General features: G+C 42.8%; 1 protein-coding gene across 1 annotated transcript; it reads right to left on the reverse strand.

Annotated features, from left to right (window-relative positions):
* Positions 1 to 14,405: 14,405 nt before the first annotated feature.
* LOC115113424 (calcitonin gene-related peptide type 1 receptor-like) lies at positions 14,406 to 59,917 on the reverse strand. Its single transcript, XM_029641039.2, has 13 exons — positions 59,667 to 59,917; positions 35,698 to 35,823; positions 31,946 to 32,099; positions 28,910 to 29,020; positions 27,971 to 28,083; positions 27,505 to 27,596; positions 27,224 to 27,350; positions 26,149 to 26,302; positions 25,630 to 25,690; positions 25,263 to 25,329; positions 22,807 to 23,025; positions 15,326 to 15,367; positions 14,406 to 14,660 (listed from the first exon to the last, which is right to left on the reverse strand). The coding sequence occupies exons 2-13, from the start codon at positions 35,770 to 35,772 to the stop codon at positions 14,439 to 14,441; spliced, it is 1,437 nt and encodes a 478-aa protein (XP_029496899.1). The 5' UTR covers positions 35,773 to 35,823; positions 59,667 to 59,917; the 3' UTR covers positions 14,406 to 14,438.
* Between the last annotated feature and the right edge of the window lie 1,743 nt (positions 59,918 to 61,660).

Below are 61,660 nucleotides of genomic sequence, written 5' to 3' on the forward strand. Positions count from 1 at the left end.
TGAAGACAGCTTGGCTGTCGAAACGTTGGTATTACATTTTTGCATCTGAGCTCCAAGAGTGTGCGGCTTTCTTTTATTTTCATATCACTTAATCCGGCATAGCCAAAGACACGACAGTGTGTAGGTGAGTAAAGAAATAAAACAACAGCAAAATGACATTTGAAAATAACAGTAGCAAGGCTTTATACAGACGCCGGTTAGTCAGGCTTATTGAGGTAGTATGTACATGCATAGGTATGTAGGTATGGTTAAAGTGACTATGCATACTGTATATGATAAACAGAGAGTAGCGGCAGCGTAATAGAGGGCACACAATGCAAACAGTCCGGGTAACCATTTGGTTACCTGTTCAGGAGTCTTATGGCTTGGGGGTAAAAACTGTGAGTGAGTGTTTTAATAAATAAATAAATAAAAGAAACACTGAACACGAAACACAAACAACCCACTGACATGAAAACAGAGTCAATAACACCTGAGGAAAGAACCAATGGGAGTGACAGATTTAGGGAAGATAATCAAGGAGGTGATGGAGTCCAGGTGAGTGTCATGAGGCGCAGGTGCGCGAGACGATGGTGACAGGTGTGCGAGATAATCAGCAGCCTGATGACCTAGAGGCCGGAAAGGAAGTATAGATGACAGCTGGTTTGAATCCCTGAGTCGACTAGGTGAAAAGTCTGTCCTTGAGAAAGGCACTTATTAACCCTATTTGCTCCTGTAGGTCACTCTGATTAATGACAAAAATATACTCTGAACAAAAATATAAACGCAACGTGTTTATGTCATGAGCTGAAGTTAAAGATCTCAGAAAAAGCTTATTTCTCTCTAATTTTGTGCACAAATTTGCTTACATCCCTGTTAATGAGTATTTCTCCTTCACCAAAATAATCCATCCACCTGACAGGTGTGTCATATCAAGGAGCTGATTAAACTGCATTATACAAGTGCACCTTGTGCTGGGGACACTCAACACAATGCCACATACAGGTTTGTCTCAAGTTTTGAGGGAGTGTGCAGTTGGCCTGCTGATTGCAGGACAGTCCACCAGAGCTATTGCCTTAGAATTCAATGTTCATTTCTCTGCCATAAACTGCCTCCAACAAAATTTTTGAGAATCTGGCAGTACATCCAACTGGACTAACAACCACAGACCACGTGTGGGCGAGTGGTTTTCCAATGTCAACTTTTTGAACAGAGTGCCCCATGGTGGTAGTGGGGTTATGGTTAAGGCAGTCATAGGCTATAGATAACAAACACAATTGCATTTTATTGATAGCAATTTAAATGCCAAAGATACCGTGATGAGATCCTGAGGCCCATTGTCATGCCATTCATCCGCCGCCATCACCTCATGTTTTAGCATGAGAATACACAGACCCATGTTGCAATCTGTACACATTTCCTGGAAGCTGAACATGACCCAGTTCTTCCATGGCCTGCAAACTCACCAGACATGTCACCCATTGAGCATGTTTGGGATGCTCTGGATCAACGTGTACGACAGCGTGTTCCAGTTCCCGGCAATATCCAGTAACTTCACACAGCCATTGAAGATTAGTGGGCCAACATTCCACTGTCCACAATCAACAGCCTGACCAACTCTATGCCCGAAGCAGCTGTGTCGAGCTGCATGAGGCAAATGATGGTCACACCAGATACTGACGGGTTTTCTGATCCACGCCCCTACCTTTTTTTAAAGGTATCTTTGACCAACAGATGCATATCTGTATTCCTAGTCATGTGAAATCCATAGATTCGGGCCTATGGAATTTCCTTATATGAATCTTCAAAATTGTTGCATGTTGAGTTTATATATTTTTTCAGTATTCATGGATTCCCTATTGACTACAGTGGATTTATATACAGTATATATATTCAAGAATAAACCAGGTAATCTGTCAACACCATTCCCTCTTGTCCCGTTGTCTCCAAAGACCCCAAATATATTCTTAACCCTGGGCAATATTTTCCAGGCATGTCAGTGGTACCATGAAGGCCACAGACATCTCTTTCTTAGCACTGCCAATCCTCTGGATGTCCCTTTTTTCCCCTCTTTTCCTCCCGCACCAGGCTTCGTTAGAGAGCCATGGGAGAATAAGAGCGCTGATCCGTGAGGGGAGAACCGGGGTTCTCTGACACATTTCACTAGCACTCATAGCGGGATGAAAACAGCTTTCTGGAGCCCACTGAGAACAATGGGAAGTTGGACAAAAGCAGGGCAGCATCTTGCCATTTGGGTGCATTGGGTGCATGTGGTTTGTTGGCTGTTTCAGCAGCCGTGCACGGCACGTGCTCTGCTTCTGTTTTACAGCATTTCGGTTATTAGTGACAATAATGTTGAAGGTTCATCTCCTTCCATTAATGCATGTTGAACATGTGTCAATCAAAAGCTACTTCGTGCATTATGTGCCAGTTTTTACCAGGATGTGATTGAAGACCTGTCCATGGATTTGAATTAATGTCTTGAGGTTGCGACTAAAGATTGGGCTGTTGGAGGACAAATCATTTTGTTCACTTAGAGGCTTAATACATTCTGTCTTGCAAGAGAAAAATACTCTTGAAGTTTCATGACAGAAAAAAGTGGGAAGCTATCATTTAAGTAGGTAGAGCAATCATGAAACAAAAGAACAGTGTGCTGAGAACTTATATTTTGCTCTACCAATTTTCATCCCACGCATCGTTCCGTTTTTGGAGATCTGAGTCACTGAAACAGAATTCAGAGTTAAACAAAAAATGCTGGAAATGATTTAACAGTAAAATGATTTGCTGGTTACTTATGAGGTTTTGAAGGGCAGGGAGCCATCTACTGTAGTCTGAGTCTGCAGTTATGTTTTGTGTAATGCATGTTACCGTCACATTTGGAAGCTAAGCGCAGGTGACAGTGGCCCAAAGGAACCTTGTCCTGCTTTATCCAACCATCGGTGTGGCAGACCATGCAATATTCAGGTCATTCTGCAGGAAGGCAAGTTGGCATTGCAGCATTAGACCGACATGAAAGCATTCTGTCTCAGGCAATATACTGTAGAACTGGACTTAAAAGAGGAGTGCTGTGAGATGGGTTTTTTTTCTCTCTCTTTATGCAGACTTTTAAAGGAAAAGGTCTAAAAGCATACGTGTGGACTGGTGTGAGAGCATTAGGAAGCATTGCAAAGGGTCATTTGTGAATTGGTGTGAGAGCATTAGGAAGCATTGCAAAGGGTCATTTGTGAACTGGTGTGAGAGCATTAGGAAGCATTGCAAAGGGTCATTTGTGAACTGGTGTGAGAGCATTAGGAAGCATTGCAAAGGGTCATTTGTGGACTGGTGTGAGAGCATTAGGAAGCATTGCAAAGGGTCATTTGTGAACTGGTGTGAGAGCATTAGGAAGCATTGCAAAGGGTCATTTGTGAACTGGTGTGAGAGCATTAGGAAGCATTGCAAAGGGTCATTTGTGAACTGGTGTGAGAGCATTAGGAAGCATTGCAAAGGGTCATTTGTGAACTGGTGTGAGAGCATTAGGAAGTGTTGCGAAGGGTCATTTGAATTTCCAGACATCAACTGCAGCTAGTCGTGACCAATCCTACAGCAGTAACCTATCTGTACAGAGTTATAATTAATAAGATAACTAAAAGATGTGAGGTTATGGGAACCATTTAGTTACTCATAGGTTTTATTGTCATGGTATGTTATGATGATTATACACCTTTTGTCCCTTAGAGAGTTGCAAGAGGGACAGTGTTCCGATGTGGTTAATTTCTTGATGTGGTGAATTGGTGCATCCATTTAGCTTAACTAATAGTCTCAATGCCCACCCATAGAATGAGAATACTACGTGGACTGTTTGAATTCGTTAGACTTCCATTTGGAATGTATTCAGATCCCAAAATGTAAATACCAGTACGTACCAGGCCAATTGAAGGTTTATAAAGTACTGTATTATATTGATTACTGATCAAGACTGTAAAACCTGAAACTGAAACCAGCAGGACTGTGGAACTTGAAACCAGCAGGACTGTGGAACCTGAACCTGAAACCAGCAGGACTGTGGAACCTGAACCTGAAACCAGCAGGACTGTGGAACCTGAACCTGAAACCAGCAGGACTGTGGAACTGGAAGGGCCTGTGTTGTATGATCATGGTTTAATTAAAGTCAGTAACTCAGGGTCTTCAACAACTCTCCCATGATTCTATCTCCACAGCAAAATACTAGCATTGTCATTGTTTTTCTGCTGTTCCGTTTCACATAGGATGGGATAGGATGTTTTCACATAGGATAGGATGTTTTCACATAGGATAGGATGTTTTCACATAGGATAGGATAAGATGTTTTCACATAGGATAGGATGTTTTCACATAGGATAGGAGGTTTTCACATATGATAGGATATGATGTTTTCACATAGGATGTTTTCACATAGGATAGGATAGGATGTTTTCACATAGGATAGGATGTTTTCACATAGGATAGGATAGGATGTTTTCACATAGGATAGGATGTTTTCACATAGGATAGGAGGTTTCACATAGGATAGGAGGTTTTCACATAGGATAGGATGTTTTCACATAGGATAGGATGTTTTCACATAGGATAGGATGTTTTCACATAGGATAGGATGTTTTCACATAGGATAGGATAGGATGTTTTCACATAGGATAGGATGTTTTCACATAGGATAGGATGTTTTCACATAGGATAGGATGTTTTTACATAGGATAGGATAGGATGTTTTCACATAGGATAGGATGTTTTCACATAGGATAGGATAGGATGTTTTCACATAGGGTAGGATGTTTTCACATAGGATGGGATGATTCACATAGGATAGGATGTCTTCACATAGGATAGGATGATTCACATAGGATAGGATAGGATGTTTTCACATAGGATAGGATGTTTTCACATAGGATAGGATGTTTTCACATAGGATAGGATGTTTTCACATAGGATAGGATGATTCACATAGGATAGGATGTTTTCACATAGGATAGGATGTTTTCACATAGGATAGGATGTTTTCACATAGGATAGGAGGTTTCACATAGGATAGGAGGTCCGAGTCACCTTCTGTGGTAGATGTTTCCTTGCACTGTAACTTTTGTCATTTCTCCCAACACCAAACCCCAAGCGGTTCATCAATAATCTAGGGACATGAAGTGTAGACCATTGAACTCTTGTGGATTGAGATGGAGGTTTGGAAAAGCACACTTGAATTGAATTTACATTCCCCATCAACACCCATCTGTTTCGTGAATTTTTTCTGATTTTTAAAATTGTATTTTATTTCACCTTTATTTAACCAGGTAGGCTAGTTGAGAACAAGTTCTCATTTGCAACTGCGACCTGGCCAAGATAAAGCAAAGCAGTGTGACACAGACAACAACACAGAGTTACACATGGAGTAAACAATAAACAAGCCAATAACACAATAAACATGTCAATGACACAGTAGAAAAAAAGAAAGTCTATATACATTGTGTGCAAAAGGCATGAGGAGGTAGGCAATAAATAGGCCATAGGAGCGAATAAATACAATTTAGCAGATTAACACTGGAGTAATAAATGAGCAGATGATGATGTGCAAGTAGAGATACTGGTGTGCAAACGAGCAGAAAAGTAAATCAAATAAAAACAGTATGGGATGCGGTAGGTAGATTGGGTGGGCTATATACAGATGGACTATGTACAGCTGCAGCGATCGGTTAGCTGCTCAGATAGTTGATGTTTAAAGTTGGTGAGGAAAATAAAAGTCTCCAACTTCAGCGATTTTTGCAATTCGTTCCAGTCACTGGCAGCAGAGAACTGGAAGGAAAGGCAGACAAATTAGGTTTTGGTTTTGGGGATTATAAGTGAGATATACCTGCTGGAGCGCGTGCTATGGGTGGGTGTTGCTATCGTGACCAGTGAGCTGAGATAAGGCGGACCTTTACATAGCATAGACTTATAGATGACCTGGAGCCAGCGGGTCTGGCGACGAATATGTTTCGAGGGCCGGCCAACTAGAGCATACAGGTCGCAGTGGTGGGTAGTATAAGGTGATTTGGTAAGAGAACGGATGGCACTGTGATAAACTGCATCCAGTTTGCTGAGTAAAGTATTGGAAGCTATTTTGTACATGACATCGCCAAAGTTGAGGATCGGTAGGATAGTCAGTTTTACTAGGGTAAGTTTGGCGACGTGAGTGAAGGAGGCTTTGTTGCGAAATAGAATGCCAATACTAGAATTGATTTTGGATTGGAGATACTTAATATGAGTCTGGAAGGAGAGTTTACAGTCTAACTAGACACCTAGGTATTTATAGTTGTCCACATATTCTAGGTCGGAACTGTCCAGGGTGGTGATGCTAGTCGGGCGGGCGGGTGCGGGCAGCGAACGGTTGAAAAGCATGCATTTGGTTTTACTAGCATTTAAGAGCAGTTAGAGGCCACGGAAGGAGTGTTGTATGGCATTGAAGCTCGTTCGGAGGGGGTGATTCTAAAACAATCAATAGTTAACTGATAAACAGTACGGTCATGACAGGATTATTATAAGTAAAAGGGAGATGGGTGTTATAAGAAGGCATGAGAAACCCGCACACTTCTCTTTCTCTAATCCAAGATGGCGTAGCAGTTCAGATGTCTTTGTCTTCGTCGTGTCCCATGTATATATATTATTTTCCTTCGTATGTATTTCGTATATTTTTTAAATATTTTAACCTCAGTCTCAACATACTCTCCTGCAACCCGCCTCACCCAATGTGGTATGGATCTGCTATTTTCTATACTTTAGAACCGGAACCCCCAACAGGAACTAGCCAGCTAACTAGATACTTGCTAATAGGCAATTAGCCACGGCTAGCGGTCATCAGCTAACCTTAGCCTGGTTAACTCCTGCCAGTCTATACCACGCATTTCAACCCAGAGCTTACCGGACTGTCCTTTCTCCACATCTCCGGTTTCCTACCGCAAGCTCTGAACTGGTTCACCTGTTTTGGTTAGTGATTATTGGTTTATTTCACTGTAGAGACTCCAGCCCTGCTAAATATGCCTTAGCTTGCCCTTTTCTTTTCCCTCCCACACATGCGGTGACTTCACCTGGTCTAAATGATGTCTCTAGGGACAAAACTCTCCCATCATCACCTCATCACCTCTCTCAATGCCTAGGTTTACCTCCACTGTATTCACATCCTACCATACCCTTGTCTGTACATTATACCTTGAATCTATTCTTCCGCGCCCAGAAAGCTGTTCCTTTTACTCTCTGTTCCGAATGCACTAGACAAGCACTTCTTATAGTCTTTAGTCGTACCCTTATCCTCATCCTCCTCTGTGTCTCTGGTGATGTAGAGGTTAATCCAGGCCCTGCAGTGCCTAGCTCCACTACCATTCCCCAGGCGCGCTCATTTGTTGACTTCTGTAACCATAAAAGCCTTGGTTTCATGCATGTTAACATTAGAAGCCTCCTCCCTAAGTTTGATTTACTTACTGCTTTGGCACACTCTGCCAACCCGGATTTCCTAGCCGTGTCTGTATCCTGGTTTAGGAAGGCCACCAAAAATCCTGAAATTCCCAACCCTAACTATAAAATTTCTCGACAAGATAGAACTGCCAAAGGGGGCGGAGTTGCAATCTACAATTCGAGCTTCTACTTCTAAAAATCCACCTTTCCAGAAACAAGTCTCACCGTTGCTGCTTGTTATAGAACACCTTCTGCCCCCAGCTGTGCCTGGGACATCATTTGTGAAAAGAATGCCCCCCATCTATCTTCAGAGCTCTTACTGTTAGGTGACCTAAACTGGGACATGCTTACCACCCCGGCCATCCTACAATCTAAGCTTGATGCCCTCAATCTGACACAAATTGTTAATGAACCTACCAGGTACAACCCCAAATCCATAAACACGGGCACCCTCATAGATATCATCCTGACGAACATGCCCTCTAAATACACCTCTGCTGTCTTCAACCAGGATCTCAGCGATCACTGCCTCATTGCCTGCGTCCGTAATGGGTCTGCGGTCAAACGACCACCCCTCATCACTGTCAAACGCTCCCTAAAACACTTCAGCGAGCAGGCCTTTCTAATCTCCCTTGCCTGGGTATCCTGGAAGGATATTGACCTCATTCCGTCAGTTGACCTCATTCCGTCAACACTTTAAAAGTGCTTTCCTCACCATCTTAAATAAGCATGCCGCATTCAAAAAATGCAGAACCATGAACAGATATAGCCCTTAGTTCACTCCAGACCTGACTGCCCTTGACCAGCACAAAAACATCCTGTGGCATTCTGCATTAGCATCGAATAGCCCCCGCGATATACAACTTTTCAGGGAAGTTAGGAAACAATATACACAGGCAGTTAGGAAGGCAAAGGCTAGCTTTTTCAAACGTAAATTTGCATCCTGTAGCACAACTTACAAAAAGTTCTGGGACACTGTAAAGTCCACGGAGAAAAAGAACACCTCCTCCCAGTTTCCCACTGAGGCTAGGAAACACTGTCACCACCGATAAATCCACAAAAATTGAGAATTTCAATAATCATTTTTCTACAGCTGGCCATGCTTTCCACCTGGCTACCCCTACACTGGTCAACAGCCCTGCACCTGCCACAGCAACTTGCCCAAACCTCCCCCATTTCTCCTTCACCCAAATCCACATAGCTGATGTTCTGAAATAGTTCCAAAATCTGGACCACTACAAATCAGCTGGGCTAGACAATCTGGACCCTCTCTTTCTAAAATGATCCACCGCAATTGTTGCAACCCCTATTACTAGCCTGTTCAACCTCTCTTTCGTATCGTCTGAGATCCCCAAAGATTGGAAAGCTGCCGTGGTCATCCTCCTCTTCAAAGGGGGAGACACTCTAGACCCAAACTGCTACAGACCTATATCTATCCTACCCTGCATTTCTAAGGTCTTCAAAGCCAAATTATACAGATCACTGACCATCATACAGATCACTGACCATTTCGCTGCTATGCAATCAGGTTTCCGAGCTGGTCATGGGTGTACCTCAGCCACGCTCAAGGTCCTTAACGATATCATAACCTCCACCGATAAAAGACAATACTGTGCAGCCGTATTCATCGACCAGGCCAAGGTTTTCGACTCTGTCAATCACCACATTCTTATTGGCAGACTCAACAGCCTTGTTTTCTCAAATGACTGCCTCGCCTGGTTCACCAACTACTTCTCAGACAGAGTTCAGTTTGTCAAATAGCAGGGCCTGTCGTCCGGACCTCTGACAGTCTCTATGGGGGTGCCAGAGGGTTCAATTCTCGGGCCGACTCTTTCTCTGTATACATCAATGATGTCGCTCTTGCTGCGGGTGATTTGCTGATCCACCTCTACGCAGATGACACCATTCTGTATACTTCTGGCCCTTCTTTGGACACTGTGTTAACTAACATCCAGACGGGCTTCAATGCAACACAACTCTTCTTCCGTGGCCTCTAACTGCTCTTAAATGCAAGTAAAACTAAATGCATGCACTTCAACCGATCGCTGCCCGCACCTGCCTGCCCGTCCAGCATCACTACTCTGGACGGTTCCGACTTAGAATATGTGGATAATTACAAATACCTAGGTGTCTGGTTAGACTTTAACCTCTCCTTCCAGAGTCACATTAAGCATTTCCAGTCTAGAATCTAGAATCGGCTTCCTATTTCACAACAAAGCATCCTTCATTCATGCTGCCAAACATACCCTCGTAAAACTGACTATCCTACCAATCCTTGACTTCTGCGATGCCATTTATAAAATAGCCTCCAACACTCTACTCAGAAAATTGGATGCAGTCTATCACAGTGCCATCCGTTTCATCACCAAAGCCCCATATACTTCCCACCACTGCGACCTGTATGCTCTCGTCGGCTGGCCCTCGCTTCATATTCGTCGCCAAACCCACTGGTTCCAGATCATCTATAAGTCTTTGCTAGGTAAAGCCCCGCCTTATCTCAGCTCACTGGTCACCATAGCAGCACCCACCCATAGCATGCGCTCCAGCAGGTATGTTTCACTGGTCACCCCCAAAGCCAATTCCTCTTTTGGCCGCCTTTCCTTACAGTTCTCTGCTGCCAAAGACTGGAACAAATTGCAAAAATCACTGAAGCTGGAGACTCATATCTCCCTCACTAACCTTAAGCATCAGCTGTAAATAGCCCATCCAACTACCTCATCCCCATATTGTTATTTGTTTAATTTATTTGTGCTCCTTTGCACCCCAGTATCTCTACTTGCACATTCATCTTCTGCACAGCTATCACTCTGGTGTTTAATTGCTAAATTGTAGTTACTTCACCAAGACGGCCTATTTATTGCCTTACCTCCGTAATCTTACCTCATTTGCACACGCTGCATATAGATTTTTGTTCCTTATTGTGTTATTGACTGTACGTTTGTTTATTCCATGTGTAACTCTGTGTGGTTGTTTGTGTCGCACTGCTTTGCTTTATCTTGGCCAGGTCGCAGTTGTAAATGAGAACTTGTTCTCAACTGGCCTACCTGGTAAAATAAAGGTGAAATATATATATAGATTTTTAATTGTTGGTATCACTTATTTTTTATTAAAGCATATGTGTCAGCCTCTTGGCCTTCGTCAAAGCTTTGTTGAGTGTTTGCAATTTGCACCCACAAATAGGCATTGCTCCACCCACATCATTCCAGTGTGTGCAAAAGGATTGGAATCAAAAGAAGCACTTTTCTTTGGTATCGCCATGCAACAAGATAGCTCAGATGTGCAGGTGCCTTTTTTAACTCTGTTATTAAAAGACCAAACAGTTGTCCAAATGCTTCTTGCTTAAGTGATGTCATCAAGAGTAATTGCATTGAGCATGATCTGGAGTCAAGATCCTCTTCACTGAAAATGTTGAATTTAACAAACACATACACCTACCATTTTGTGTAATGGCTTGTTGTGCAGTCATTGTACAACTATTTCAATATCTAACTGTTGCTGAAGCAATCTGAAGTGATCACAACAAAAGGACATTATGTGACTTAACGATCAAAATGAGACAATTCAAATAGTTTATCTTATTTTGTCTGTTGAAATAGACAATATTAGTAGTAATAGTGATTTGCTAGTAAAGTATGATTGTCTGATATAGATTCAGATAAAAATCAGAGAGAAAAATTGATTTTACACAAATATATATTTTCACATCCAAAGAATAAAACATATACAAATGACTATCATACAGTAGAGTGGAGGCAGGGTGTGTAGACTTCCAAAGACACATATATATATACAGTACAGTTGTAACATACAATACAAACATTGTCCTTGAAAATACTTTGTAGCAAGTGCTACTTGAAATATCAAAGTCGTCCAATATGAAAACGGCTTTGAATACAGTTTTAAGATCAGATTAAGTCCTTTAGTTAGAAACTGTCCTGCAGTCCGTGTCACATTCTGACAAATGTTACGAAACAGGATGCATTTAATTCACTTGCCATGAATACAGCTAGCTAATATGCAGATGTATCTGAGAGTTGGTAGTTCTGGTCGTATACACACGCTTGTGCAGTGTCATGGTGTTCATTTAGTTACCAATGGTCACTGTAGGATTATGATTGAATAACGTTCCAGTGGTAGATGCCTGTTCCTCTTCCTACAAAAAACTGGAAAAACAACTCCAAAGGAAATTACAGATGCAATTCAGGCATCATTCACCCTCAATCGGAGGACACAGGCAACATGGAGGTGTGGCTTTGTTTGTACCCTTGTGCAAAGCTAACAGAAAGGGCACAAAGACCATTCATTTAAATGTCCGACTGATGGGTAAGGTCCATACGCTAATAATCGTGCTTCCTCTAACATCAACAAAAACATCAAAATGGCACAAACAAAAAAGCGAACCCCGTGACAACCTTCCACACACTGCTACATTAGACAGCTGCTTCCTATTTCATTGCCTCGCATACACCCATAAATACTGTGTTATATACACTGCACATTCACAAAACAGTCACAGCAAGATTTACAACATATTTACATCTGATTGTGAGTTGGTTCTAGCATTTGGATGAAAACATTATGTTAATAAAGTTATGAAATCCAAATGAATGATCCAAGGAGGAAATGATGTGTAATATATGAACATACTGAATAAAGTGTATACGTATCACTGAGAGGAATGTAATGTTGATCCTATGTATGACTATTCCATAGATTTAAAACAGTGCCATAACCAAATCTCATCATTGAAGTAATATTCAGTTGTACAAGGACAGATATTGGCATAAATTATAATAGTTGGTAATGGTAAAGCTTGTAACTTTTCACAAGTTATTAAGCACCAAAAAGTGACTGCACTGTATCTTTGTGTCAGGGTTTCCATTAGCTGGTAATAGCCGGCTTTTGGCAGCGAAAAAAATACAAAAGACAATAAATAAAATTGGCACCGGCCACTTGTCTGGGAGAAAAAAAAGAAAAAAAAATCAAAATAATGCTTTTTAGCCTATTCATTAATGGAAATACCAATTGATGTAAATGCATTTCACCGGTCATGCTTATAAGGCTATGCGCTAATTTGCCGAATTTAGTGGAGTTAAATTGGTGCGTGTGTATATTCGCAATATATCTTATTTATCACACACACACACAGCATACAGATACAGAACCTTTGTGTGGAAAATCTGTTAGACCGCTTTTATAAACCCAGTAATTGCGCAACAATTGTAAATGCAATCCTGCATTAAAAAATAGATTTTTGGGCCACAATTAAAACGAGCTACTATTTTTTTTCTCAACTGGTAATTGTAGCACACTTCCCATTCAAATACATAGGGAACGGAAGGCAAGCTCTGTCATCATAAGGTCCTGTGTTCAGTCGGTAGAGCATGCTGCTTGCAATGCCTGGGTTGTGGGTTTGATTCCCACAGGTGACCAATACAGAAATGTGTGTACTCACTACTGTAAGGTGCTCTTGATAGATGTCATATTCTATTTGTCTCGCCTTCTCGTAAGCCTGTTATATTTTACAGTGTCATTTTTATTCATCTGTTTGTAAGTGTCAGCAGAGTAGTTGTCATTTGTCTCATTAAAAAGATTCTGCTAATGTCTCCAGTCAAATAAAGGGTAGTAGAATTGCATGATGTGTTTTTCCCAGAAAGAATAAACGTATATAGTCCAGGCTAGTATTCAATACACACTCCACCATTCATTGAAATTAATTTTTTTTGCGGACAGTGATTGAGTTATTTAGCTTAAATTCTGACTATCCAATCTACTCATCACATTATGAATTGTAGACTATCTTACATAAGTCTACAAATGCAATGATGCACAAAATGCTTAATTATAAAGGTGTATTTTTTATGGTGAACATTTGCTTCGCCAAACTTAAAACTCACGTGTCACATATACATATGCTAGCTCGTGATTTTGCTGTTCGTTACTCGTCTTGTTGGCTGAGGAAAAGTACATGTGGACAGTTATTCTAACATCTTCAAAGTGCGCAGTAAGGACACAAGTCATTGCATCCTCAACTTGCATGTTCTGTTCAGATGAATTACAATAATCTAAATGTGATTTATGTCATTCTGAGCACAGTGGGTGGAAGCCCTAATCAGGTTACGTACCCAATGTATAAGGGTCCGGTAAATGTCTCGAAGGTCCATTAAATGAAAATATGCCTCTCAAATTTCCAGCGACACATTTTCATAATGGAAACCCTGCTTTGTGTATAGTTGCTGCAAGTGTAACCTCGTCCTCAACTTTAGCCTAGATTCAGCTAGACTAGCGGAACACAGAACATAGCCTCATAGTGGTATAGTTGTAATGTGTAAAAATAACCGACAAGAGCGATTCTTGGTTTGGCACAAAGCAAGTCACAAATAGCAATTTTTTGGGGGCAAACAGCCAAGCTTTATCTAAACTCATAATGTCATAATTTGGATTGTCAAACCTCCTTTTGACTTGTACAGTCATGTTGAAAGGACTGCCCAATATTTAAATGCTTTAAGACAAATAATCAGAATATATACATTTGTCTTCCTCTGAAAAGTGGAAGAGCATGTTAGAACATGGATACTTAGAATATAGTGATTCTCACAAGGCAGATAAAACGATTAAGTGCCCATTCAAACATGTTCATCGAAGGTAGCAAATGTAGTTTTTTTTCAGTGTGTATAATTCTTCTATTGTTTATCCCTTCTTTTTTGGGGGGGGTGCTTATGCAGCAAATATCGGGAGAACAGTTCAGTTCTCCAACGTCGCTGTGTGACAGTAACCCAGTAACCATAGTAACAAACTGCACCCCCCCCCAACCTCCATTCCCAAACATGCTGCAACCCCCACCACCTCCCCCACCCCTCCCCTCATTCCCAAACACGCTGCAGCACACCCTCCCCCCTCCTTCCCCCAATCCTCCATTTCCAAACAAGATGCAGCCACTCTCCATTTCCAAACATGCTGCACCCCCCCCACCCTCCTTCCCCACCCCTCCCCTCCATTCCCAAATACACAGCAGAGTTAGCATTTCTTCAGGCAAACGGGTTCTCCGATTTTAAGATGGAGGTCTCGATGTCAAGGCAGCCCCCCTTGCCATTCAAGTGTTCTGTGTTGCTGTCGATGCTGTAGCAGCCCTGGACATCGGTGATGGACGAGGCTGTGTATGAGGCGGACCGCATGGCATCCGAGTGGGTCAAGGTGCTCCCGAACTGCATACGGTACTGTTTCCAATGTCTCCTCAGAACGCCTTGCACCTGCCAAGACACAATGTGGACCATTTGATTCAGAACACAGAATATACATGAATACAATTAGCAATGAATTACTTTCATGAATGACTAAGAATGAATTAACCCTAATTGCAAGACCATCCATGTATCGTCATACAGTATTTGCCTCGCCATCTTCCAGTCATTTACAAGGACTATATTGACCCTTGTCCTCTCCATGTGTTTTGTGAAGCATGGCTGTCAAAGGAGGTAAAGGGCCAAGCAAACCAAATCCATACCCAAATTACTACTTTGGAACAAAACCCTCTCTAGCACTGCTGATACCACTCTGTGGACGGTCCCTTGACTGTCTCTGGATGCCTGCCAATGCTTTCATGATCTCTAGTCTGGGAGAATCCACTCCTGAGGCTCACACGCTCCTATGCAATGCTCTGGAGGGTCAACGTCCCAAGATACATCCCCAGGTCAACTCCCGGGGAGGGTATGCAAAGAGGAAGTGTCCTAACCTCGGCTTATACACACAGGGGGCTGAGGACAAGGAGGTACAGGGGAGGAGAGAATTGCAAAATTCCTGAAACAGTCCTGGAAAATTCCCAGTGAATAGGCTGGCAAGGGAATCATCCAGCCTAGAATTCATTATCTGGGATTTCACAAAACCTGATGGACATGATTGTGGGTGAGAAACATACCTCTCCGTTGAAGAAGCAGAAGATGGTGGCCACCAGCAGCCCCTGAAAAAAAAAGTGTTGCCCAGTCAGGTGATAAATGCATCATCATTTCCCGTGGAGAATGTCTCAAGTTCTCTAACAGCAAAAAACTGTTGAGGCATGGGGCAGAATGCTGATTTTCACACTTTCATGCATTTTGGCAGCAGGTCTTTCGAGGAGCATGTAAAACAAGTGTGAGAGACAGAGAGAGAGAGAGAGAGAGAAGGAGAGACAGAGAGAGAGAGAGAGAGAGAGAGAGAGAGAGAGAGAGAGAGGGGGAGAGAGAGAGAGAGAAAGACAGAGACAGCGAGAGACAGAGACAGACAGAGACAGAGCGTGACAGAGAGAGACAGAGACAGACAGAGACAGAGCGTGACAGAGCGTGACAGAGAGAGAGAGAGAGACAAAGACGTTGTGTTGTATGATTTATTGAGCTGAATCAGCCTGGCCCCAGAACGCTCCAACTGCACCTCCCCATCATGAGCTGCAGTATTCAACCCTCCCCTCCCAGACAGTGACTTATGTTTTCCTTCCTGCCAGTCTTCCACAGGCCATGGGATAAAGATGCAGGAGCTGAAAGGAGTCGACCTGGTCATCATAAATACTCACAACCCAATAATAGGGAACACAGTGAGAGACAGTGGCTTTAGATGAATGTGTTTGATGTGCTTATAGACAGTAACTCTGGACAAGAACATCTGCCAAATGACTACGGACAACACACACATCCAATGCCATCAGAACGTATTCACACCCCTTGACTTCTTCCACTTTTTGTTATGTTACATCCTGAATGAAAAGTGAAATGCATTAAGTCAATAGATATTCAACCCGTTTGTTATAGAAAGCCTAAATAAATTCAGGAGTAAAAATGTGCCTAACAAGTTAACATGATTTTTGATTGACTATCTCATCTTTCAACTACACACATACAATTATCTGAAAGTTCCATCAGTCGAGCAGTGAATTTCAAACACAGATTCAACCACAATAACCATGGAGGTTTTCCAAAGAAGGGCACCTCTTGGTAGATGAGTCAAAATAAAAAAGCAGACAATGAATATCCCTTTGAGCATGGTGAAGTTATTAATTACACATTGGAGGTTGTATCGATACAACCAGTCACTACAAAGATACAGGCATCCTTCCTAACTCAGTTGCCGGAGAGGAAGGAAACAGCTCAGGGATTTCACAATGAGGTCAATGATGACTTTAAAAAGTTACAGCATTTAATGGCTGTAAGGAAACTGAGGATGGATCAACAACATTGTAGTTACTCCACAATACAAACAGAGTGAAAATAAGGAAGCCTGTACATAATACAATTATTACAAAACATGCATCCTGTTTGTAATAAGGCAGTAAACTAAAACTGCAAAAACTGTGGCATAGGAATGAACGAACCGGCCTAGCCCGTACCATGAAAAACAGCCCCAGACCATTATTACTCTTCCACCAAACTTTACAGTTGGCACTATGCATTGGGGCAGGTTGCGTTCTCCTGGTATCCACCAAACCCAGATTCGTCCGTTGGACTGTCAGATGGTGAAACGTGATTGATCACTCCAGAGAACGCGTTTCCACTGCTCCAGAGTCCAATGCTTCACACAACTCCAGCCGAAGCTTGGCATTGCACACGGTGACCTTAGGCTTGTTTGCGGCTGCTCGGCCATGGAAACTCATTTCATGAAGCTCCCAACGAACATTTATTGTGCTGACATTGTTTCCCGTGGCAGTTTGGAACTCGGTAGTGAGTGTTACAACCGAGGGCAGATGATTCTTACACGCTACGCGCTTAAGCACTTGGTGGTCCCGTTCTGTGAGCTTGTGTGGCCTACCACGTCACGGCTGAGCCGTTGTTGCTCCTAGATGTATCCATTTCACAATAACAGTACTTACAGTTGACCGGGGCAGCTCTAGCAGGGAAGTTATTTGAAGAACTGATTTGTTTTAAAGGTGGCATCCTATAACGGTGCCACAATGAGTCACTGAGCTCTACAGTAAGGCCATTCTACTGCCAATGTTTGTCTATGGAGATTGCATGGTTGTGTGCTCGATTTTAAATACCTGTCAGCAACGGGTGTGGCTGAAATAGCTGAATCCACTAATTTGAAAGGATGGCCATATACCTTTGTATATATAGTGTATATATTTAATCACTTTTGAATTCAGGCTGTAACAACAACATGTGGAATAAGTCAAGAGGTATGAATACTTTCTGAAGGCAATTTACAAGATGGCGTAGCAGTCGGACTTGTGTTTTGTCTTGTCCCGTCCTGTCTGGTGTAAATATAGTGTAAATATTGTTTTCCTCGTTTTTTTTTTTTTCTGCATATATTTCGTACATATTTTAATCTCACTTTCCAACTACAGGCTGAATATACTCTCCTGCAACCCGCATCACCCAATGTGGTACGGATCTGCTTTTTCTATACTTTAGAACCGGAACCCTCATCAGAAGCTAGCCAGCTAACTAGCTACTAGCTAGTAGCTAGCCACTGCTAGCGGTCTTCAAAGCTAACTAGGACACCAGCGCGACATCAACCCAGAGCATATCAGACTGCTTTTTCTCTACCACATCTCCGGATTCCTACCGCAAGCTCTGAACCTTTACACCGGATCATCGCAACTAGCTAGCTGCAATCCGAGTGGCTACTCCTGGCTAACGTCTCTGTCCCAGAGCAAGCACCAGTTAGCCTTGAGCTAGCTTCGAGCTAAGCCCATCTCCCGACTAGCCGAAGAGGTCCAACAATACCTATTTTGCCAATTGGCCTGGACCCTCTACTGCCGACACGGAGCCCCGCCGATCCATCACGACTGGTCCGCCGACATAATCGTCCGAGGTGGTTTCAACAGGCTTTTCCGCTGCGACATCGCCAAAGATCCATCTGCTGGCCAAGGCCCGCGATCTTTCTGAATCGCTGTGTCTCCAGCTCACCTAGTGTACTAGAGCACCTGTAGCATACTCCTGGGCTACAATTACCCGGGCCCACGACCGGTCTGTCGATGTCACCGCATGAAGAGGAATAAACAGACTCACCCCATCGCGACGTCCCCCAAAGGTTAACTCTCTAGCCCTCGCTATCTCCCTGCTTGCTAATTCGGCCTGCTAACGGCTAGCTTGTCAAGCTCCGGTCCGCTAACTGCTACCTTGTCTAGCCCGGGCCTACGAACTGTTAGCTTGTTAGCACAGGCCTGCTAACCGTCTGAACCACCGCGTCCCAATCACTCTCTGACCCCATTTACTTTCTATCTCTTTTTGATTTTTAATTTGTTTATACCTTCCGGAAACCTGCCTCACCCAATGTGATACGGAATCGCTATTACTTTTAATTTTAATTTTATTTTTATGACACACTCAAGAACCTCCAGACGCTAACCAGCTAACTAGCTACAAGCTATTTAGTCATTGTTAGTTTTTTAAAAACCTGGATAACACTTGCCAGCCCAGCTTCCCTGCCCATCCACCGCTGCCCCCTGGACACTGATCTCTTGGCTACATAGCTGACGCACGCTGGACTGTCCATTAATCACGGTACTCCATTCTGCTTGTTTGTTTTACCTGTCGGCCCCGTTGCCTAGTCAACGCCATTTTACCTGCTGTTTGTTGTGCTAGCGGATTAGCCTCGCCTACTGTTTTTAGCTAGCTTTCCAAATTCAACACCTGTGATTACTGTATGCCTCGCTGTATGTCTCTCTCAGATGTCAATATGCCTTGTATACTGTTGTTCAGGTTAGTTATCATTGTTTTAGTTCACAATGGAGCCCCTAGATCCACTCTGCATACCCCTGTTACCTCCTTTGTCCCACCTCCCACACATGCGGTGACCTCACCCATTACAACCAGCATGTCCAGAGATACAACCTCTCTCATCATCACCCAGTGCCTGGGCTTACCTCCGCTGTACCCGCACCCCACCATACCCCTGTCTGCGCATTATGCCCTGAATATATTCTACCATGCCCAGAAACCTGCTCCTCTTATCCTCTGCCCCCAACGCTCTAGGCGACCAGTTTTGATAGCCTTTAGCCGCACCCTCATACTACTCCTTCTCTGTTCCGCGGGTGATGTGGAGGTAAACCCAGGCCCTGCATGTCCCCAGGTACCCTCATTTGTTGACTTCTGTGATCGAAAAAGCCTTGGTTTTATGCATGTCAACATCAGAAGCCTCCTCCCTAAGTTTGTTTTACTCACTGCTTTAGCACACTCTGCTAACCCTGATGTCCTTGCCGTGTCTGAATCCTGGCTCAGGAAGGCCACCAAAAATTCAGAGATTTCCATACCCAACTATAACATCTTCCGTCAAGATAGAACTGCCAAAGGGGGCGGAGTTGCAGTCTACTGCAGAGATAGCCTGCAAAGTAATGTCATACTTTCCAGGTCCATACCCAAACAGTTCGAACTACTAATTTTGAAAATTACTCTCTCCAGAAATAAGTCTCTCACTGTTGCCGCCTGCTACCGACCACCCTCAGCTCCCAGCTGTGCCCTGGACACCATTTGTGAATTGATCGCCCCCCATCTAGCTTCAGAGTTTGTTCTGTTAGGTGACCTAAACTGGGATATGCTTAACACCCAGGCAGTCCTACAATGTAAGCTAGATGCCCTCAATCTCACTCAAATCATCAAGGAACCCACCAGGTACAACCCTAACTCTGTAAACAAGGGCACCCTCATAGACGTCATCCTGACCAACTGGCCCTCCAAATACACCTCCGCTGTCTTCAACCAGGATCTCAGCGATCACTGCCTCATTGCCTGTATCCGCCACGGAGCCGCAGTCAAACGACCACCCCTCATCACTGTCAAACGCTCCCTAAAACACTTCTGTGAGCAGGCCTTTCTAATCGACCTGGCCCGGGTATCCTGGAAGGACATTGACCTCATCCCGTCAGTTGAGGATGCCTGGTCATTCTTTAAAAGTAACTTCCTCACCATTTTAGATAAGCATGCTCCGTTCAAAAATGCAGAACCAAGAACAGATACAGCCCTTGGTTCACTCCAGACCTGACTGCCCTCGACCAGCACAAAAACATCCTGTGGCGAACTGCAATAGCATCGAATAGCCCCCGTGATATGCAACTGTTCAGGGAAGTCAGGAACCAATACACGCAGTCAGTCAGGAAAGCTAAGGCCAGCTTCTTCAGGCAGAAGTTTGCATCCTGTAGCTCCAACTCCAAAAAGTTCTGGGACACTGTGAAGTCCATGGAGAACAAGAGCACCTCCTCCCAGCTGCCCACTGCACTGAGGCTAGGTAACACGGTCTCCACCGATAAATCCATGATTATCGAAAACTTCAATAAGCACTTCTCAACGGCTGGCCATGCCTTCCGCCTGGCTACTCCAACATCGGCCAACAGCTCCACCCCCCCCGCAGCTCCTCGCCCAAGCCTCTCCAGGTTCTCCTTTACCCAAATCCAGATAGCAGATGTTCTGAAAGAGCTGCAAAACCTGGACCCGTACAAATCAGCTGGGCTTGACAATCTGGACCCTCTATTTCTGAAACTATCTGCCGCCATTGTCGCAACCCCTATTACCAGCCTGTTCAACCTCTCTTTCATATCGTCTGAGATCCCCAAGGATTGGAAAGCTGCCGCAGTCATCCCCCTCTTCAAAGGGGGAGACACCCTGGACCCAAACTGCTATAGACCTATATCCATCCTGCCCTGCCTATCTAAGGTCTTCGAAAGCCAAGTCAACAAACAGGTCACTGACCATCTCGAATCCCACCGTACCTTCTCCGCTGTGCAATCTGGTTTCCGAGCCGGTCACGGGTGCACCTCAGCCACACTCAAGGTACTAAACGATATCATAACCGCCATCGATAAAAGACAGTACTGTGCAGCCGTCTTCATCGACCTCGCCAAGGCTTTCGACTCTGTCAATCACCATATTCTTATCGGCAGACTCAATAGCCTCGGTTTTTCGGATGACTGCCTTGCCTGGTTCACCAATTACATTGCAGACAGAGTTCAGTGTGTCAAATCGGAGGGCATGCTGTCCGGTCCTCTGGCAGTCTCTATGGGGGTGCCACAGGGTTCAATTCTCGGGCCGACTCTTTTCTCTGTATATATCAATGATGTTGCTCTTGCTGCGGGCGATTCCCTGATCCACCTCTACGCAGACGACACCATTCTATATACTTTCGGCCCGTCATTGGACACTGTGCTATCTAACCTCCAAACGAGCTTCAATGCCATACAGCACTCCTTCCGTGGCCTCCAACTGCTCTTAAACGCGAGTAAAACCAAATGCATGCTTTTCAACCGATCGCTGCCTGCACCCGCATGCCCGACTAGCATCACCACCCTGGATGGTTCCGACCTTGAATATGTGGACATCTATAAGTACCTAGGTGTCTGGCTAGACTGCAAACTCTCCTTCCAGACTCACATCAAACATCTCCAATCGAAAATCAAATCAAGAGTCGGCTTTCTATTCCGCAACAAAGCCTCCTTCACTCACGCCGCCAAGCTTACCCTAGTAAAACTGACTATCCTACCGATCCTCGACTTCGGCGATGTCATCTACAAAATGGCTTCCAACACTCTACTCAGCAAACTGGATGCAGTCTATCACAGTGCCATCCGTTTTGTCACCAAAGCACCTTATACCACCCACCACTGCGACTTGTATGCTCTAGTCGGCTGGCCCTCGCTACATATTCGTCGCCAGACCCACTGGCTCCAGGTCATCTACAAGTCCATGCTAGGTAAAGCTCCGCCTTATCTCAGTTCACTGGTCACGATGGCAACACCCATCCGTAGCACGCGCTCCAGCAGGTGTATCTCACTGATCATCCCTAAAGCCAACACCTCATTTGGCCGCCTTTCGTTCCAGTACTCTGCTGCCTGTGACTGGAACGAACTGCAAAAATCGCTGAAGTTGGAGACTTTTATCTCCCTCACCAACTTCAAACATCAGCTATCCGAGCAGCTAACCGATCGCTGCAGCTGTACATAGTCTATTGGTAAATAGCCCACCCATTTTCACCTACCTCATTCCCATACTGTTTTTATACTGTTTTTTTATTTATTTACTTTTCTGCTCTTTTGCACACCAATATCTCTACCTGTACATGACCATCTGATCATTTATCACTCCAGTGTTAATCTGCAAAATTTTATTATTCGCCTACCTCCTCATGCCTTTTGCACACATTGTATATAGACTGCCCATTTTTTTTTCTACTGTGTTATTGACTTGTTAATTGTTTACTCCATGTGTAACTCTGTGTTGTCTGTTCACACTGCTATGCTTTATCTTGGCCAGGTCGCAGTTGCAAATGAGAACTTGTTCTCAACTAGCCTACCTGGTTAAATAAAGGTGAAAAAAAAAAAAAAAAAAAAAAATAGAAATTCATTCTAACCTCGGTTGGAAAGATGGAAGATATATTACTGTAGGCCTAGAAATGTATAATTTCACTGAGCTGGGGTAACTAGCGGAGAATGGATAGTCTTACCTGATAATGCATTAAGATGTGCATGATGTAGTCGTAGATCTCAGAGGAAACTCGTTCCTCTGGTTTGTAGGGCAACAGGACGTACTGGATGCCCAGGAGAGGTACAAGAATCAGGGTGGCGCGCACGGCCTTCATGTAGAGGCTGGACTCAGCCTGGTTGGTCACCTTCAACTTGGTGATCAGGACACGCACAATGTTCAACAGGAAGAACAAGTTCACCTTGAAAGAGAAGGAGAGAGAAAACTGACAAATTAGTCCGAATAATATTAGCAGTCTAGAGGACATGCTTATCCAAAGGACCCGCTATCACCATACAGGAAAAATATAAGAAATACTGTTCAGGACTGTTAGCAACAGTGTGTTCACTTCTTGATGTTGGAAAATTGTGAATTCTTAAGTTTCTGATGTCGAGAGTGGATTCACATAATCACCATTACAATTCTCGTCTTGACCAAACAAGGAGAAAACATAAAATCAAATCAAATGTATTTTTTAAGCCATTTTTACATTAGCAGATGTGCTTTCACAGAAACCCAGCTTTAAACCCTGAACAGAAACCAATGCAGATGTAGAAGCACTGTGACTAGGAAAAACTCCATACAAAGTCAGGAATCTAGGATGAAACCTAGAGAGGAACCAGGCTCTGAAGGGTGGCCAGTCCTCTTTTGGATGTGCTGAGTAGAGATTATAAGAGTACATGGAAATTATTAACCTCTAGTGACTCCCCATCCCGCGTGTGGGAGCGTGTATCATCAACTGACACTAATTAGCATAACGCAACAAACATAAATATTCCTAGACAATATTACTATTCATGAAAATCACAAGTGAAATATATTGAGACACAGCTTAGCCTTTTGTTAATCACCCTGTCATCTCAGATTTTCAAAATATGCTTTACAGCCAAAGCTAGACAAACATTTGTGTAAGTTTATCGATAGCCTAGCATAGCATTTTGTCCAGCAAGCAGCAGGTAACTTGGTCACGGAAATCAGAAAAGCAATCAAATTAAATCGTTTACCTTTGATGAGCTTCGGATATTTTCACTCACGACACGCCCAGTTAGATAGCCAATGTTCCTTTTTTCCAAAAATATTATTTTTGTAGGCGAAATAGCTCCGTTTGTTCTTCATGTTTGGCTGAGAAATCGCCCGGAAATTGCAGTCACGAAAACGCCAAAAAATATTCCAAATTAGCTCCATAATATCGACAGAAACATGTCAAACGTTGTTTATAATCAATCCTCAAGGTGTTTTTCAAATATCTATTTGATAATATATCCACCGGGACAATTGGTTTTTCAGACCGATTGGAATAATGCCTACCTCTGTATTTTACATGAGAATCATTCTGGGAGCCATCAGGTGACCAGTTGTGCAATGTAGCCACTTACGGCTATTCTTCAACATAAATGCGTAAAACTACGTCACAATGCTGTAGACACCTTGGGGAATACGGAGAAAAAGTAATCTGGTTGATAGCCCATTCACTGCTCAATAGGGACGCATTGGAACGCAGAGTTTTCAAAAGAAGAGTCACATCCGGATTGGGTTTTTCTCAGGCTTTCGCCTGCAATATCAGTTCTGTTATACTCACAGACAATATTTTTACAGTTTTGGAAACTTTAGAGTGTTTTCTATCCTAAGCTGCCAATTATATGCATATTCTAGCATCTTCTCCTGAAAAAATATCCCATTTACTATGGGAACGTTATTTTTCCAAAAATGAAAATACTGCCCCCTAGTCACAAAAGGTTTTAAGGCCAGAGAGAGAGAGAGAGAGAGGGACAGCAGGTGTGGTAGAGAGAGAGAGAGAGAGAGAGAGAGAGAGAGAGAGAGAGAAGAGAGAGAGAGAGACAGACGAAAACAGCAGGTCCGGGGCAAGGTAGCACGTCCGGTGAACAGGTCAGTGTTCCATAGCTGCAGGCAGAACAGTTGAAACTGGAGTAGCAGCACGACAAGGTAGCACATTTTATGCAGAAGTCCTCAAAATAAAGAAACATCAGCACATCTGATAAGACAATGCAGCTGTGTACCAGATTGGACCCTCAGATAATAATTGCAAAGCACAGGAGGATGCTTGATTTGCCGGTTTACTTTGAAGGGTGACCAGTGACATGTTGTTCTGCCAAATGACTCATGGACGGGTCAGTCCACAGAGGGACCAGCCGTTGAGGCCAAACTGCAGGTAAATTAAAGGGATAGTTATGTGAAATTATTTACGTAGATATTACTTGGCCAATTTAACAAAACTAAACTGTGAATTTCAGTCTCTCCTTGTCCATAGGCTGCTTTCAAGGTAAGGAAATTAAATATGTAATTTCACTGAACTATCCCTTTAAAATTAAAACAAACATTCTGGTACACTGCACCCCCCTTTTTATCCAAGATTGCACTCAACAGTCGCCAGAATATAGTTTTTTAATTTGCATGAACCTAACTGTATTACAGACTTACCAACAGAGCAGCGCAGATGGGCCCATGGATTATGTAGAGGAGTGAAGTGTTGGAGCTTATCCAACAACTGTAGGAGGGAGAATCAGGCATTCAGGAGAATCAGGCATTCAGCAGAATCATGCATTCAGGGTCTGCTACTTTTATTGTTGAAATTCGATTTAAAAGGAGATGCTTACAGGAAACATATGAATGAGAAATGTAATTGAAAGCACTAGAAGGCAATCGATATCAGGGTAGGGAATACTGGTAGCTGTCATAGAAACTAATGACAGGAAATAGGCATTATGCTGTATGAATAGCTTGTAGTTTTAAGGAATGATCAATTCAATGAAAACAATTAAGGGAAAAAGCGATGAAAGTAACTCACTTGTCATTGTAGTAGTAACTGCGAGCGATCGCATGTATAGATGCTGGAATTAGAGGAAAGCCTGAAAAACAACAACAGACATCCTTTGTTAGTGACAAACAATGCTACTTCCATGAAATAACATCACACTTCATATCCTATAAGGGATATGACGTTGTCCCCAAAATCTACCCCACCCTTGGAGATAGTACCACATCCCCCAAAAACCTACCCCAGCCGAGGAGATAGTACCACATCCCCCAAAAACCTACCCCAGCCGAGGAGATAGTACCACATCCCCCAAAAACCTACCCCAGCCGAGGAGATAGTACCACATCCCCCAAAAACCTACCCCAGCCGAGGAGATAGTACCACATCCCCCAAAAACCTACCCCAGCCGAGGAGATAGTACCACATCCCCCAAAAACCTACCCCAGCCGAGGAGATAGTACCACATCCCCCAAAAACCTACCCCAACCGAGGAGATAGTACCACATCCCCCAAAAACCTACCCCAACCGAGGAGATCCCAAAAACCTACCCCAGCCGAGGAGATAGTACCACATCAAGTGCTGTTTCTCAGCGAACACGGCAACAACGATGAGGGTGTGCAGGTATATCCCTTCGCATAGCATCCAGAAGTAGTTGCAGCCAAACAGATAAAGATGGATGAACACGGACACTTTACAGCTTGTCTAGAAAAAAGAACACGGGGTGAAATTAAGGGCTGGCCTCACGATATACGACATCATCACCATATTTAGGTGCCGATACCATATCTATTGCGATTCTCAAGATTCTATATGTATCGCGATTCGATACTGTGACTTTATTGTGATTTGATATTCCTAACATATTGCTCATAAAGTCTGCCGCAGAGAGACAAGCGAAAGCATGAGAAAATGAGTTTTGATCAGTCATGGAAATAAAAGTGCTGAAAACACGCTGGCTTATGATTTAAAAAGAAGATGGAGAACAAGCTATAGTATAAAAAATAGCAGAGTTTTGACACAGGTACAGCTGACTGGCGCTAGCTGTCGCTACCTAGCTAACGCAAAAATAAGTACTATCAATTTGGATCCACGTCATGTAGTTTTTCTGGGCTAAATATCTATAAATTAATATCTATAAATTAATATCTATAAATGCAGCAGTAAATTAGCAGTGTGTGTCCTACCGTTACACTGGTGTGTGGCTGTATGATATACATTACATAGTATAATATAGATATACAATTATTTATATTTATATACAAACGCATGTTATCTACCACCCACACACCTACCTACCACCCACCCACCCATCCATCCATCCATCCACCCATCCATCCATCCATCCATCCATCCATCCATCCATCCATCCATCCATCCATCCATCCATCCATCCATCCATCCATCCATCCATCCATCCATCCATCCATCCATCCATCCATCCATCCATCCATCCATCCAACCATCCATCCATCCATCCATCCACCCATCCCGCCAACGATCCATCCATCCACCCATCCAACCATCCATCCATCCATCCATCCACCCATCCATCCAACCATCCAACCATCCATCCATCCATCCATCCATCCATCCACCCATCCCTCCAACGATCCATAAACTCACAGGGTTTCTTTGTACCAGTTCCTGGTTATTCGCCACAGCGGTCAACCAGATGATGGTGATGACCGAGTTCAAAACAAAGGAGAAGAAGAGGTTTTTGTGGAGAGTGACCCTTTGGCAACTTAAACTCCTACACGAAAGGAGAAAAGGAGTAGACGTTGTCATTGTGGAGATAAAAACAGAAACACAAGGTGAAAAGTTATTTGTACCAGCTATCTGTGAATAAAAACAGACCGAGGAACAACGTCTTTGAGTATTTAGTTATTTATGTTGTTTATACTCACTTGAAATTGAAAAATATTCCCAGGGAAATGAATAGGGATATCAGTGACAAGCCGTGGCCAATGAGAGCCAAGTAGAATAAATTCATGGCAGTCTGGAAGAGAGTAGACACGATAAGCCTCATATTATCCTAGCATGTCTTAGCCTGGCTAACACCCTCACTACATAATGCACTCAATAATCAATATAAAATGCCCTTGTTAGTTATAGTCAAAGAGCCCTGATAATCACAGAGCAGAGAGCTCAAAGCCTTAGCCAAATACCATCTCCACATGTTTTTGTGTTCTTTATGTCCATTCAAAACAGCAATCGGCAAGTTTCTCTAGGAGGGCAAAATAACATTCCTCACATGCAGCAAGCAACTGTTTTTGAATTACTAGAACATCCATTTGATATTCTTTTGACTTTGTACTGTAAAATCTTGTGTAATTGAGAAGATGAATAAAAATATTTCAGACAGTGACGTACCATCCTGCCTTCTTTAGTGTGCTCGTTGCATCGCGTGTAGTTAGTCCACGTTCGGTTGCTGTCGGGATGCAGAAACCAGTGTCCGTTTTCACTGCAGATTTTTGTCACCATTTCTGTAGAGCATTACATCAAAATGTTGGAGATGAAACTCTAACCACATCAGATACAGGCTTCAAAATGCAGAGATCTGAAGTTCATCTTCAAAACAGGTATTTTTTCAGAAAATGTCATCTTTCCTCGCAGTAATATAATTTGCAAGTGCTTTTAAAGCAACATAGTTTCTGAAGCCTCTGCGACTTAGTTTCTGAAGCCTCTGGGACTTGAATTAAATAAAAAGTAAATGGAAAAAGAAAAAAGAAAGGCATTTGATAAAAAAGGATAGGACTACCCCTCAAAATGACCAAACTAGCCCGGAAGGAGGAGGGATTGCTGTGTCTGCCTCAAACCCAGTGTTTCTCAATGTTGATCCTGGAGGATCCACTGTATGTTGTATTGCACTACCAATGATATCACCCCATTAGACTAGGGCTGTAGAACTCCAGTCCTGGAGAGCTACATGATGTGCAGGCTTTTATTCCAGCCCAGCACTAATACACCAGATGAAACTGGTCGTTGTCCCGACTGATGACTATGATTAGGATTATTTGAAAAAGATGTGTTAGTGCTGGGCTAGAACAAAACCCTGTGGTTTATTTATATCTGCTTGGTTCGAGGGAACCAACTGGAACACCTTGAATCTGCTATTTTAGAATTATTCCAAGACAGAACATATCACGTGAAATAGCTGGAATTATTCAAAGTTACATTTTCTACATTTAATTCAGCAGTTTTTATGGGAGTTGCAGGTTGAAATGAAAACCTGCATAAAAGGTGGGTCCCCACTCCCCAGGAACTTTAGCCCATGTCGGTGGGCACATGGTGGGCCTTCGAGGGGCTCACCTGAGGGGTCAAAGTCCTGGAAGTAGTCAGGGCAGTGCTGCTCTGAAGTGAAGCCTGCCTCTGTGTCGTCCCAGCACAGCCATCCATCCCAGGTCCGGTTACACACTGGCCCTGCAGCATAGAAACCATCAGAGTTCAAATGAAGCACGTGTTCACATAAAGCAGGAGCACTGAGAGGTCACTGAGAGGTCACTGACACTGTCTGCTACAAGAATCAACAGGTCATGTCAATCAATACGCAGTTGAAATCAATATGTGATATAAGTAAAAATGTTGTTTGTTGACATCACACTCAGTAGTTTTTAGAGACACCTGCTGATATATTGTGTTGCTAATGCTAACGTCTTCATTTATTCTTTCATACAAATCAAGTTAAATACATTACGATTCTGCCAATGCTCCTAATTGTATGGTGGAAATGAGACATTACATTGGATAACCCAGATATTGAAATATCCCACATCCCATATCATTGTTTCCTGACTCTGTCTTCCATCAACCATAACATCAATTTTAGGGGGAAAAAATGAATGGGAAAGGAATATTTTAAAGAAATATCAGCCAGGATCTGTTTCTACCACTGCCTCTCTCACTGTGTTAAATATCAGCCAGGATCTGTTTCTATCACTGCCTCTCTCACTATGTTAAATATCAGCCAGGATCTGTTTCTACCACTGCCTCTCTCACTGTGTTAAATATCAGCCAGGATCTGTTTCTACCTCTGCCTCTCTCACTATGTTAAATATCAGCCAGGATGTGTTTCTACCACTGCCTCCCTCACTGTGTTAAATATCAGCCAGGATCTGTTTCTACCACTGCCTCTCTCATTGTGTTAAATATCAGCCAGGATCTGTTTCTACCTCTGCCTCTCTCACTATGTTAAATATCAGCCAGGATCTGTTTCTACCACTGCCTCACTCACTGTGTTAAATATCAGCCAGGATCTGATTCTACCACTGCCTCTCTCACTATGTTAAATATCAGCCAGGATCTGTTTCTACCACTGCCTCTCTCACTGTGTTAAATATCAGCCAGGATCTGTTTCTACCACTGCCTCTCTCACTATGTTAAATATCAGCCAGGATCTGTTTCTACCACTGCCTCTCTCATTGTGTTAAATATCAGCCAGGATCTGTTTCTACCACTGCCTCTCTCACTATGTTAAATATCAGCCAGGATATGTTTCTACCACTGCCTCTCTCACTATGTTAAATATCAGCCAGGATGTGTTTCTACCACTGCCTCCCTCACTGTGTTAAATATCAGCCAGGATCTGTTTCTACCACTGCCTCTCTCACTATGTTAAATATCAGCCAGGATCTGTTTCTACCACTGCCTCTCTCACTGTGTTAAATATCAGCCAGGATCTGTTTCTACCACTGCCTCTCTCATTGTGTTAAATATCAGCCAGGATCTGTTTCTACCACTGCCTCTCTCATTGTGTTAAATATCAGCCAGGATCTGTTTCTACCACTGCCTCTCTCATTGTGTTAAATATCAGCCAGGATCTGTTTCTACCACTGCCTCTCTCACTGTGTTAAATATCAGCCAGGATCTGTTTCTACCACTGCCTCTCTCATTGTGTTAAATATCAGCCAGGATCTGTTTCTACCTCTGCCTTTCTCACTATGTACTTTGTATCTCTTTCATCAGGTAGTCAGGTGTTTCAGACTTTGTTTTTGACAACAGGGGTGGGATGTGTGTTTTAAAGCTTTGGATTGAAATTGACAATCCCCTGGCATGTGTTGACAATAATGCTTGACATAACTGAAGAGCTAGAAGTTGTTTTTGAAGGGGAAAGTTATTTTGGAAAACATTTCCCTGACAAAGATTGGTAACTCTACTGACGGAGATGTGTCCTACCTCCTTACCTTGGCAACCACCCACACAAACACATTATTAAATACTGTACATATTGTAACACAATGGTTAAAAGCATTATTTGGCTAACGAGTGGCACAGCGGTCTAAGGCACTGCATCTCAGTGCTTGAAGCATCACTACAGACCCTGTGAATTCAGGCTGTATCACAACCGGCTGTGATTGGGAGTCCCGTAGGGCGCCGCACAACTGGCTCAGTATCGTCCGGGTTTGGCCGGTTTAGGCCGTCATTGTAAATAAGAATTTGTCCTTAAGTGGCTTGCCTAGTTTAATTTAAAAATAATAATATATATATATATATATATATATATATATATATATATATATATATATATATATAAGAAAGGTAGTAAATGCACTTTTCCAAATATCTCCAAATGTTTTGGTTCGATAAGTCAGATAAATCAGGATTATGTTTAGAGTCTATAAAAAGCTGTGGCATTACACCTGTAGCGTTCCCCAAACATTAAGTATGACCGAACACAACTAACACTTTACGTCTGTTCTGTCAGATGCTCCCTCTCTCTCCCGAAGCCTCCTGCTGCTCCCCCTCCTCACTACTCCGTACCTCTCCTCATGCACTTTACAACCACCACTCTCAGACAGACACCCTAGAGCCACACCTTACTGTGTGATAGGATTTCTAAATAGCCAAGACGCCAAGCGAACACCTCCTAGCTGATTGGCGGTGTGACTGCAATGCTAATCAGACACAACGCTAGTGGATTACCATCCAAATGAGAGGCTTACAGCACCTTGTGTAAATTACACTACAGCAGCACTGATATATTGGCATTCCTCTCAGTCCCTCAGTCCCTCAGGCTGGCTTAAGATGTACTGTCTCCTCACCTGCCGACTGGTTAATGTTAATGGTCTGGATACTAATAGACTGGTGGGATTATCACACTTTAGTCATTGAAACAAAACAGATGATTTTCTTCTTCTTCTCCCCATAAAAGAGCTCCTTGTTGGACATCAGGTGCTCAACTCGAGGGCTTATGCAACATGAACCGATCCCACTTAGTATTCAAACTCATGCACTCAGTAATCAAGTTATCGTACCTAATGGGCTGAAGATGTAGCCAATAACCATTAATTTTTTGGCGTTAGGCAAATATTTTGCCTGAAAGCAGGTAATATCTGTTGTTTTTTTTACCTATTTTGTTGTGGTCGTTATCCTTCATGATTTTCTGGTAGCACTCGAACTGGGCTGTCACAATCTTGTTCCTGGTGAGTCCTATATCGTGGTAGACATTCAGCTGTAGGTGCTGCTGGGTACTGTTCACCTCTGGGCTAGCCGCAACTAAGATCTGCAAGGAGAACCCATAACATCACATACCATACCATAACACATAGCATCACATCACATACATTAACACATAGCATCACATACCATCCATAACACATAGCATCACATCACATACCATACCATAACACATAGCATAACATCACATACCATACCATAACACATAGCATCACATCACATACATTAACACATAGCATCACATACCATCCATAACACATAGCATCACATCACATACCATAACACATAGCATCACATCACATACATTAACACATAGCATCACATACCATCCATAACACATAGCATCACATCACATACCATCCATAACACATAGCATCACATCACATACCATCCATAACACATAGCATCACATCACATACCATAACACATAGCATCACATCACATACCATACCATAACACATAGCATCACATCACATACCATACCATAACACATAGCATCACATCACATACCATACCATAACACATAGCATCACATACCATACCATAACACATAGCATCACACCATACCATAACACATAGCATCACATACACCATACATCATCACATAACCATAACATAGCATCACATACCATACCATAACACATAGCATCACATACCATATAACACATCATCACATACCATACCATAACACATAGCATCACATACCATACCATAACACATAGCATCACATAACCATACCATAACACATAGCATCACATACCATACCATAACACATAGCATCACATCACATACCATACCATAACACATAGCATCACATACCATACCATAACACATAGCATCACATACCATACCATAACACATAGCATCACATACCATACCATAACACATAGCATCACATCACATACATTAACACATAGCATCACATACCATCCATAACACATAGCATCACATCACATACCATAACACATAGCATCACATACCATCCATAACACATAGCATCACATACCATACCATAACACATAGCATCACATACCATCCATAACACATAGCATCACATCACATACCATACCATAACACATAGCATCACATCACATACCATACCATAACACATAGCATCACATACCATACCATACTACATTGCTCAAAAAAATAAAGGGAACACTAAAATAACACATCCTAGATCTGAATGAATTAAATATTCTTATGAAATACTTTTCTTTACATAGTTGAATGTGCTGACAACAATATCACACAAAAATGATCAATGGAAATCAAATTTATCAACCCATGGAGGTCTGGATTTGGAGTCACACTCAAAATTAAAGTGGAAAACCACACTACAGGCTGATCCAACTTTGATGTAATGTCCTTAAAACAAGTCAAAATGAGGCTCAGTAGTGTGTGTGGCCTCCACGTGCCTGTATGACCTCCCTACAACGCCTGGGCATGCTCCTGATGAGGTGTCGGAGGGTCTCCTGAGGGATCTCCTCCCAGACCTGGACTAAAGCATCCGCCAACTCCTGGACAGTCTGTGGTGCAACGTGGCGTTGGTGGATGGAGCGAGACATGATGTCCCAGATGTGCTCAATTGGATTCAGCTCTGGGGCAGGCCAGTCCATAGCATCAATGCTTTCCTCTTGCAGGAACTGCTGACACACTCCAGCCACATGAGGTCTAGCATTGTCTTGCATTAGGAGGAACCCAGGGCCAACCGCACCAGCATATGGTCTCACAAGGGGTCTGAGGATCTCATCTCGGTACCTAATGGCAGTCAGGCTACCTCTGGTGAGCACGTGGAGGGCTGTGCGGCCCCCCAAAGAAATGCCACCCCACACCATGACTGACCCACCGCCAAACCGGTCATGCTGGAGGATGTTGCAGGCAGCAGAACGTTCTCCACGGCGTCTCCAGACTGTCACGTCTGTCACATGTGCTCAGTGTGAACCTGCTTTCATCTGTGAAGAGCACAGGGCACCAGTGGCTAATTTGCCAATCTTGGTGTTCTCTGGCAAATGCCAAATGTCCTGCACGGTGCTGGGCTGTAAGCACAACCCCCACCTGTGGACGTCGGGCCCTCATACCACCCTCATGGAGTCTGTTTCTGACCGTTTGAGCAGACACATGCACATTTGTGGCCTGCTGGAGGTCATTTTGCAGGGCTCTGGCAGTGCTCCTCCTGCTCCTCCTTGCACAAAGGCAGAGGTAGCGGTCCTGCTGCTGGGTTGTTGCCCTCCTACGGCCTCCTCCACGTCTCCTGATGTACTGGCCTGTCTCCTGGTAGCGCCTCCATGCTCTGGACCCTACGCTGACAGACACAGTAAACCTTCTTGCCAAAGCTCGCATTGATGTTCCATCCTGGATGAGCTGCACTACCTGAGCCACTTGTGTGGGTTGTAGACTTGGTCTCATGCTACCACTAGAGTGAAAGCACCGCCAGCATTCAAAAGTGACCAAAACATCAGCCAGGAAGCATAGGAACTGAGAAGTGGTCTGTGGTTATCACCTGCAGAACCACTCCTTTATTGGGGGTGTCTTGCTAATTGCCTATAGTTTCCAACTGTTGTCTATACCATTTGCACAACAGCATGTGAAATTTATTGTCAATCAGTGTTGCTTCCTAAGTGGACAGTTTGATTTCACAGAAGTGTGATTGACTTGGAGTTACATTGTGTTGTTTAAGTGTTCCCTTTATTTTTTTGAGCAGTGTATAACATAGCATGGGGTGGCAGGTAGCCTAGTGGATAGAGCATTGGGCCAGTAACCCAAAGGTTGCTAGATCAAATCTCTGAGCTGACAAGGTAAAAATCTGTCATTCTGCCCTTGTTCTTAGCTGACTTGCCTGGTTAAATAAAGTACACTGCTTTTGTATTCAATGGATGTTTTGCTGTCTGATGTTTTTGTTCTAGATCAGTCTGCCAGTGTCCTGACCTATATGTTATTATATTGACCACTTACTAATCATACAGGCACCTTATTGAATACTCATCAATATAAGCGTTCATTCACCAAAGTTATTTAGATTTTCCACATAAAGAAATCACTAGAGCGAGAAAGGATACATACACCAATTAATGCTCCCAAACAACCATGGTGTTGTACTACTGAGCAGAGTATTAACATGGCACACATGTTATACAGTGTATGAATCCCCCCCACTGACACAGTAGACAATATGGTCCTGCATTTATGGGTGTGTGTGTGTCTGTGTGAATGTGTGTGCGTGTGTGCGTGCGTGTGTGCGTGTGTGCGTGTGTGTGTGTCTGTGTATATGTGTGTGTGTGTGTGTGTGTGTGTGTGTGTGTGTGTGTGTGTGTGTGTGTGTGTGTGTGTGTGTGAGCGTTTTTTTATTTATTTTTTTATTTCACCTTTATTTAACCAGGTAAGCAAGTTGAGAACAAGTTCTCATTTACAATTGCGACCTGGCCAAGATAAAGCAAAGCAGTTCGACACATACAACGACACAGAGTTACACATGGAGTAAAACAAACATACAGTCAATAATACAGTAAAAAAAAAACAAGTCTATATACAATGTGAGCAAATTAGGTGAGAAGGGAGGTAAAGGCAAGCGTGTGTGTGACAGAGAGAGCGACAGATACAGAGTAAAGAGAGACAAAGAGAGGGTAAAGAAAGTGAACTCTTGCCTCAGTTGCAGTGCCCAGTAGGAGACAGATGACAGTCCAACAGTACCCAAAACAATCCATCTTCTTTTTTGGCATATCAAACGATCCACTCTTCTGGTTATTTCTCCCTCTTTAATGACTATCGATCTGTTGAAAGGAAAAAAAGGCCATTGAAACACAGACTTACATTGTCATTTACACCATTAACTGTTTCTTAGTAAGAAGAGGGTTTGGACAGGGTTTCCCAGTATTTTCAGGTTTTCTCTCACAAAAATCACAACTTATTTGTATAAAACCAACAACATTTGGATGTTCTAAGTCCACATCAATGCTAAAAACACATCAGGAGACCCATTTTGAGGTCTGAAAATGGTTGAATTCTGGGTGTAGTTACCCTTTAACTCAACTGGGCACCACCCAGAGACTGTTGTTTGGTTAGCTGCGTTTCTGTGGGGTTCATCTGATTGCAGAGTTTGCAAAACAAATAGCCACTGGGTCGATGCAAATAATCATGATATTATTCTAGCAGGATGGCACAGGCTACTTTGTAGTTAACATTTAATTGAGAAGATTTTTGGGAAAGCCTTTCTATCTACCAGCAGATGGTTATCATTAGCATTATCGCTAATGGGTACAAAGTGACATACACACGCACACACAGCATACAAAACACACAGACAGGGACGGGACGTAGTCTAGCAGAGAGTTGGGCGGCAGGGTAGGCTAGTGGTTAGAGCGGTGAACTAGTAACCGAAAGGTTGCAAGTTCAAATCCCCGAGCTGACAATGTACAAATCTGCAGTTCTGTCCCTGAACCGGCAGTTAACCCACCGTTCCTAGGCCGTCATTGAAAATAAGAATTTGTTCTTAACTGACTTGCCTAGTTAAATAAAGGTAAAATAAAAACTCTATCCTGGTTCTCTCTCCCTCAGCCCAAATCTCTATCCTGTTTCTCAATCTGGTTCTCCCTCCCTCAGCCCATATCTCTATCCTGTTTCTCTCTCTGGTTCTCCCACCCTCAGCCCATAACTCTATCTTGTTTCTCACTCTGGTTCTCTCTCCCTCAGCCCATATGTCTTGTGTGCTCTTAGGGATTCCATTTAACATGAACATCACAGCAATCAACACCATTCCATTTCCATTCCTCCTTCACCGCTGCCGTTGTATTCCTTCTCACATCTATGCGCTCGCCTCTCACCTCTTCCCTTTGCTTGTGAACTTCAATGCACATCAGCTGTATGTGACCAGGCGGAAAAACTTTCCCAGCCAAAGAGCTACACGCTGCCTACATAGTTGTCAACATTATTAGCTAAAGTAACGTCATAGTCAGCAAAGCTAATAGAACTAACACGTTAGTAAACCCTCTACAATCATGCAGTAACGTTACAATATACAGTCAGTAAGCAGTTACACCGGCAGGCCCCAGGGGCAAAAAAATTGTCAAACCAAAAAGCTTGACTTGGAAGAGTTCCAGTGTTGTGTTGGATAGTCATAGCCAGCTAGCTAACATAGCATCCCTCTGTCATAGCCAGCTAGCTAACATAGCATTCCTCTTTCATAGCCAGCTAGCTAACATAGCATCCCTCTGTCATAGCCAGCTAGCTAACATAGCATTCCTCTTTCATAGCCAGCTAGCTAACATAGCATACCTCTGTTATAGCCAGCTAGTTAACATAGCATCCCTCTGTTATAGCCAGCTAGCTAACATAGCATCCCTCTGTCAGAGCCAGCTAGTTAACATAGCATCCCTCTGTCAGAGCCAACTAGTTAACATAGCTTCACTCTGTTTGAGCAGGGTGTTTCATTAGGCTAAACTAGCTGGCTACATTTGCTAGCTAAGTAAGTGGAAAAAATATACACACTCTCTCTTTCTCTCTTTATTTCTCTCTTGCTTCTCCTTCATTTTGGAAGAAATTAATTTGTAAGTTTACGGAAGGGGGTGAGAACCATAAGCCTCCTAGGTATTGTATTGAAGTCAGTGTACTAAGAGGAAAACGAAAGCTAGCTGTCCTCCGGCTACACCATGGAGCTACCCTACAGAGTGCTGTTGAGGCTACTGTAGATAATTTTTGCAGATAGTGTGTTTCAATCAATTGTTTGTATGGTTTTAACTAAAAACGATAACTTTTTAAATGCTTTACAATTAAAAAATGTATGAAATTCACCGCGGAGGATGGTCCTCCTCTGAGGATCCTCCATTTATATACACCCATTTGCTCTCTACCTAAATCAAATGAACTCTCAAAGGAAGTGAGCGCTCTTGTCTCCCCTCCTCAGATTATTCCCAACCACGGACATCGCATGGGCTCCGTAGTGCAGCTGTGGGCTGTGCTGTGCCATCACCATTACTTAAGGTAACAGAGCATACATATGTAATCCAGTTCACTTCTTATTGGACAGTTCTTATTGGACAGTTCTTATTGGCCTAGAGGATGTACAGAGGGCAATGGGGACAGTGAAGAAACACCTGATGTCTAATATGTTGAAACTTGATTGACTTGGAGGCATTTTTCTTGTACATTTTCTCATCTTGGTGTAGTCCTAATGTATTTGTATATAGATCAACACTGTGGCTGAAGACATATACAGTAAAAAGCATTTGCTAGTCCAAACAATCTTTGAGAAAAGTCTTTATATTGCTCTCTTTGTATTTTGAAATTCACATGGAGTATTTGCATTAATATGACATTTTGAAATTCCCAATGCATACAGTTGACACAAGTGTTTGTCAGGTGCATCCGAACACCAGTCTCTTGGATGTTATTGTATATAAATCACGATTTAGAAGCGTAGGCCCTGACACTTTGGACAGAAAAGCTTACAGATTGTCCCTTTAATATGAGTATTGTGGAATTTGTCTGGAAAGAGACACAGAAGACTACGCATTTAAAGCAGCATGGTAACGGTTTGAGGTTGCAGCACGGCTGGTGCATAGTTCAGAAGACACAATTCAAATGTGCACATGCCCCTCAGGTTGAACAAGTTTGCTTTTCAAAATCAAAATGTCCTTGTTAGCCAAATGTGGTTGCCGTATTGGCCAAGATAAGACTACATTTCAGCAGAAACGTCATTTAGCAGACATTTAGTGAGTGCATACATTTTCATATTTGTTCATACTGGTCTAGCACTTACAAGCAATAATCCAGCTGATTACCAAGACATGCAGACATGTTTGCAGAGTCAGAGTTCCGTATGATGCATCGGCTGAACATTGACATCATTGCAGTAATGTTGCTATTTGGACAGCTGTTAGCAGACGTAACTATTGAAAAAGCAGTGAAGAGCATTCCCTGACACATAAGCCTCCATTGTGTATACAACAGTTATAACAGAATATGTTAGCTAAATATGTATGTTTATGGAAGAGAAGCTGTGCTACTTGAGTGGACGTGTTAAGCGAACTGAAATACACTTAATGGCCTAAAGGAGTAGGACATTTTTATTCTTCAAGTTGCATGGCTAATTCAATTAAACTGGAAGGCAATTGAGCCAGGAGAATAGGAAATACAGCTGAGAGAAAAACATTACTGTTTGTATTCAAGAACATCCAGCCAGGGGGGCCTCCCGAGTAGAGCAGCGTTCTGAGGCAGTGCTGAGGCGCCTGTGGTTTCGATCACAGCCGGTCGTGACCGGGAGCCCCATAGGGAGGCCCATAGGGAGCCCCATCGGGGGTTTGAACTTTTTTTTTTTAATATTTTTTTAATTTTACCTTTATTTAACCAGGCAAGTCAGTTAAGAAAAAATTCTTATTTTCAATGACGGCCTAGGAACAGCGGGTTAACTGCCTGTTCAGGGGCAGAACGACAGATTTGTACCTTGTCAGCTCGGGGGTTTGAACTTGCAACCTTCCAGTTACTAGTCCAACGCTCTAACCACTAGGCTACCCTGCCGCCCCAAACTAAATGGACATTGGCGGTCTAGCGGTCTAGCAACTCCTTGTGGATGGCTGGGCACCTGCAGGCTGACTCAGGTTGTCAGTCGAACAGTGTGTCCTCTGACACATTGATACAGCTGACTTCCGAGATAGGCCAGCTGCAAAGTCAAAATTGGCCACAGGGCCAATTGTAAAAATGTATGAAAACAAAAATGAGCTTTTTGGTCTCAATTTAACATTAGGCTTAGGAATTAGTTTTGCAGTCGGGTTAAGGTTAGGGTTTAGCATTGTGTAACATCAGGTTTTATGACTTTGTGGCTGTGCTAGATAGTGACCACCCTGCAGCGCTGCCTCCAGAACAACATTCATGACGGAAAACACTAACCTGCAGAACTTTCCTGCAATCTAGGAAATGTAAAACTTATAGTGTATTTGAAGTTTAAAAAGGATTCTGAAGTTTCTTATTTCCACTTTGAAATGTCAGACTTGATTTTCCCTTACGAAAAATGTATCAACCCCCACAAAAATGTCCCCACATTAATTACAATCCACCTAATTATTCAGATTTCCAGTTGCTGCAGTACTCTTTTCCTGCTGTAGCAAACTGGCTCAAATTAAGATCCTACATCATACCTCTGCCTCAGAGCCCAACAATCATGAACATGGGTAACTTCACTTAATCCTGCGCTATGCTATCTAGATCCAAGCCAGGGGAATGAATGCCAGCCTCCCAAGTGTGCTTTGAGTTAAAACCCCATTACACCGGGGGAACGCTGGAACTGGATTTGTAAATTATTATGGCAACGTGCAAATTGTAAACAGACCGGAAACTATCAGCTGTACTGTCACAAGCTAATGGTCCTCGCTGCCAAATCCCCGAGCTGTATTGGAGCGACTGACTCCAGCCTTTTACAAACTGAGATTACAATCAAGGATGGATCTGTCCAATGACAACATAGGCTTCAAACATATTACAGAATTCATACATGGTTTATCTGGATAGGATTTAGATATGCAGTGCTACTTCATGATACACATCCCAGTGGGTAAAACTTGGCAAAACGGATTCAAATTAAGTCAACCAGTTTTGCCCGCTGGGGTATCGACTGAGAGGTTTGTAGAAATGTGTTATCTAATCAGCAAACCATCTTAAGATACCAATAGAGAAATACTTAGCTCTATGTGAAAAGTGGCTGTGAAACTTTTTACTGTGAAAGACAATATCTGCAAAAGCCATTCCCTATTCAATGTTTTTGTAATCTGGACATTCACAAAATATCTTCAATAATATTTTCAAGACGAATAACCATGACTTTAACAACCCTAACGATATATCATATTGTAAGACATTGAAAGGATTTTTCGAGATTGAGATGAGGAATATATTTTCAGAATGATTTAATGTTTATAGTACATCTAAAAGTACAAGTACAACCCAAAGGAATAAGTAGTTGTTAAAGTGCTTTAGGAGGACCACCCAGACCTTCGCATGAATCATGTTGCCATGGACTACAGCTATTATTTGCTATTGAAATAGCCACAATACCCTATGTCTGGCGTTGCACACTATAAGACAAATGGAGGAATACAAAGATTATGTATATACTGACAAGATACATGTCTCTCCGCCCTATCAATGTGCTGTCTAGCTCCCGCCTATACTTTCGTTGGATTGGTGGATACATCTCATTATTGTAATCCTTTTTCAGAATGTTCGATGAGTGTTGTTGATGTCAACCGCCTGTATTCAAAATAGAGAGATGCTATGCTACTAGCCTCATGCCATAAATATGCATAGCCATCTTGAGACAACTCCGATATGAAGTTTTTTTTCTCAAAGTTGCCGGGATGTATTAAATAGGGTGAAATGTTCATTGCAGAATCAATTCTATTGTAATAAAATGAAACAGTAAAGATGATTTAATCGCGTGGAGTATCCAATCGTGTCCTTTCAATCCACTACATCTTTAGCTACAACAGGATGTATTTTCTGTCTGAAACGCGGCCCACAGGGAAGGGCCTCAGCAAGTATCGGGTTGATTATTTATCTACTTATTCATGTTTGTCTTGTACAGTACGTACGTCAGAGTAGTAGGCCAGGAAAGAGGTTAGTCACGGGGACTTTGTCATGAAACAACCTTACTTCTTCTACATCTAAAGGCCCAGTGAGAAATATTCAGAAAAGCTGTGAGTTCTTGCCTGCTGTCAGAAGCAAACAAAGGAAAGATCCAGCGAGCGAGTAGCCTTTGCTTATCAACTCTATTATCCGTCAATACGGTTGTGTGTTGTAAACATCCTACTGCCCTCACAGGATGTTTACGCCCCATCCTTTCCAAGTTCCTCTGAATGGCTTTTACAAAAGCCATTTATTTGACAATTTAGAAAACTCTCAAACATTGCGCTCTTTTTCTGACAATATGAGCCGCTGCGATTACATTTATTGGTCAATAGCACACAAAACATAGACCAATCGCAAGGACACAAACATATACATTGGCCAGATCGAATGCTTACATAATTCTCAATACTGTTTAAGAAATTCAAATCGTAAAATGGCAACTGGAGCACCTAGATAAGAGCTGTGTGTGTACATTTGAACAAAAACACTCTGCTGACAAAATATCGTTATTTGTTTATCTTTCCTTGTGAAATCGTGCAGTATTCACTACAGGTGGGTGTATTTTATGCTTCACATATTTCAAATGACTTTACGATTCACAAGTTTTAACATTGAGTTCAACAACTGTGTAGGAAGGATCGTTGGGGAGAGAGGGAGGAGGTTGTCTCATTGGTCAGTGCTGCAGTCAACATGCAGCTTTTAAACATTAAACTAGTGGCAGATGTCACATGGGAACTAGGGGAGGACTGACGGGCTTCTGGTTGCATTTAGGTCTGAAATAACCCAGAGTAGCCCCGAGTAAACCTACTCCTGGGCCTGTATTCATAAAGAGCCTCAGAGACGGAGTGCAGATTTAGGATCAGGACACCACAGTTAATTTAATATCATCTAAAAGGCTAAACTTAACCGAGATCGGCACTCCTACTCTGAGAAATTTTATGAATACAGGGCCAGGACAAAAAAAAAGATACTCATGGGGGAAGCTTAGTAGAGTTTTTTTTATCAGGTTTTCCTTCACAGCAGTACTAAGAGAAGTGGCACCTTATCTTTGACACAAGCATGGACTTTGATGAAAAGGTTTTTTCATTTTCTCCTGATGGTGTGCAGGTGAATGACGTACGGCACTCTTTCCTACACGAGATACCGTAATTCAAGGCAACAGGTGGTTGAGTGCACAGGCATTACCAGCTGCGACCATGAAACACTTTTCTGGGGACCCGACATAAGGATTGCAGGTGGTAGATGATGTGTTTGAATGAATTTGAATCAAACTTTATGGAGAGCAGTTCATATTATCCAGCTGGGCTGTGTTTAGTTGCATATGCTGCTTTTAAGACCTGCTAAGAAGCCCTATGTTAATGTCAAGGGAATGCATTCAAAGAAACACCATTCAAAGACTATTTTTTGTTAGACCCATCTGTATGTCATTATTAAATATATTGAACTCTGTCTAGCAGCTATGGGGAACTTGGGTAGAATGTCTCTTGATGGGTAACGACCTTTGGTTTCTAGAATGTCTCTGGTCGGAACCAAAGATCACCCCTACCTTGTCACAACACAACGGATTGTCTCAAATGCATTAAGAAGGAAAGAAATGCCACAAATTAACTTACAACAAGGCACACCTGTTAATTGAAATGCATTCTAGGTGACTACCTCGTGAAACTGGTTGAGAGAATGCCAAGAAGAGGGTGCAAAGCTGTCATCAAGGCTACTTTGAAGAACACTTTTTTGGTTACCATATGTGTTCCATACATAGTTCTGATGTCTTCAATATTATTCTACAATGTAGAAAATAGCACCAAATTAAGAAAACCCTTGAATGAGTAGGTGTGTTTGGGGTCACTTAGAAATATCCTTGTTTTTGATAGAAAAGCACATTTTTCATCCATTAAAATAACATCAAATTGATCAGAAATACAGTGTAGATATTGTTAAACACCAGTCTCAACGAGGCGACTATGGGATGCTGGCCTTCTAGGCAGAGTTCCTCTGTCCAGTGTCTGTGTTCTTTTGCCCATCTTAATATTTTATTTTTATTGTCCAGTCTGAGATATGGCTTTTTCTTTGCATCTCTGCCTAGAAGGCCAACATCCCGGAGTCGCCTCTTCACTGTTGACATTGAGACTGCTGTTTTTTACAGGTACTATTTAATGAAGCTGCCAGTTGAGGATTTGTGAGGTGTCTGTTTCTCAAACTAGACATTCTAATGTACTTGTCCTCTTGCTCAGTTGTGCACCGGGGCCTCCCACTCCTCTTTCTATTCTTGTTAGAGCCAGTTTGTGCTGTTCTGTGAAGGGAGTAGAACACAGCGTTGTACGAGATCTTCAGTTTCTTGGCATTTTCTCTCATGGCATAGCATTCATTTCTCAGAACAAGAATAGACTGACGAGTTTCAGAAAAAAGTTATTTGTTTCTAGCCATTTTGAGCCTGTAATCGAACCTACAAATGCTGATGCTCCAGATACTCAACTAGTGTAAAGAAGGCCAGTTTTATTGCTTCTTTAATCAGGACAACAGTTTTCAGCTGTGCTAACATAATTGCTCAAATGTTTTCTAATGATCCTCTAATGAGCCTTTTAAAATGATAAACTTGGATTAGCTAACACAACGTGCCATTGGAACACAGGAGTGATAACGGGCATCTGTACGCCTATGTAGATATTCCATTAAACATCAGCTGTTTCCAGCTACAATAGTCATTTACAACATTAACAATGTCTACACTGTATTTCTGATCAATTTAATGCAGGGTAGCGGAAGGTTGCAAGTTCAAATCCCTGAGCTGACAAGGTACAAATCTGTCGTTCAGCCCCTGAACAGACAGTTAACCCACTGTTCCTAGGCCGTCATTGAAAATAAGAATGTGTTCTTAACTGACTTGCCTACTTAAATAAAGGTAAAAAAATATATATACAGTATATATATAAATATATGCATGTCCATCCAATAATATATGGTGAGCTTATTATCTTAATTTCTTCAAGAAACCTGACTACATTTAGGGAACATTGTCTCAGAACATTATTTAACAACTAACTCAGAAGCAGAGGGCCAAACAAGAAAATGTTCTGCCATGTTCTCAGAACCTTCTAGGTACATTATTGACATGTCTTCTGGGCTGTGCACTAATAACTCTGTGGCATCAGACCCTCTGGGCAATCCCTACCATATAATCATGGACGTTCCTGGCCTCACATCTCAGGCGGCATCCATTTTAGCAGGACAGAATGGACGGGCCTCATCATGCTGGATCATAGTTTGCCTTGGGCACTACCAGATGTCAGGGAAAACAATAAAAAACCCACACAGACTCTAGGAAGGAGACTTTTTACAAGTGGACACGCAAGTAACCAAACGTGTTAGGCATGAATGTTATGATTAAACAACTGTCATATAGAAAGAAAATCTGACCCAGTTGAGGAAAACAGCAGATAAACACAGAGGCAGTATAAAGCAAACACTTATGTCGGGGCAAGAGAAGAGGCTTCATATTGGCACTGTAAGCGGGAGTGAAGGAGCTTATACCCACTTTCCTCCTCACCCAGATGCCGAGCCTCTGTCTCTTCCAACAGCGCCTGCAGATGGTTTGCCAACCCTCCCAAAGCTTGGCATGCACACTCAAGAATCTATCCACCATTGTGTTACTCACTAGAAGGCTAACTAAGACAAGGCCAATGAAGGCATTCCGGACATTTGTTGAGAAGGAGGACGTCTCAAGGAGGTATCCCTGGTGCTAAATGACTATTGGACACACAATGGTAGAGTATGCTGTTATTACAAAAACATGGTATTAATGGACTTGACAAAAATGCTAATTCTGTTTCTGTAAGAAAATGCAAGGGTAAAGAGAAAACAAGTTTATTTGTTTTTTCCCTCCATGAAATAGACTTGCCAAATCACAAGTGACCTTTGAAGGTGAAAACTAGAGAGTTTATGAAATGTTGATGAGATTGAAGTGCAAACGTATCAAGTGCCATGTAATGTACCTTGCTGAAGTATCAGGACTGTGCCCAGAGCAAAATGAGGCGCAGGACAGTCAGGACATTCAGGAGAGTAAGGACAGTCAGGACAGTCAGGAAAATAAGGACAGTCATGACGATCAGGACAGTCAGGAGACAGCCCTGGACAGTCAGGACAGCCAGGACGGTCATGACAGCCAGGACGGTAAAGACAGTCAGGACAGTCATGACAGTCAGGATGGTTAGGATGGTCAGGACAGTCAGGATGGTCAGGACGGTCAGGAGAGTCCGGACAGTAAGAACAGACAGGACGGTCAGGACAGACAGGACGGTCAGGACGGTCAGGAGAGTCAGGACATTAAGAACAGACAGGACGGTCAGGACAGACAGGACGGTCAGGACGGTCAGGATGGTCAGGACGGTCAGGAGAGTCAGGACAGTAAGAACAGACAGGACGGTCAGGACAGACAGGATGGTCAGGACGGTCAGGACGGTCAGGACGGTCAGGATGGTGAGGATGGTCAGGAGATTCAGGACAGTAAGAACAGACAGGACGGTCAGGACGGTCAGGACAGTAAAAACAGACAGGATGGTCAGGACAGACAGGACAGTAAGAACAGACAGGACGGTCAGGACGGACAGTCAGGACGGTCAGGAGAGTCAGGACATTAAGATCAGACAGGACGGTCAGGAGAGTCAGGACATTAAGAGCAGACAGGATGGTCAGGAGAGTCAGGACATTAAGAGCAGACAGGACGGTCAGGAGATTCAGGACAGTAAGAACAGACAGGATGGTCAGGACGGTCAGGACAGTAAAAACAGACAGGATGGTCAGGACAGACAGGACAGTAAGAACAGACAGGATGGTCAGGACAGTAAGAACAGACAGGACGGTCAGGACAGTAAGAACAGACAGGACGGTCAGGACAGACAGGACGGTCAGGACAGTAAGAACAGACAGGTCGGTCAGGACGGTCAGGACAGTAAGGAATGGAAATGCCAGTTAGAAAAAATACCAGAAATACGGGTCAGTTTCTACTTGTAATCATACTTCAACATCCAGGTATACAGCAACAATATTCTGAGATTTAAAGCAATGTAATTTGACAGAGCCTGACATCTTGTATTTCAACCATACAGACAAAGTTGACATGTCGCCCTTGTGTCATGGTAGACTAAACTAAGTTTAATTTTCTATGACATGTACATTTAATGCCTTGGAGAAGACAATCTTAAATTACTCAAGCGACAACATTAACTATATTTCTTAATTATTATTATTTTATTTTTTTAAACTGAAATGTTTGCCTGAATAACAAACACTTATTCCCACCACTTTAGTTTTCTGCCTTCAATGTCATGTCATCCTTGAACAAAGCAATGTGTAATTATATAATTTGTTTACCAGGCGAATAGGAAAAACAAGGGGAAACTCCGAAACAAGGGGAAAAACCAAAGAAAAGAAAACATACACACGCACACGCACACGCACACGCACACACACACACACACACACACACACACACACACACACACACACACACACACAGAGGACACTCATGGGAAATAATCTGGTTTCAAAAGTTTAATATGTTGCACAGAGGAGAAAAAACATCTGTAAAATACAGGGGTATCAATACAGGGGTATGCAGTGCATTCGGAAAGTATTCAGACCCTTTGACTTTCTCTACATTTTGTTAAATGACAGTCTTATTCTAAAATGGATTTAATACATCAATCTACACACAATACCCAATACCGACAAAGCATAAACAGGTTGTTAGAAATGTTTGCCAATATATTACACATAAAAACAGAAATACCTTATTTACATAAGTATTCAGAACCTTTGCTATGAGACTAGAAATTGAGCTCAGGTACATCCTGTTTCCATTGATCATCCTTGAGATGTTTCTACAACTTGATTGAAGTCCACCTGTGGTAAATTCAATTGACTGGACATGATCTGGAAAGACACACCTGTCTATTTAAGGTCCCACAGTTGACAGTGCATATCAGAGCAAAAACCAAGCCATGAGGTCGAAACAATTGTCCATGGAGCTCCGAGACAGGATTGTGTCGTGGCACAGATCTGGGGAAGGGTACCAAAACATTTCTGCAGTATTGAAGGTCCACAAGAACACAGTGGCTTCCGTCATTCTTAAAAGGAAGAAGTTTGGAACCACCAAGACTCTTCCTAGAGCTGGCCGCCTGGCCAAACTGAGCAATCGGGGAGAAGGGCCTTGGTCAGGGAGGTGAACTAGAAGCTGATGGTCACTCTGACAGAGCTATAGAGTTCCTCTGTGGAGCTAGGAGAACCTTCCAAAAGGACAACCACCAGCGCTCCACCAATCATGCCTTTATGGTAGAGTGGTGAGACAGAAGCCACTCCTCAGTAAAGGGCACATGAAAGCCCGCTTGGAGTGTATCAAAAGGCACCTAAAGGACTCTCAGACCATGACAAACAAGATTCTCTGGTCTGATGAAACCAAGATTGAACTCTTTGGCCTGAATGCCAACTGTCACGTCTGGAGGAAACATGGCACCATCCCTACAGTGAAGCATGGTGGTGGCGCCATAATGCCGTGGGGATGTTTTTCAGCAGCAGGAACTGGGAGACTAGTCAGGATCAAGGGAAAGATGAACGGAGCAAAGTACATGCTTCAGAGCTGTCAGGACCTCAGACTGGGGCAAAGGTTTACCTTCCAACAAGACAAAAAAGGTTTACCTTAGCACAAAGCCAAGACAACGCAGGAGTGGCTTCGGGACAAGTCTCTGAATGTCCTTGAGTGGCCCAGCCAGAGCCCAGACTTGAACCTGGAGAGACCTGAAAATAGCACTGCAGCGACGCTCCCATTGAACCTGACAGAGCTTGAGAGGATCTGCAGAGAAGAATGGGAGAAACTCCCCAAATACAGGTGTGCCAAGCTTGTGGAGACATATCCAAGAAGAGTAATCACTGCCAAATGTGCTTCAACAAATTACTGAGTAGTTATGTAGTTATGTAATTGTGATAAAAAAAAATTAAAAACATATATAGACATTTGCAAAAATTTCGAAAAACCTGTTTTTGCTTTGTCATTATGGGGTATTGTGTGTAGATTGATGAGGGGGGAGGGGGGACGATTTAATCAATTTTAGAATAAGGCTGTAACGTAACAAAATGTGGAAAAATTATTTCCAAATGCACTGTAAATACATGGGTATAAATACAAGGATGAGCACCACCATACACAGAAAGTGTAGAGATGATAACAGGGGTATGATTGAGTTACGGTATAGGCTAGTTTAAATAGCCTAACCTGCATCGCATTAGTCTAATTATTTAAGTTAAAGAAACCTGAAGCAGTAGCCTGTAGAAAACTATAGCTTCTACTTGGAGCACATTTGAATGATTCATTTGGTGCTCAGATGTAGTCAAGTGCAGTGGGTAAGTACGCCGTGCAGTGCTTGTCTAGTGATTACACTGACATGCTTCACTTAGGGCGTTTCTGGATATATATGCCACTGTTGTTTGTTTACCTTTATGATCTGATATCTATCTTCTTATCTGTGGTTTGTTTACTTCCACGAGACATCAATTACATACTGGGCCTTCAGCCCTTTATCATAGCTTCTAATGGGATACCATTACATACTGGGCCTTTAGCCCTTTATTATAGCTTCTAATGGGATACCATTACATACTGGGCCTTTAGCCCTTTATCATAGCTTCTAATGGGATACCATTACATACTGGGCCTTTAGCCCTTTATCATAGCTTCTAATGGGATACCATTACATACTGGGCCTTTAGCCTTTAGCCTTTATCATAGCTTCTAATGGGATACCATTACATAATGGGCCTTTAGCTCTTTATTATAGCTTCTAATGGGATACCATTACATACTGGGCCTTTAGCCCTTTATTATAGCTTCTAATGGGATACCATTACATACTGGGCCTTTAGCCCTTTATTATAGCTTCTAATGGGATACCATTACATACTGGGCCTTTAGCCCTTTATCATAGCTTCTAATGGGATACCATTACATAGTGGGCCTTTAGCTCTTTATCATAGCTTCTAATGGGATACCATTACATACTGGGCCTTTAGCCCTTTATCATAGCTTCTAATGGGATACCATTACATACTGGGCCTTTAGCTCTTTATCATAGCTTCTAATGGGATACCATTACATACTGGGCCTTTAGCCCATTTATCATAGGGCCTTTAGCTAATGGGATACCATTACATACTGGGCCTTTAGCCCTTTATCATAGCTTCTAATGGGATACCATTACATAGTGGGCCTTTAGTTCTTTATCATAGCTTCTAATGGGATACCATTACATACTGGGCCTTTAGCCCTTTATCATAGCTTCTAATGGGATACCATTACATACTGGGCCTTTAGCTCTTTATCATAGCTTCTAATGGGATACCATTACATACTGGGCCTTTAGCCCTTTATCATAGCTTCTAATGGGATACCATTACATACTGGGCCTTTAGCCCTTTATCATAGCTTCTAATGGGATACCATTACATAGTGGGCCTTTAGCTCTTTATCATAGTTCCTAATGGGATACCATTACATACTGGGCCTTTAGCCCTTTATCATAGCTTATAATGGGATACCATTACATACTGGGCCTTTAGCTCTTTATCATAGCTTCTAATGGGATACCATTACATACTGGGCCTTTAGCCCTTTATCAGAGCTTCTAATGGGATACCATTACATACTGGGCCTTTAGCCCTTTATCATAGCTTCTAATGGGATACCACTCCCCAAAGTTGGTATCCCTCTGGGAAATGTAAAGTTATTCTATAATTCTATTATAAACAATCAAATAAAAGGTTAGTGGGGAGTGGACCTCTCAACCCACTGGAAGAGGACCGGTTCCTCCGTAGTCTCTGAAGTTTAGCATGTCAATCTAAATTGAACCATGTCACTCCATAAATCCATCCCACTGCCTGAGACAAGTACACAAACAACAAGCCACAGGTTCACATCTCCATTCTACGCAACACTCCCAAAGAAACACAGAAGGGTATGAGGGCTCAGAGTAGAAGTTGGCCTTGTTGAGGACCTACCGATCAACGATCAGGTTAAAGTTCCCAAATCTTCTCATAATCATTATAGGTGCTGAGAGTAAAACTGATTAAGTGCAACTAAAACGGATCAAATGAAACTGGCGGAGGCTTTAATGTAGCCCATCTATTGCCTTATTAACACTATAGGGCAGGCCAGTACCAGAAGCCTACAGTTCAGCCCAGTATCTCCACTTCCAGTCCAGTCCAGAATCACATTAAGCATCTCCAATCCAAAATTAAACTAATTCGCAACAAAGCCTCCTTTACTCATGCCGCCAACATACCCTCGTAAAACTGACTATCCTTGACTTCTGCGATGTAATTTACAAAATAGCCTCCAACACTCTACTCATCAAATTGGATGGTATCTATCACAGTACAAGTTTGTCACCAAAGCCACATATATCACCCACCACTGCAACCTGTATGTTCTCGTTGGCTGGCCCTCGATTCATATTAGTCGCCAAACCCACTGGCTCCAGGACATCTATAAGTCTTTGCTAGGTAAAGCCCCGCCTTATCTCAGCTCACTGGTCACCATAGCAACACCCATTTTTTTATTGTGTTATTGACTGTACGTTTGTTTACTCCATGTGTAACTCTGTGTTGTTGTTTTTGTCGCACTGCTTTGCATTATCTTGGCCAGGTCGCAGTGGTAAATGAGAACTTGTTCTCAACCGGCCTACCTGGTTAAATAAAGGTATTCTCAACCGGCCTACCTGGTTAAATAAAGGTGTTCTCAACCGGCCTACCTGGTTAAATAAAGGTGTTCTCAACCGGCCTACCTGGTTAAATTAAGGTGTTCTCAACCGGCCTACCTGGTTAAATAAAGGTGTTCTCAACCGGCCTACCTGGTTAAATAAAGGTGTTCTCAACCGGCCTACCTGGTTAAATAAAGGTGTTTTCAACTGGCCTACCTGGTTAAATAAAGGTGTTCTCAACCGGCCTACCTGGTTAAATAAAGGTGTTCTCAACCGGCCTACCTGGTTAAATAAAGGTGTTCTCAATCGGCCTACCTGGTTAAATAAAGGTGTTCTCAACCGGCCTACCTGGTTAAATAAAGGTGTTCTAAACTAGCCTACCTGGTTAAATAAAGGTGTTCTAAACTAGCCTACCTGGTTAAATAAAGGTGTTCTCAACCGGCCTACCTGGTTAAATAAAGGTGTTCTAAACTAGCCTACCTGGTTAAATAAAGGTGTTCTCAACTGGCCTACCTGGTTAAATAAAGGTGTTCTCAACTAGCCTACCTGGTTAAATAAAGGTGTTCTCAACCGGCCTACCTGGTTAAATAAAGGTGTTCTCAACTGGCCTACCTGGTTAAATAAAGGTGTTCTCAACTAGCCTACCTGGTTAAATAAAGGTGTTCTCAACCGGCCTACCTGGTTAAATAAAGATGTTCTCAACTGGCCTACCTGGTTAAATAAAGGTGTTCTCAACCAGCCTACCTGGTTAAATAAAGTTGTTCTCAACTGGCCTACCTGGTTAAATAAAGGTGTTCTCAACCGGCCTACCTGGTTAAATAAAAGTGTTCTCAACCGGCCTACCTGGTTAAATAAAGGTGTTCTCAACCGGCCTACCTGGTTAAATAAAGGTGTTCTCAACTGGCCTACCTGGTTAAATAAAGGTGTTCTCAACCGGCCTACCTGGTTAAATAAAGGTGTTCTCAACTGGCCTACCTGGTTAAATAAAGGTGTTCTCAACCGGCCTACCTGGTTAAATAAAGGTGTTCTCAACCGGCCTACCTGGTTAAATAAAGGTGAAATAAAAACAAATAAAAAACCTCTACCTACTGCCCAGACCAGAACCTCTACCAACTGTCATGACCAGTACCTCTACCTAATGTCCAGCCAGGTACACCTCCTACTGTCCAGCCCAGTACATATACCAAATGTCCAGCCCAGTACCTCTACCCAATGTTCAGCCCAGTACCTAAACCTACTGTCCAGCCCAGTATGGCTTCTACTGTCCAGCCCAGTACCTCTAGCTACTGTCCAGCCCAGGATGGCTCCTACTGTCCAGCCCAGTTCTGCTCCTATTGCCCATCCCAGTACCTCTTCCTACTGTCCAGCCCAGTTTGGATCTTACTGTCCAGCCCAGTATGGCTTCTACTGTCCAGCCCAGTACCTCTAGCTACTGTCCAGCCCAGGATGGCTCCTACTGTCCAGCCCAGTTCTGCTCCTATTGCCCATCCCAGTACCTCTTCCTACTGCTCCTATTGCCCATCCCAGTACCTCTTCCTACTGTCCAGCCCAGTTTGGATCTTACTGTCCAGCCCAGTATGGCTTCTACTGTCCAGCCCAGTACCTCTAACTACTGTCCAGCCCAGGATGGCTCCTACTGTCCAGCCCAGTTCTGCTCCTATTGCCCATCCCAGTACCTCTTCCTACTGTCCAGCCCAGTTTGGATCCTACTGTCCAGCCCAGTATGGCTCCTACTGTCCAGCCCAGTATGATTCCTACTGTCCAGCCCAGTTTTGCTCCTACTGTCCATCCCAGTACCTCTTCCTACTGTCCATCCCAGTATGACTCCTAATGTCCAGCCCAGTTTGGATCCTACTGTCCAGCCCAGTTTGGATCCTACTGTCCAGCCCAGTATGGCTCCTACTGTCCAGCCCAGTAACTCTACCTAATTTCCAGCCCAGGAAGGCTTCTAAGGTCCAGCCCAGTATGGAACCTACTGTCCAGCCCAGTACCTCTACCTAATTTCCAGCCCAGGAAGGCTTCTACTGTCCAGCCCAGTATGGAACCTACTGTACAAGCCCAGTACCTCTACCTACTGTCCAGCACAAGATGGCTTCTACTTTCCAGCAGTGATTGGCTTATACTGTCCAGCCCAGTACCTCTACCTGATGTCCAGCCCATTATGGCTCCTACTGTCCAGCCCAGTATAGCTCCTACTGTCCTGCCCAGTTTTGCTCCTACTTTCCAGCCCAGTATAGCGCCTACTGCCCAGGCCAGTTTGCCTCCTACTGTTCAGCCTAGGACCCGAAACCTACTGTCCAGCCCGGTATAGCTCCTACTGTCCAGCCCAGTTTTGCTCCTACTGTCCAGCCCAGTACCTCTACCTACTGTCCAGCCCAGTACTTCTACCTACTGTCCATACAAGTATGGCTCCTACTGTCCAGCCATGTACCTCTTCTACTGTCCAGCCCAGTACCTCTCCTACTGTCCAGCCCAGTGTGGCTTTTACTGTCCAGCCCAGTTTGGCTCCTACTGTCCAGTCCAGTTTGGCTCCTACTGTCCAACCCAGTACCTCTCCGACTGTCTAGCCCAGTTTGGCTCCTACTGTCCAGCCCAGTACTTCTCCTACTGTCTTGCCCAGTTTGGCTCCTACTGTCCAGCCCAGTACCTCTCCTACTGTCCAGCTCAGTATGGCCCCTACTGTCCAGCCCAGTATTGTGAAAGTGGTAGTCTTTCTGACAGATCCAGCCCTGATCTCAATGGAGGATAGTTTCCAGTGAACTCGGCCTGGATCTGAAAGATTGCTAGCAGGCCTGACATCTACCAAAATAACCCTGGGAGCTGGATCAAGTTCAATTCTGTTTTAAGATGACCCAGAGGCCAAAGGATCTGCCCCCATGCGCACGCCACAGGCCCGTCACAAGTGCGCACACAACTACTCCCGTCACAAGTGATAGACCCATGTAGGCTACTGTTACTGTACCATCAGTATGTTTACACGTCAACTTGTAAATAACAACACATGGAAAGTATGTAACACTAACTCCAATGAATGGAGAACATACACATACTAACTCCACTGGATGGAGAAGATTGTAACTCCACTGGATGGAGAAGATACATACTGACACCACTGGATGGAGAAGATACATACTAACTCCTCTGGAGGGAGAAGATACATACTAACTCCTCTGGAGGTAGAAGATACATACTAACTCCTCTGGAGGGAGAAGATACATACTGACTCCACTGGATGGAGAAGATACATACTAACTCCTCTGGAGGGAGAAGATACATACTAACTCCTCTGGAGGTAGAAGATACATACTAACTCCTCTGGAGGGAGAAGATACATACTAACTCCTCTGGAGGTAGAAGATACATACTAACTCCTCTGGAGGGAGAAGATACATACTAACTCCTCTGGAGGGAGAAGATACATACTAACTCCACTGGAGGTAGAAGATACATACTAACTCCTCTGGAGGGAGAAGATACATACTAACTCCTCTGGAGGTAGAAGATACATACTAACTCCTCTGGAGGGAGAAGATACATACTAACTCCTCTGGAGGAGAAGATACATACTAACTCCACTGGAGGTAGAAGATACATACTAACTCCTCTGGAGGGAGAAGATACATACTAACTCCTCTGGAGGGAGAAGATACATACTAACTCCTCTGGAGGAGAAGATACATACTAACTCCTGGAGGAGAAGATACATACTAACTCCTCTGGAGGGAGAAGATACATACTAACTCCACTGGAGGGAGAAGATACATACTAACTCCTCTGGAGGGAGAAGATACATACTAACTCCCTGGATGGAGAATATACATACTGACTCCACTGGATGGAGAAGATACATACTAACTCCACTGGAGGGAGAAGATACATACTAACTCCTCTGGAGGGAGAAGATACATAATAACTCCTCTGGAGGTAGAAGATACATACTAACTTCTCTGGAGGGAGAAGATACATACTAACTCCTCTGGAGGGAGAAGATACATACTAACTCCTCTGGAGGGAGAAGATACATACTGACTCCACTGGATGGAGAAGATACATACTAACTCCACTGGATGGAGAAGATACACATACTAACTCCACTGGATGGAGAATATACATACTAACTCCACTGGATGGAGAAGATACATACTAACTCCACTGGATGGAGAAGATATATACTAACTCCACTGGATGGAGAATATACACATACTAACTCCACTGGATGGAGAATATACATACTGACTTCACTGGATGGAGAAGATACACATACTAACTCCCACGGTTCCTTTCTCGCTCTCTGTGCCCTATCAGAAGCCACCTCCTCTATATTCATGGGGCATTAGCCCCAGCCTGTAAATCAGGAGGGTCGTGTCAGCCAACGGCAGTTTGTTTCGCACGCATCAACACGGAACACGCCTGGAAACGGCCACTGTCCTAATCCTTCAGAAAGCACGTCATCTCAGATCGACTTTAGCCTAGGACTCACACACAAGCATAGAACATGTTGTCCACGGGCCTGACTGCTGCAATAAAACATGCTACGTCCAGTCAACAGGACATGGCTGTCAGTGAAACATACATAGTTATAATCAACAACATATTGCTAAGAATGTTGGTGGGTGCTTATATTTGCCTTATTCCACACATGTACAAGTGTGTATTAAAATACATGTGTGAATTGGAAATGTGTTGTTTTTTCTTTGCATTCCCCAACTCCCCCTGAGACACCCTCGGAGAGTCACGGCAAGGGTCTGCCATTATCAACAGCGACCCTGGAGCAATTAGGGTTAATGAAGTGCCTTGCTCAAGTCATTAACTGAAAGAATCTTCTGTAATACATGTGGGGGTATGTGGGGCGGCGGATCTTTTTAACATCATTGAGATTTGACTCTGAATTAAATACAGGGACTCGAGGGAGGTTTGAGTAGAGTGACGCATATCAGCATCAATGCATTTGAGTGTAATGTGGTAGCCGAGGCCCAGGGAGAGAGGTAAAGATATGATGTGTGTCGAGGTTCTGTTTAGACAGGGGAATTCAATAATGGCCCTGATGCACTTGAATTAGACAGGATATGAGATGGTGGTGCTATTAGCCAGCTCTCAGATTAATGACTAAACCAAGGTCTGGTGAGAGAGAGAGAGAGAGAGAGAGAGAGAGAGAGAGAGAGAGAGAGAGAGAGAGAGAGAGAGAGACCAACAAGAGGGGAGAGAGAAACAGACAAAGAGAGAGAGAGATAGAGAGAGAGATGGAGAGAGATAGAGAGAGAGAGAGAGAGAGAGAGAGAGAGATAGCGAAGCAGGGGCCTCCAGCATGATAGAAGCGTCACAATGCATTTGTGTTTGTGCGCCCCGACTTCAAAACAGGAGAGATGGCTGAGCAGCATACCCTCCTCCCCCTTGTAACTATTCCCCAGGTTGTTGCTGTAAATGAGAACGTGTTCTCAGTCAACTTACCTGGTAAAATAAGTGGTAAATAAAATAAAAAGGCATAACCTATCTGCTCCCTGGGGAGAGGGAGATAACCTGGATACACCTTCTTGATGAGAGCAGGCTGTCTTACACTGTGTGGCAGCTGTCGGCTAAGATAATGTTCAGATATCGGAAAAGTAAGGGGAGAGTCGTGTTGAGAATTCGCTCTCAATTCGTTGAGAGATCCACTTTGCAGACCAAACTTTGAACAATAACAGATTTGAAGGTAGCTCTTGGTATAATCCATCATATTTGTCTTGGAAGAAGGGTATTTTGTTTTGTTTATTCCCCCCATGTTATGGATGCTTTGCACACTTTTTCATAATGGTGTGAGCAGTGCGTTCATATTCACATGTATGGTATTAGGTATTTTATTAGGATCTCCATTAGCTGTTGCGAAAGCAGCAGCTACTCTTCCCGGGATCCACACAAAACATGAAACATTACATAATACAGAACATTAATAGACAAGAACGGCTATCAACACGTAATGTGAATCTCTAGGTAAGACGATAAAGACTGAGTTTTACTGATCAAAAAACACTGTCCATTCTGTAGATAGACCAGAGTGAGAAACAGCCACATTTTCAGCAGTTCTCCTTGTTGACTCTTCTGGACGCCTCAGCCTAGGCTCTCTACTCTGTGCCGTGTAGATGACTGAGCTTCTCGAGGCAATATCACCAAGTCACGGAGGTACCTTTAACATTTAATATCCCATTTAGATTCAGCCTTCAATACCCACTCCACAGGACTGCTCGGGGGAGGAATCCAAATCCAATGTTTTACAGTTCAACACAAAGACTCCCCACACAAAAATGTACTTGGGTTCCTTTCACTATATGAGCTAATATATTTACTGTGAAAACTTGGCCATTGAGCATTTTGAGTGAACATCCTTGTAGACTTATTAGACACGCCTGCTTCTCATGGGGTATTCAGTCAGTCCGGAAAACACTCTCTGGCTGTCCTATATCTCCAGGCCACACAGTGAAGCGGCATCTTTTCCTCAGCTTTCAAATTGAACACATACAAATCATGAAAGATTTCATAAATGTTGAGCGAAGCAATAATATTTTTGTTTCATGTCATATTTTTTTCATGACGGTGGGTTATTGTGGATGTTTAATAAGTAATTTTACTTGAGAATGTGAGATTAAAGGGTGCAATCTATGGACGGGTTAAAGAGGCAGAGGACAAATATGGTGTCAGCCAAATGCATCTGGAAAGGTTTTAAAAAGTCTCAATGGTCCTGATGAACTTGAATGTTCTACAGTTCTGAGTTCGTTCATGTGTACTCTATCCTCTCCTTGATGGAGAAATATCTCTGCCTTCCTCATCGTATCATAAGCGAGATCTGCCAAATGTGAGCATCCTCATCATATCCATCACGTTCTTCCCTCTAGCTGCCCCACAACATTTCATCATGTCCAATCTGTGGCTTACATAACCATGCAGATGATTCAACAACAACTTGAGATTGCACTGGTGCCAAACACCAGTGTTGGGGTATGCCACATGACTGAGGAGAGCGGGCACATTTACACTACAATGCTGTCAGTAGCAATCAGGTCCTCTGGATGTGCCGCGCAATGTAAAAAGGCACAGTGCTTATTCTTTCATGTTTTTTTTTATCAATGTTTTTATTAATATAGTTATGCTTTCAAAGGTATCGGTTTCTGTGGAGAAAAAAACTACATTTCCCTTGCATCTGAAGACAGTTCATGATATTACAAGATACAATAATTATCATTCTTTAGACTCTCCAGTCAACTCATTATCAAACAGCAATATGACATATAAACTTGTAGAATGCCCAGGAAATCCTTTTGGTTTTGCATTGACATGGTCATCATGCTAATGTCTGATTTATAGGTTACCTACACACCACATTGTGCCCTAAAAGGTCAATGTGGGTAGCCTAACACTTAGGTGCCACTGTAGCCTAAAGTTTGGAAAGGTTATATAAGGTTGTAAAAACGCATCTTGAATGGGGTCTGAGAGTTAATACAAATGTATTATTGCTGGTGTTGTCTTCCCTATAAACATGTTATGTAGCATGTTGGAGGACAAACGTACTTATAGGCTACCTTGCATTTGTTTAATATTCCAATCATTTCAAACCCTTTCAAATGAAAACCCTTGTCATAGATCGAACAAATCTGTCAAAAAACAAACCTAAATTAAGGATGAAGTATTAATAGGCTATTATCAATAATTGTATGATGATGACGGGAGTCATTATACACTATTTGTACACATGTACAAACCATGTACTATATATATATATACATGGTTAAATAGTACATTGTTTGTACATGTGTACAAATAGTGTATGATGTGTTAATAACGAGGCTATATATATATATATAGCTCTCCTATATATATATATATATATATATATATATATATATATATATATATATATATATATTTCCCTATGGAATTATGCAAAATAGTACAAATGACTAACCTATCTGCGGTGCGCAATTGTTTTTGGAAGACTACAAGAAATAGGCTATTGTTATCCCTGTCGACAGTGGACTGAAATCTATCCAGGTAGCTTTAAAAAGCACGTTTTAGGTCTAAATTTACCAGACAGAAATGCAGCAGACTCTTTCCAATTATCATGGGCTTGAATTGGATATGTATAGGCTATTGATTTTAGAAAAGGAAAAGCAAATTACTTATGCATCGATACTGGAATCGATGCATAAGTGGACAAATAAAATAGTAATCCTAAACCAGATATGTAAATATTCCCATTATTAATACACTATTCGTATGGTTCTTACCTGATGCGATTAGTTCACAATCCAATGCTACCGCGATTTAGAAAGTAACATTAACCGACCAAACACTCCAGCGACAGCTTTTTTCCACCCACAAATGCAACCTCCGCAGCAATGGTAGTGAACCAAACCTAAAGGGTTTCAACACTCAATGAATAAAGTGTCGGACTGGAGCCGCTGTCAGATTGTGGGAGGCATTCGCATTAGCCTACTTCCTGTTACATCACGAATTAGCCTACAGCTCTTCAGGAGAACCCACCAACCCACCACGCAGATGATATAGACCAGGGATGGGAAACTTTGACAGGGGTGAGGCACACAAAACCTCTGAAATCATCATGGGGGGGCGCAGTGGCTCGCGCATCTGTATACGCACATCCTTACCCACACATGTAGTCAGAACCGGACCAAGTCTTTCACGAAATGTTGTTAACCCCACCTTGCCAGCAAAGCATTTTAGCCCCCCCCCCTCCTCTTGACAGGAGATATAAAAAATTTAAAAAATGTTGAGTTAATGTCCTGCAATTCTACACGTTTTGCCATAGTGTGGAGAGAAATGTTTGCAGTTTTTAATATGATATCTGAGTGAGAGTGACTAACAAAATCAATGGAGGGGGGGGGGGGGGGGGGGGCAGGTCGGTAATTCGACCATTGTAACTACAAGTTTAGATAGCTGGCCACTAGACTAATTTACCAATCTAAAACATGTTAGCTGATATGGGTTAATTGAGTAACTGTCAGTGACTGACATAACAGAAAACTGCTGATGCACAAATTTCAAATTGTACCTTGTGTATTTGTCACAGATCCCTCTGGAACTTTCATTGCTCACACGTGTCCCCTATTCCTCCTGATTGTATTTGTATGAATGTGCCCTTCGTTCACCATGGTGGGGTCCATTATTGTTACATTGTCCGTTGGTCTTGTGAGTACCTGTGCTGTGTGTTTTGTGGATTGCGCAGATGATTATGGGTCTCCTCCCGTGTGGTAATCATTGTGCACGTGTGTTATTTATTCAAGGTACCCCTCGCTCTTTTGTTTGGGTTTCTGTCTGCAGAGTTTGATCCAATGCATTGGCTGTAAACATTAGTTATGGTTCTAAATGACAGGAAGATTCCTGCAATTGGATGTCTTCTCATATGGAAGAAGCTCGCTCTGTCTACGCTTAACAAACCTGTGAGTGTTCATCTCATTATTAGACTTGGTTTATTTATCATAAGTAGGTAAACTGACTGACACACAGGTAACTATTTTTTACTTTAGTTTATTTGGTCAATATATTCTTAACTCTTTCTTGAACTGCACTGTTGGTTAAGGGCTTGTAAGTAAGCATTTCACAGTAAAGTCCACACTTGTATTCGAAACATGTGACAAATAAAGTTTGATTTGAACTGTCCAAACCATTTAACCACTTGAGTAAATGAGGGATACAAAGTATGGTGAAAGCAGGTGCTTCCAAACATCTGTGGTTTCTGAGTTAATTAAGCAATTAACATCCATCATGCATAGGGTCATGTGTAAAAAATACTGGGCAGGCCATACTTTTGGCTACCATGAATATGCCCCCATAGTATGACAATGCCCCCATCCACAGAGCATGAGTGGTCACTGAATGGTTTGATGAGCATGAAAACGATGTAAACCGTATGTCATGGCTGTCTCAGTCACCAGATCTCAACCCAATTGAACACTGATGTGAGATCCTGGAGCAGCACCTGCGTTTTCCACCAAACCGTATTTCTCGTGGAAGAATAGTGTCCCATCTCGAGAACTGTTTTGGACATGGTCTCATTTATAATCTATAGAGGTCATTACATTATAAAACAATATGAATGTAGGCTATGATTGCAGAGAAATTCCCAACAAACGAATAGGTCATTTGTCAATTTGCAGTCATATATCATTCAAGTGAAGGCCATTATGGAAAACGTTAGAACTATCATGATAATACAACACTGCCCCCCTGTGTCTCAGTGATGCACTTATCAGTGGAGTCA

This window comes from Oncorhynchus nerka, linkage group LG3 (genome assembly GCF_034236695.1).
Source record: "Oncorhynchus nerka isolate Pitt River linkage group LG3, Oner_Uvic_2.0, whole genome shotgun sequence".
Classification (NCBI taxonomy): Eukaryota; Metazoa; Chordata; class Actinopteri; order Salmoniformes; family Salmonidae; genus Oncorhynchus; species Oncorhynchus nerka.

Bases quoted from the DNA above. Each gene is read 5' to 3' on its own strand.
- LOC115113424 (XM_029641039.2), bottom strand. From the start codon at position 35,772: ATGCCAAAAAAGAAGATGGATTGTTTTGGGTACTGTTGGACTGTCATC. The intron at 29,021-31,945 runs GTAAAAAAAACA...TCTATGCTGCAG, and splicing joins TAACGACCACAACAAAATAG to GGCCAGTGTGTAACCGGACC. The intron at 15,368-22,806 runs GTAAGACTATCC...TTTTTTTTTCAG, and splicing joins ACATCTTAATGCATTATCAG to GGGCTGCTGGTGGCCACCAT.